General features: G+C 53.6%; 1 protein-coding gene across 10 annotated transcripts; it reads right to left on the bottom strand.

Moving 5' to 3' along the window:
* Nucleotides 1-264: 264 nt before the first annotated feature.
* NDRG4 (NDRG family member 4) lies at nt 265-37,675 on the bottom strand. 10 transcript variants are annotated; one of them, XM_064580646.1, is made up of 18 exons: nt 37,547-37,674; nt 30,553-30,757; nt 21,190-21,284; nt 16,915-16,959; nt 9,572-9,677; nt 9,232-9,352; nt 9,080-9,142; nt 8,864-8,924; nt 7,701-7,787; nt 7,537-7,593; nt 7,025-7,128; nt 6,166-6,222; nt 6,017-6,068; nt 5,065-5,112; nt 4,856-4,891; nt 4,695-4,746; nt 3,219-3,257; nt 265-2,359 (listed from the first exon to the last, which is right to left on the bottom strand). In XM_064580646.1, exons 3-18 carry the CDS (start codon nt 21,259-21,261, stop codon nt 2,205-2,207), a joined length of 1,155 nt encoding a protein of 384 aa, XP_064436716.1. In that variant the 5' UTR covers nt 21,262-21,284; nt 30,553-30,757; nt 37,547-37,674; the 3' UTR covers nt 265-2,204. The 10 variants fall into 10 exon arrangements, with proteins under 10 accessions (XP_064436716.1, XP_064436717.1, XP_064436715.1 ...); XM_064580647.1 differs by lacking the exon at nt 37,547-37,674 and adding an exon at nt 36,971-37,420; XM_064580645.1 differs by lacking the exon at nt 30,553-30,757 and having other exon boundaries at nt 37,547-37,675.
* Nucleotides 37,676-70,077: the final 32,402 nt, after the last annotated feature.

Genomic DNA, 70,077 nt, shown 5'->3' on the forward strand with positions numbered 1-70,077 from the left:
GGCTGGTTCAGTTGTTAGAGCATGTGACTCGATCAACCAACGGGTGGTCCTGAGTTCAAGCCCCAAGGCTGGGGGTAGAGTTAAAAAAATAAAAATTAAAAAAACCAAAAACATGGATGGGAACTCCTGCACACTCAGTCCCACCTAAACCCAGGAAGCACCAACTCAACGCGGCCTTCTCCACAAGCTTCCTGTGATGGGCCTGGCGTCACCATACTCAAATTATTCTTCATTTCCTTATTAGTTTGCCAGCACAGTTAGCTCTTTCTACTTTGACAAGGGTTTTTATTTGTTTTATATTTTGTCATCTCAAAGTTTCATGACATCAGCCACCAGAATACACAAAATTAGGTTCTTCACTTTATACAGAAAGGAAAATAATAAACTCCATTAAAAGTTCACTTTGACCAAAGAGACAACCTCCTATGGAAAACCACACGCAGGAAGACCCAATGTACATATATATATATATAATGTATAGATATTTATAGAGATCTCATCTGAAAGAACACAGGAAAAAAAAAATCCAAGGTCTGCAGCGCTATCTACAGTAAGAGGGATTAATTCTACCAGCTTTTCAAACAGTCACATTTGATATTCAAAGGAAGCACGTGAGTGAATAGAACTGGGGACAGACTAACACTCCACCAGGCTCTAGAGCAGTCTAGTAATGGCTTAAGATTCTAGAAGGGGGTGATATGTGCCAAGGAAAGATGGATGCAGGTGTCCACGCAGCCTCAGAGCACCTCACACACAACTGTCCCCTCCGCAGCCCTGCAGTTTTCATTGCTCTCTCCCCTCATTTCAGGGTTTAGCAATTGATTTAGGCTCCAAGACCAGTGGCTCTGGTTTTGGGGCCAGGAGATTCTCCCTGATAGTGTGGGTGGGTGGGATGTGTATGGCACAGTCCTGGGCTTCAGGTGAAAGGAGGAGACCAGGGTGTGTGGAGAGCCTTTCTCCTCTGCCTGGCCCTTGTTCACTTCAGGAACCTTCACCTCCCACCCCAGGACCCAGCAAGCCCCAGCCCAAGCCACTCCAGCGGTCCTGAGATGGCAGTGGGGGCCTGCAAGAAGTCTCACTACCTTAGACCATTTCTCTCCAAATAAACTCTCTTCTTAGTGATGCCCACAGAAAACACTGGCATAGCTTGACCACGACCAGAAACAACACCATGTTTCTGGTGGCCTTGGACACACAGCTGCTGATTGGGTTGTCCTCCATGGAACTGGGAATCTCAGCCACCAGTGCCTCCAGCCACATCCTGGCTCCTGAAGGCAGACACCAGGAGGTTCTTGGGTGTGCCCAACCCTCACGGGCTATTCCAGCATTTAAGCTCAGCCCCCAAATCAGGTCCCAGTGGAGATAGAAGATCAGGCAACTTTCTACCACAGGGCCTTGGCTCAGACATGGGACAAGGCCAGGAGGTGGTGGAGTGTGTGGGCTGAGACAGTCTGCGGGGTTCCTGCCTCTTAGGTCCTCTGTGTTCTGTCTTCCTTGGGCAGAGAAACCCTGTTCAGTCCCTGCCTGCCTGGCCCTGTATCACCAGGCCAGCCCAGAGAGCACCAGGAAAACGGCTGCCTGGTAGGAGCGCCCCCTTGTGGCTACCGTTCAGATGATTGTCACATGTGCAAAAAGAAAGAGATGTGCTTGGTGGAGGAGATGGGGAGAAAACGGGCCTGGAGAGCTCCAGGGCTCCTGCCTCCTAGTGCTCCCCAATGCTGCCTCCTGGTTTGTCACCTCAGTACCTGAGCTGGACCTTGTGCCCCTGCTGTCCCAGCACACCACCTCAAAACCCCATCCCATCTTCAAATCTGCCCGCGCAAGGGGGGCATCCCATGCTTTCTTCAGTCTAGGAAATTATCCTGGATCCTGCCCAGAGGACTCGAACTCTCTCCTTAGCAAGTCCCCTTCCTCCCTGTACCCCGCCCTGACTGTGGGGAGTTGGAAGGGGGGGTCTAAGTCAGCCAAGTTAGCAAGGTGAGTGAGGTGGGGTGGGGAGGAGTGAGCCTCTCAAAACCATCCGGAGACTGTTCTGCAGCATCTAAGATGAACCCCCTCACCTTTTTAACAAAAGAGAAGTAAACCCATTTCCTCCCCTTGGCCTTCACAAAAATAAACTACAAGGAAAATGAGCCGGCGCGAGGATGGCAGTGGGACGTCGACGCGGGCGGGGGCAGGTGGGCGTCTCTGCCGGGCCACGGGCTTCAGCAGGACACCTCCATGGTGTGGTTGACCTGGCCCAGCCCCTCACTGCTCTCCGAGTGGGTGCAGGCCGGCGGGCGGCTGCCATCCCCCGAGCTGGCACTGGTGAGCGACGCGGTACGGGAGCGGGCGAGGCGGGTCATGCTGGCTGAGGGCACTGTGGACAGAGATGGGAGCGGGCGTGAGGGCGGGCAGGCAGGGCTGGGGGCCGGCAGGCGGGACAAGGACTGACGCAAGCGAAGCGGCCGGCAAGACCCGCTCTTCCAACGGCTCGGGGGCCCATCTCAAGCCGCGGCGCTGGTATCTACTCAGTCAAGCCGGGGGCATGCAGCACCAGCACCAGTGACTGAGCCCGAGAGGCGGGGGGCCGGGGGGCCCCGCAGAGGCCAGCAGGACCCATCTCACGACAGCTGGCCAGAGCTACGGCCGGAGCAGGGCGGTCTGACTGCGGACCCCTGAGCTGGTGCGGGGATGGGACAGGTTTCCAACGGTGCCTCCCTCGAGAGGATGATGGGACGGGGGAGCAGGACTACTTCTGTCAAGGAGGACAAGGCGTGGAGGCCACAGACTGCTTTAAACCCAGTTCCCGTCCGTATTCAGACTTTCACGAGCAAGACTCTCAGGGGGCGAACGCCACCTTCCCGAACGCAAGCGGCCACCCATCCAGCCCGGGCATGGCCGGACACCCTTGCTCCCAAGGCCAGGCCTGGGCTTTCTCTCTCTGAGGCTCTGGTTCCAACTGCCTGAGCTCGGAAAGCCACGCGGCCCATGGCACCCCAGAAGCCAGACTGCTCTCAACCCCGGCCACAACAGAGCCCGAACGTGGGACGCCGGCCCACTAGGCCCAGATCTGTGAAAAAGCAGGACTCTCTTGGGCTTTGGAGGCGAGCAGGACACAAGAAAGTTCCAAACCACAGCAAGACGAGGCCCAGCTGCAGCACCACACAGAGGAACGAGCGGGGGCGGGGGGGGTACTGGGGCAGGGGTCCATGCATCGGGAGGGGCCACGGGGCTACCTGCTCCTCCACTCAGCCTTCGGTCCTTCAAGTATGCAACTAAGAGAGAAGACAGAGCCAGAGGGACAGGGTGGGGTGCGGGAGACACAGGACACGGGTGAAGAGCATGATCCGGCGGGGCCAGGGTGTTGCGATGGGTCAGGGAGAGGAGACAACAGGCCAGGCACAGAGCGGGCTGGGGCCGGGCCAGAACCTCAGGAAGCCCACTCCTGCCCACCCCCCAAAGTAGTAGCCCTGACACCACTCTGGGAACACTCCTCTTGCCCCCGCTTCTCCAGCCTGGGCTGTGGCCCCCAGGGCCTCGTGGTGAGAGGGGTTGTGGCGCCCATGTCCTAGCAGCAGCTAGGGGGAAGGGGGAAGTCCTCCCCCTTCTTCTGGGCCTCAGTCTCCCCAGGTACAGACTGGGGGAGGCCTGCACAACCTCCTAAATCCTGCCCAGCTCTTGGGCTGCCTGGTGGTGGTTCTCCCGGGGCCCTGAGAACATGCCCCAGCCTAACAAGTGTCGCTCGTCTACCCATCTCACCAACGTTCAGTGGGCACCCCCGGGGCTCAGGCCCAGCCGCAGAGCTCCTGCTGTGTCCCACTGTTGGCCTGGGCCTCTCTCTGCCCTACTTCTCCGCAGAGAGGCCGGCAGGCCCCTGCGGGCCAGAGGCAGTTCCGCTCCTGGCTCGGCCTCAGCCTTCCCCGCGGGCCTGTCCTTCCCCAGGGGCACAAGCTCCAAAGGCTGAAGTCTGGGAGGAGACACCAATTCAGGGAGAGGAGTTCTGCTTCCGGCAGGAGAGCCAGGTAGATGGGGGAAAGGGGAGGCACCAAGGAGATAAGGTGCGCGTGTGCTTGCGCGCGGGCGTGAGTGTTGGAGGTGCTCACGAGCAGTCTGGGCATCTCATCCCTGCACCAGGCGGAGACAGGAGGAGGGTGGCCGTTGCCGCCCCACAGCCCCTATCACCTTGGGGTCTTCACCTATGCCGCCCCCAGGTTCAGCCGCCTTCAGCTCTCCCACGTGCCTTCCTCGGGCCCCAGCCTCCAAGGCCCCTCTGATGCCCCTGATACCGTCCAGCACCTGTGACAAAAGCCCTTTTCGGGTGCTGTACGTCTGGCAGAGGAGTGGGCGGTGTGTAGGACTCACCTTTAGGTAGGCTTTCTGGGCAGGACCCAGGCCCGGGCTCTGGTCCCCCAGGCCTGAAGAAGAGCCGACCGCCCCGACGTCGCCATGAACACAGTGTCCCAAAGCCTCCCCAAGGGCACAAGAGAGCCAGACACAGCCTGGGCTCATCTACTCACAACTCAGGTGGGGATGCCCTAGAGGGTGCCCAGTCACGGCGGGGAGCATGTGGTGGGTGGCACGGCATCTGGGCCCCACTCACGCAGACCTCATATGCCCGCAGGCTGCCCAGTGCCACCCGACACCGCACCCCAGCCCCACTTTGCCGCCTGCCCACCAGCCTCTGGGCCGGGGACGGGGGGAGGTTTACTTACTGTAGCCCATGCCTTGCAGGAAGTATTTGAAGGCCTCACTCAGCTTCCCTGGCTGCAGGACAGAGGGACAGTCACATGCTTTGACTGGCTGCCTGGGATTGGGGGGAAGGGAGGCATCCCCCACCTGGGCTAGATAAGGGAGGGAGGGCCAGGAGTCTCACCTGTGTGACCTGGGGGAGCCCCCCGGAATCTGCCATCTGCAGGGAAGAGAGGGGGGTGAGCTGAGCAGGGGCCACCCCACACCTTGCCCAGGCCTCCTATACCTAAACAGGTTGCCCTGAGCAGACACACTGTCTTGCTCCCACCCCGATGGGACCCCGGGCACGCCCCTCCCTGAGGCTGGGCCCTTGGCTGGGGAGGAAGGCCTCACCTTCAGGAAGGTCGTGGTGGTGGGATCCAGTTTGGAGTTGCACTCCACCTAGGGACAAGGTCAGCAGGGTAAGGCAGCCCCAGCCCCTGGGGGATCAGGGGAGTCCCCTACCCCCGTTGTTAAGGCAGGTTCGAGTCCCAGAGCTGAGGGAGGGCATGCAGGCTGCCTTCTGAAAGTCCAAGCCCCTGTGGATCAGGAAGCAGGCCCCCCACCCACCCCGAGGGACCGGAGACGCTGGGACTCCCCTCGCAAGTGCTGGCAGGGCAGGAATGGGGCAGGGGCTGGGCCATGTCCTTACAGGGAGCCAGGGCCACCTCGATGGGAGTGGCTGGGAAAGTGCCAGGACCCGCAGGGGTCAGGGGGCAGAGGTGAGGGAGGGTCAAGGATCGGCAGGAGACGGAGGCCTCTGCCTGGGTCCAGATGGTCGGTGTGGCCCACACCCCGTTCCTCCGAGCCCTCAGGCAAGGGAAAGTGTCCCGGGCACACTCGGGGGTGGCCCTGGGTACTCCTGGACCCTAGGCCTCTGTGCTAACGGGGACATGAAGCCTCGGGCTGCCTGCTTCCAGAGTTCCAGTGGGAAAGGTGACCATCCCCAAAGGCAACGGGTGCAACGGCTAGTCCAAGGATGCACTGCTTGGGGATTACTTCATAGTGAATGAAGCAAGCTGTAGAGAAGAGAGCTCCGTCTCTGGGCCTGAGGTGGGTAGCGACTGAGGTGGGGCTGCCCTGCTGGGAGGGAGGGAGGGAGTGACGGCAGGCCGTCTGGCCCCAACTCCCTCCAGTCTCCACGCCTCCCTCACTTGAAGGCTGGGGCTGTGCCTGGTGGCGATGCAGAGCAAGATCGTGGGGAGGTGGGCTGAGAAGTCCAACATCCAGGTCCTGGCCCTACTGGCCAGAGGGCAATGATGCCCTAACCCCCCCTCCCCCCGTCAGGGCAGAGTCCCTCACTCACCACCCCATCCTCGGCGGGTGCGTTGTCCCCAACCACCAGCATCACCGGGCAGCTGTAGACACAGAGGAAAAGAGCTGTCTGTCTGGCCCGGGGGTGGGTGGGGGGGAGGGGGGCAGGCAGGGGCAGGCCGCGGGGGGCGGCGCACTCACCGGAGCGTCTTGGCATTGGGCACTGTTCCGGGCCGGTTAATGTCCAGGTCTCTGCGGCTGCAGGGAGAGGCAGAGGTAGAGGTGGGCATCTCAGGACTGGATCCCGGGGGGTCATGTGCCTCAGGGCCCTACCCCAGCCTCCCACAATGGCAATTACGGCCCGATGTCCCAGTCTGGGCCCACAGTTGGGGCTTAGGGTTATTGAGTTGTCTCAGCTATGGAAAAGGCCTCCCAGATCCCAGCCGGTGAACAGGGAGACAGGGATACGCCCTGCACACACAGAGGGTCTTCAGGCCTCCCCTCATGTAGAACTTCTCAGACCCCACAATTCATGTCAGGTGGGCCCTCAAATAGCTCTCACCTACACCTGTGTGTGGGGTTCCAGGCTCAGAGAGGGAGGCAGGCCCTGGTCCTCTCATCCTCCATTCTACCCCCAGCACCACGCACACAGCAGGTGCTTAATGTTTGTAGGAGAAAGGGAGGAGGGAGGCCAGTGGGCTCCAGGGAGCACAGCTTGAAAACCATGGGCTTCGTCCAGCCTCCTCTCCATCTACAGATGTCAGCCTGAGGTCCAGGCTGTGGGGGTCAGGGATGTTGCCCACATCCCACACCGCTCCTGGCTGGACCGTGATGCCCCAGGGGAGGAGGCGTGGAAGAGCCCAAGAACCAGAGTCCGCAGCCCTGCTCCCCCTCTGCCCTTCAGTGGGAGTGACCCTGAGCAAGCAGGAACTCTTCTCAGAGATACACCAAGCGGCCCATCTGCAAACCGGGGAGCGCATATGTCCAGCCTGCCTCCTTCTATGAACCCTGACGGAACGAGCTCTCTGTGCTGCAGAGGTGAGCCCCACGCCGCGCGCACCTGTTGTACATGTTCCAGAAGAGCTGCAGGTTGGCCTGGTTCACCACGTTCCCGATCTGCTGCCGGTAGCTCTGCACCAGCTCTGTGTTGTTCACTAGCTCCTCCTGGGCCCGGGGGGGGAGGGGGGGGGGGACACAGACGGGGGAGGTGCGCGGAGGGGAGCGGACAGACAGACGGGGGTGGGGTCTCCGAGGGGGCATGCAGGTAGCACAGCCCAGCAGCCCTCGTCCCATTCCCAGCCTGGGTGGGGGGCGTGGCGGCGGGGCCTCATGAAGTGAGGGGAGGGCTCCACCCAGCTCTGGGAGGAGGCCCCCCACATCTGTCTCAGCCCAACAGAGTGAGACAGGTCAGATGCCACGTAACGCCAACCCAGACCTCCTCCTCCTGCCTGGCTGCGAGGGGGTACAAGTCCTGGGCTCCCCGGAGAGTGGGCGGAGCCCGGCCCTCTAGAGGCTCCCAAGACCCCCAGGTCAGCCACCGGCGCTGCTCCCACGTGGGCCCCGCCCCCTTACCTGGCTGAAGAGGTGGGACAGCACCGTGTCAGGTAAAGTGCTGGTGAGGCCGGAGAGCTGTGGGCCGGGCCGGAGGCCAGCGTGAGTGCCGCCCCTCACCCTCACGCCCCCGCACCAGCACCCCCAGCACCCCCAGCACCCCCATCCAAGTGGACCACGCTCACCTTGGTGGCCGCCCAGTCGATCCAGCCTTTGCCATTGGGGTCAATGTTCATCAGCACCAGCCCCTCCACCAGGTCGGGGAAGATGAGCTGCGGGGCGAGGGAGACAGGGCTCGGGAGGCGGGAGGGCGTGGGGGGAGCCCCCCACCCCGCCTTCCCGCCGAGAACTCGGGCTGTCGGGCCGGCCCTGCCTATCTCACAGGTGGCTGGGAGGGTCCGAGGAGAAGGACACGCTCTGCAAGGGCTTCAGGGAGCCGCGGACGACTCCAGCAGCCACAGCTGGACACCTGCCTGGGCTCCCCGTCCAGCAGCCCCTGCTCGCCCTCCTCCCCGCCTGGGAGAACCTTGGGCGGTTCTCGGACTGATTTCGAATCTAGGCCTCTAGTGCTGTTTTCCGCGGAGATGCTGCTGTAAAACTGAGGAGTAAACATCTTCAGGGAAACATTTTGCTTCTTTGTTTTCATAGAGACCTTTCCAGAGCCTGTGTTGTGTTCGACGGCAAAAGAGATTCAAATGATTTCTTCAGGGGAAAACGGTATAATCTACACAGGACACAGCCATCCTGTCAGGTTTTTCTGGGGGGACAGGGGATGATCAGCAGCTAACGAGTGGTTAAGTGCTGAAATCCACGCTGCAGTTCGGAATGCTTGACCTTTTCTTTCGGAAAAAAATATTTTAAAGAAAAAAAAGGAAATATTTTGAATCCGGAAAATTAAACTTTTGTCTTCAGAGATGGAAAGCTTGTGGGCTCCTACCCAACGTGAGGTTTCTGAAATGCAACTTTTTTTAAACCTTCCAAACTTAACATAAGTGTAACTTTTGGTTAAGAAATGACTCATGTTTAAATATTACCCTGATCAGTGTATAAGTGACTAGGAGAATCCTTACTTAGCGGGTAGAGCAATTCGTTGTAGAGTTTGTTGCTCACAGAAACGTGGGCTTTGGCTAATGGCTAAGCAAGTTATCGTTTATAGTCTTTTGAGGAAATGTATGGAAAAAGTAACTTTTTTTTTTTTTTTAATTTCCTTGGGTGAAAAAAAAGCAAAGGGATTTTCTAAGTGAAGAGCAAGTTGGGAGGAGGGGAAGGAGCAGGAAGAGCGAGCAAATGTTCCTGTGGCTGAAGGGAGCCGTGGGCCCCGGGAGGGGGTGGGAGGAGGGAGACTCACTGCAAACTTGGCCAGCACATAAGCTCCGGCTCCCACTCCGATGCCAATCACGTACTTGAACCTGGTGGAAAGCATGGCCGGTCACTCCAGGGCCAGGGCAGGCACTTCCCACGACCGCCTTCAGCTGGTGCCTGCTGGTTCTGCAGTGGCAGGGGGGGCGGGCTGGGGGGACCCTCCGGCCCCCAGCCCAGGGACAGAGTCTGGGTGGAGACTCACCCGAAGTGCTGCACCACACTGGGGAGCATGGCGGCTAGCTGCTCCATGGAGGGGAACTGGTACCTGCAGGCAGAGGAGGAGGTCAGGGCCAGGTGCAGCCTGGGCCACAGAGCTGGGGAAATCTGGACGGGGGGGGGCTCCCCGGTACCTACCCCTGGGGAAACTGCGACGCCCCCACCTGCTGACCGGGGGCGTCCACGTGGCACACCACGAAGTGCTTGGTGATCTCCTGCATGTCCTCGAAGTTGAAGAAGGTGTTAAAGCACAGCTTGTCTGCAAAGACACACGTGTCAGCTGTGTCTCAGCCAAGGGTGGGGAGGCCTGCGGGCCTGACGGGGAGGGCAGGGTGGGCGTGATCAGCCTCATGGGCCAGCAGGGACCCGGAGGCCCAAACGGCTGCGGTCACAGGCCTGAGCATGAGTGGGGATCTGGGGGCCCTGTGGGGAAGGAGGGGAGGCCGAAGCAGGCAGGATGGGGCCGGGCGGCACTTACGATTGAGGCCCACGTCATGGTAGGTAAGGATGGCAGGGCGGTTCCCTTTGGGGGAGCCCCGGATCACGACGTGCAGCAGGCCGTAAGGTGTCTCAATGTCATGTTCCTGGAGGGGCGATAGCACGGGACGCTCTGGGCAGCCCTCGCTCCCGGCTGTGGGGCAGCCTGAGGGCTGCTGGGCCTGTGGTGGGGCCCCTACCTCCCAGCAGGGGGGCATCTTATTCACACCTCCCCCCAGCAGCACCCCCCGGGAGAGCAGACCAGATGGAGCACCCCTTCCCAAAGGTGTCTGGCGCCGGGCACCGTGCGCTGGCATGCACAGGGAAGTCCGCTAACTGCCCAGGCCCTGCCGCTCTCAGCCCTGCAGGGTCCAGTGAAGCCCATTCTCTCTGAGTCACTGCAGCCCCTCCAGGACAGTGTGGTCACCCCAGCCTGAGTCCTGCCCTCGCCCTGTTCCTCCACTCAGAACCTTCAGGGCTGCTTTGCAGCCCGGCCTGGAATTTGCAGTCCCCACCCCCATGTCAGCCAAGCCCAGCCTCCAGCCCCCACGCCCGCCCCTGGTCCCCACCTCCACACTCTTGCTCCTGTAGTTCTTTCCACCTTGAATGCCCCTCCCCGGGACCCCCAAGGCCTCCCTTCAGGCAGGGCATGGTTGGACCCCCACCCCCACCCCAAAGGCCTTCTGCAGTGACCACTCTGGAATCCTCCTGAGTTCACGCCCCTGGTTTTGTGGCCTGGGGCTGCTAGTCCTTCGAGAACAGGCGCTAGATGCTCTAGGAAGAGGCCAATGTGCTCAGGCATCCCTGAGCCTTGGGAAGGTGCCCTGGGGGCAGGTCCCTCTGCAAACTAGTCACTTTGGGCCACTCGATGGACAGACTCCAAGAGGGTCAGTCAGAGCTGAATTAACAGTCTTGCCCTGCACCACAGGGAATGCTGTGAGTTGGCTGTGTGAGTGGCAGATGGGGCTAAGGTCAAGGGCAGGACATGACTGACCGCCCCCCCCCCCCCGGCCCAAATGTGTGCCAAGTGCCAAGCATGTCATGCATGCATTTCCCCCCCCTTTGCTCATGGAGGACACTTAGGTTCAGACAGAACCCAAGTTCCTGCTCCTGACAGAAGAGGGGGGACTCTGGAAGCAGGAGACAGCTTCCTGGGGTCTGGTCTTCTTGGGTCAGGGCTCAGAGGAGTACTGTTCAGGCCCGTGTCTCCAGCGGGGAATGACAAGGTGGCGTCAACACCACAGCCAAAGGCCACACCCTGGGAGCCACAATTCTGCTGTGAGGCCCTGTTAGGTAAACCTGATGTCCTCCAAGTGGGCCCAAGGCCACGCCAGCCTCCCCACATCTCAGGCCTGTCCTCCCTCAGGGCCATCAAAACAAGGAACACTTCCTCCTCACTGACGGCTGACCAGCCACTTTCCCTGTGTCTCGTTTTCTTCTCACAGGAATCCAAGCTCCAAAGGAGCAAACTGAGGTTGGGAAAGGAGAAATGACTTGCCCAAGGTCAAATCCAGAGAGGGCTAAACAGGCCTTGCCAGCCTCAGAGGCCAGGGATGTGTCCTGAAGGCTCCACCCCACAGATTTCCAAGCAGGCAGCTCTCCACAGCTGGGGGGGCCATGCGGCATCCTCCACCAGCCCCCACACTACTCTCGGCTCTGGAGGGCAGGGGCTGGGGGGCAGGAGGGGCGCCCATTGCACAAGAGCTGCCATGCGCTTCCCGCGGCGTGAAGGGCGGTTCTCGGCAGGGCTCAGCGCTAGCCCCGCCGGTGCGAGTCAGGGCCCAGGGCGGCAGTCTTCGACCCACACACCTCCACCACCGTGGCTGTGCGTGTGTGTGTGGGGGGGGTCTACCCCCTCCTAGCCCATCAGCAGCCCCTGGGCCGCGGGACTCAGGCACAGTGCTCGCCGTCCCCCCGCGCCCCCAAAGGCTCCGCTGCCCGCGGCGGGATGGGCTGTTGAGGGCAATGGCCCAGTTGCTGGTCCCGCGCGGCCCAATGACTTGGCTGCACCGCCTCCCCCACCCACCCAGGAGCTCTGACCCAGCTCAGCCAGATAGGAGCCAGTGTCCCCGGCCCTCGGGGTGCAGCACAAGAGGGGCGACCCAAGGGCCGCAGGCCGAAGCACTCTGAGCCCCCAGCCCCCAGGACCGAGCGCTCCCATTGGCTCCTGGTGACGTCAGAGCCCCAGCCTCCAGGTGGGCGCCGGCACTGCCGCAGCGAGGGAGGGGGCTCGGACGTCCTCCCTCGGCCGGTCGGTCTCCCCTCGCCCATGACCTTGAGAGTTGGGGCGGGGGGGCGCTCCCAGCTGGGTTGCAGCGTGCGGGAGGGGGTGAGGGGTGGAGGGGGCCGGCTAGTACCATTCATTCCATCAACCACATCAGCAATTCGGCTGACCGGGACTGCACCCGGGCTAGGCGCTGACGTCGCTGCCGGGGTACGGGGTGGCCCGGGGGGTCTGTGCCCCGACAGGGCAGGCCAGGCGTGGGGGTGGAGGAGGACACGTGCCCCTGCTGCTCCCTCTTTGAGGAAGAACAGCACCCCTGGGCACCGCTGCCCGGGCCCGACCCCCCGCAGGATCAGGGCTACAGCGTTGCCTTTCCCCACCCACTAAATAAGACGCTGAGACGCCCTCCTCGTCCCCTCCCCTGCAGGGACCTCAGCCTGAAGGGCGGGTGAGCATCCCGCCCAGACCTCCCCGCCTCAGCCGGACTAGCACTGCAGCTCCCTGGGGACCGCGGCGGGGCTGCGAGCATCTCCTAAGGAAGGAAGCGGCTGTCCTTCCGTTCTCGCTCCGGTGCAGCCGCCCGAACGACCAGGACAACCCTCGCAGGGTCAGGAAGGTAGACGGCCCGACACGTGCAGGGAACGGAGCCCCCCCAGGGCTGAGGTGGTCACAGGCGCGCGGCCGACGCCAGCCGGGCACTTGCCAGGCCAAGGGCACACTGTAAGTGGGAGGCCACCCAGGCTTGCAGACGGGTCATGCAGCGCGTTCCACTTTCTGCAGATCTCATCCCTTCCCCACAGGCCCTGACTAGCGGCTAAGCCCCAGCCGCTGCTGCAGGCCAGCGGCACCAGGGACACAAGGACACAGGGACGCACAAGGTGAGGCGACCGAAAGCAGCTCCGCCACCAGAGGCAGAGGGCTGTCCCTTCCTCCCTGCCCACCTGGCCGCCCCCAGAGCCCTCACTCACCCCATCCCAGCACTCCGGCATCTTGCCCAGCGAGAAGACGATCCGCCTCTACCAGGCAGGGCAAACAAAGGCCTGAGTCACCAGGGTCCGGGGGGGTGGGCAGCGCGAGGGGGAGACGGCGGCGCTGTGATGGGGCGCCGCTCCCGGGCCACTTATATGCGGAGCCCGGTGGCCCGGCCGGCCCCGCCTCCCCGCGGGGTTTCTGCGCAGCCACTCGCTCTCCCCGAGCCCCCGCTTCCAGATTGGCGGGTGGGAGGCGAACCTGGCTCTCATTGGCTTCTGAGGTCCCCCCGCCCCCCACTCCCCACCCCCGGCAACACAGCATCCTTGCTGGTCCCCAGGCCCTGCATCCCGGCCGCCCCAGCACACAGGCACCGCCCCCACCCCCCACCCCGACAGCCGCAGCTGCACGCGGGGCCTGGGAAGCCGAGACAAGAAGCTCCCCATGCGGGTGTGACCTGTGTCAGGTACGCAGGGGCCGCTCACGGACACGCACACCGGCTCGCCCCAGACGGGCTCAGCCCTTGACCCCCTCCCTGGGAAGCAGGGAGGGCCTGAGAGGGCCCGAAGCCCAGCCTCCACCTTAGGAAGGTCTGGATCACGTAACCTTGAAGGGATGGGGGAGTGACTGTCTGGGGCAACCTTCTGTCCTGACCCTGTTCCAGGGACTGCTCCTTCTCCACTCTCCAGGGCCTCCACTGGGGCAGCCCCCACTCCACCCACAGGCATGCCCGGAGCCTGCCCACGGCGCTAAAATGGGGGCTCTGGTGGCAGGGGGCCTGGGCCGAAGGCAGGGCCAGCGGTACCGTGGGGCACACACACCAGCTGTGCCCTCCCCACCCCCATCCTACAGCAAGCACCGGAGGTCACCAAGGCAGAGGAGGAACGGGAGTCAGCCTGCCCACCTCCTGCAGACCCCCGCCCCCCCAGCTCTCTGTCCTGGGACCAGCCAGTGTGGGGGGCAGGATGCACGGGCCACCGCAGGCCCCATGCCGTCCTCCTGAACAGCAAGGACTTGTGCGGGGAGATGGCTAGAGACCCACAGGCAGAGTAAACTGGGGAGGAGGAGGCAGAGGAGAGGAGAGGAGAGGAAATAGGTCAGGGAGGGGAGCCCAGGAGGGAGTCCAAGGATTGAGGGAAGCAGGAGCAACTCAGGAGGGTGCTGGGCGCCTGTGTCCCCATTCTGTCTCTTCCAGGAAGGAACGTGCCACTCGGGCCCCCCTGTCCCCCCAGCCCTGCACGCTGGCTGGCAGCCCTGGGGGGAGGGGGTCACCACCCCATCTCCGGGTGCCCAGGGACCTGGTCAACACCTGCCATGTGTGCTATTCCCAGCCACGTCCTCCGCCTGGGGGGCACCGACAACTTGCCCTGCCCCCTCTGTGACCTCTGGCTCTGGGGGCCCAGCACTCTGTGCTCCCCTGCAGCCAGGGTGCAGAACGGGGGGTCCCCCTGCCCCTCACGACTGGCCATGCTCCCTGTTGCCCACAGCCACTTTGGTACAGCCCGGCTCCTGCCCTGTGCACTTACTCCTCCTACCTGCTCCCCAAAGGGGGCAGGGGCTGTCCTCCCACTCTTCCCGCCGCGAACCCCCTGCTCTTCCACGGTCACCATCCAACCTTGTGCTCAGTCCAACCTCTGACCTCTGAGGGGCTCTGAGGGGAGAAGCTAACCCTGGACACTGCCCACTCCCAGCCACGGCCCCCATTTCTGCTCAGCTCACTCCTTCAAATCCACAGACCCGAGTTCAAGTCCCTGCCCCCCCCCCCCCCCCCCACTGGCCCAGCAACCCCGGGTAAGGCTTTGTAATTTCTCTGGCCCTCAGCCTCCTCAACCGTACACAGCAGTGGGGCCTTCCTGAGAGTTGCTATGAAGACAAGACAGACCTCCGTGACGGAGCTCCAGACCCGACCTCAAGGCTGCCCAGGCCCTGACGGGAGAAACGGGGCAGTCTGTGCGTCTCTCCACACTGTTGCTCCCTTCCCTGGATTGTGGCCAGACGAGGCAGGCTCAGGTCCTGCCGGCCAAACCGTGGGCCCAGTCCCATCTCTGCCACTTCTCCGCTGTGTGACCCTGGGCAAGTCAGTCAACCTCTCTGGGCCTCCACATCTGTAAATGGGAGGACAGCTGCGTCATCGGCGTAGGTAGCTGCAAGGGTAACACAGAGGCCTCACACCTCTGGAAAAGGATGAGAAAACTAAAGCACAGAGAAGTGACTGTCCCTCTCAGCTAGTAAACACGGAGCTTACCAGCGCCTTAGCACGCTGGGCCTGAGGGCACATTATCAAGAGGAACAAATGCTTATTAGCTTATCTGCCACTTGCCAGCCTCTTTCAAATGCCTTCCACACGTTACCTTATTTTATCCTCCTAACATCCACTTTACAGGCGAGGAAAATGAAGCACAGAGAGGTTCTGTCACCTGCCCAACATCACACAGGACCAGGAACCACACACAGGCCACCTGCCCCTGACTCCACGCTTGGGTGCCCACAGTCACAGGGAGCTCGGGATCTGAGGGCTGGGCCTTGGGCATCACTCCCAACCCTACAAACACCCGGGGAGGTGCGAGCTCTCTGTCCTCACTGTACAAATAAGGTAGTGACGTGTGCTGGTGGTCACGTGGCCCACAAGTGGCAGGGACGGGCCCTAGACCCAGGTCTGTCGGGCTCTTGTTTGTCTTGCCTCCCCGACTGGCTGGGTCCACTGAGGCAAGGAAGGAAAGGGGAGAAAATCCCTGCCAGGCCTTGGCCCAGGTAAGGGTCATGCATCCTCTCAGCTGCTTTTCTAGAGAAAAAAAAAAAAAAGGGCAGCAGCCTCTGGGAGGCGTAAGAGGAGGAGAGGGGCAGGTGCCTTGTAATACGTGCTGCCCTTCCCCAAAGGGTCTCGCCCCAACCCTGGGCTGGGCCTGACCCACAGGCCCAGGGGCAAAGGACCCCACGACTCCCCTCGCCCCTTTCATCCCCCCAGATGTGTTCTGGGGGCCTGGCAGTCGGCACCATTGGTCTGGTGGGTCCCACCTGGTGTCAGGCAGGGGCTGGCTGCTCTGGGATTTTATTTCTCCAGCCCCCTCCTGGGGCAAAGGGGCCGTCTGTCCATACGTTCCTGTCCTCCTTTGAGCTGCGAGGACGAGAAGGCCCCCTTGAGGGGCCCGCACTGATCCCTAGTTGGGCCTGGGCCATCTCCCGGGCACGTCCCTCCTCTCCCTCCTCCTGGGCTCCTGTTTGTTCCCCAGGCCCCGTGGTGTCCTCAGCTCCAGAGCCCTCTGTGTTTGGAACCGGTGCTCCCAGGGGAGCGGGGTACATGCACACGAGCTACTCCAAAGCCTCCTCCGGTCACCTTGAAGGGACACGTGACCCGGGGCCTGATGCACAGGCCTGGGATCCGGGTCCCTGCCGCAGCCTGCAGGCCACCCCCCCTCTCGCATCTCGCTCCCCTGGCATCCAGACCCAGAGGTTGGGGCGGTCATGGGGCTCTGCCGGGACGGAACCAGATCAAATGGAAGGCAGGCCCAGGCGGGGCATTCCAGCTAGCCAGGAGGAAGGCCCTAGAAGGGTCTGCTTTTGTTCAGCAGCTTTTGATGGCCAGCAAGGCTCTGGAACCCCGCCGAGGTTCCCCACTGTGTCTGCCCTCAGATGTTTTCTGAGGCCCGCATGTAAAGGGCCACAATGGGGCTCAGAGGGAAGAAGTGGCTGGTCAAGTGAGCGAACTCACCAGGGCAGAGGAATAAACACAAAGAACAAGTTCGATTTTCACAGGGAACCTGGCATCAAACTAAAGAGGACACAGTTGTCCCGGTGACAGTTTCCGTGGAAACGGGAGCTATTTCAGAGCGCCAACCTCACTGGAGATTTTCCTCATTGGAGGAAAGTGCTGATTCAGATGACAGCATCCCAGCTCCATCTTCGCTTCCCCCAGGCCTCACCCCTGCTTCAGTCCCATTCAGGGAAGCAGCGCATGTCTCCACTGAGCAGGGGGCAGGGAAAGCTGCGCTGAATGGGGCGGGGGGAGGGGGGGTCCTGGAGGCTGCGAGGTGCCTGCACAGAAGGGTCGTGACCCTCCTCTGGGATGAGGCTGGGCAAGGGCAGGGGCTGGGACAAGGTCAGGGGCAGGGGGCTGGCAGTCCCCTACCTTGGGGGGTTGAGCTGAGACCTACCTTCCAGTCTGTGTCCACGGCCAAGAGGAAGGTGTCAGAGTTCTCCTGCGGGAAGGCAAACAGAGGGGCAGCATGTTAGGCCCTGGCCGGCCCAGGGGGCTCCGGGGGGCTCAGCCTGGAGCAGACTCACTTGCTGTGCTCCCCAATCCATCTTAATATTAACAAAGGCGACCCAGGGCTTCCCAGGCAGTGGGTTAGTTAGGTGCCTGATGGATAAGCCTACAAGTAGTTACTCGTATCAATCTTACCTAAAATTTAAAATGGAAGATGTCCATCTTACAGGTGGGAAGGGTGAGGCTTAGAGAGGCTGAGTCCCATGGCTAGAAAGTGGTGGGATCTCTGAAGCCAAATCCTTCCCGTGGGTTACTTTGCCCTGCCGACAGACACACACGCGCTCTCTCTCTCTCTCTCTCAAGGTCAGGCCGCTGGGGCACCCCTGCGGTGGAGGCTGGGGAAGGAGGGCAGAGGTAGGCAGGACAACCACCCCACAGTAGGATGGGGAAGCGGGGACCCACGCAGCGAGGGAGGAACTTGGGGCTTTTCCAAGCTGCACAAAGGCTCTGTCTGGATCTGTTGCTGCTCCCGCCTTTCCAGACCTGCCTGCTTTGTGCTCTCCAAGCACAGAGGTCCCCTGCTTTCAGGCTCACTGACACTGAACCGTGGGAGTCGCTGGTGCCTATCCTTCCCGCTGGGCTGCAAGTGCCAGGGGTGGGGGGACCACGGCTGGCTCTGCTCTCACCATAAAGCCTGGGCTGGAATGGGCTCCCCAAACCCAGACAGATCTGGATGAACAAGTCTGACTTTGCAAATGAGGGGAACTCAGCTCAGAAGCACCCACTGTTTGCAAGGCAGCAGCGATGCGGAGTAGAAGAGGGGGGCTAGAACCCCATATGTGTGTCCTCTGCAGGTCTGGTCTAGGGAAGGAAACCTCATGGGGGCAAGAGGGGAGCAGAGATCCTGGGCCTCTGCCTTGCTTTCTAGTGTGTCTGTCTAGAAACCTCTCCTCCCCTCTGCTTGGCTGGGACAAACTGGGCAGGCCATCTAGCTTCGGAGCCTCGATGTCCTCGAGGATTAAAGAGAAGCGCGGTGTTAGCTGTCGTTCTGTCCTTTACACTCCTGTACCTGACTTTGTATGCTGCCCAAGCTCCCTACGGCTCTACGGAACAAATACACGGATAAATGAGACAGTCAGATTAGGACCAGGATGTCATCAGAGGACAGCCAAACAAGGGGGGCGCTGCTAATGTACAAGACGGAAGATGACCCCAAATCATGGGAGTTGAAAGGAAAAGAGTGAAAACCAGCAATTCTGATGTTTTACTCTCAAAATAAGGAAAAGTTCAACCACCTGCTTTCTGGCAGTTAGGGCGGTGGGGGCGGGGGAGAGAATGAGACAGCTGAAGAGGGTCTCCCACCCGAAGAGGAAAGCCAGGTTTCCTGCAGCTGGGGCTCTCTCACACACAATGGCTGTCCTCCGGCCTCACCTTCTGGCTCCTCCAGGGCCTGGGAGGGGGGGGTTCTCCTTGTGGGGGGGAGAGCGTGGAGGTGGCCAGGCCCCTCCTGAACCTCTCAGGGAGGGGATGGGGGTCTCCGGGAAGGGGACGAGGCTGGTTCCTGATGAATCCTCTTACAGAAAGATTGTGCCCGAGCGAGAGGGCAGAGAAAGAGATAGGAGAGATTTTTATACTTGAGACGCTAAGGGTGCAGAGGAGGAAGCAGTTTTGTGAAAAACAAAATCAACACACAGGATGAGGCAGATATTGGTGGGGTGCGCTGTGCGCTCTCAGCGGGCCAGGGGTCCCCGGGAGATGGGAAAGCCTTGGAGGGGCAGGATCCCAAACCAAGAAACAGCAGGAATGATAGAAGCCAATCCAGAGCCCCAGGAGGTCCTGGAAGAAGGGCAGGAACAGTCGGACGCAGAGGCAGATGGGTGGGAGAGAGGGCCCCGTTGGCAGGAGGCCCAGGAGCGGCCTCGGAGGATGGGGGACACGGAGGATGGGGATGCAGGCATGGGCATGGGCAGAAGGAGCAACAATTCCCCACAGAGCCCTGGACACGCCTGGTGTCCAAGTCTTCACAAGCAAGCAAGCCTGAAATGGTGAGCGTGATGGTGGGTGAGCAGGTGGAACTATGCGCTCCCCACTGGACTCAAAGAATTTGCATCCAGCAGACCGCAGAAGCTTTAAGAAGTGAGGGGCCAGACACCTTCCTGCACTGCAGCTAGAAAAGGAGACTTGGGGAACGGGCGGGAGAGAGAGAGAGAGAGAGAGAGAGCGTGCGGATGGCTCTGGAAGGCAGAGTGAGGTCATGAGAGTCTGCCATGGCCATGCTGGGAGCTGGGGATGGGGCTGTTAATGCACATGTGACCAGGTCTTGGGCATGGGGTGTGTGGAGCCGAGAGAGGAGAGAAACAGCGGCGGGGGGGCGGGGGGCGGCTCAGGGCTGAACCGCAGGCCCCTCGCAGGGCGGGCACGTCACGGTGGCAAACCCCGGCCTGGGTCCAGGTGGGATGAAGTGGGGCACACCGAATGCCGCAGACAGAAGGCAGAGCCAGGCTGCTGGCCAGAGGGGCCACGCTCACCAAGTCAGGGTGGGAGGGGCAGTAAGGACTGAGCCAGGCTGGCAGGGAGGGGGCGTGGGGGCATCTCTTGGGGTGCCCCATGGAGGTGAGTGGTGGGAGAGCCAGGTAAGGTTGCGGGAGGCCAGGGTGCCCTCAGATCTCTGTGCCGCCCACAGACACCTGTTACCTGCACGCAGCACCTCAGGGCAGCTGCTCCCTACCCCCCACGCCTCAGCCCTTGTGGCGGGGTGTAGGGGTCCCCAAGGGCACTGTCTACCCCCTACCAAGCCTCGCAAGGAGGCCGGTCTCTGCTTGCCTCGAAATGAGGGGTGGTTGTGGGGAGGAGGGACTTTTTCAGAAAGTTCTGGGAAACTTCCTTCTTCCAAGACGCCTCACAATCTGGGATGACCCAACCCTCTTCACTGAGAGCGTTCGGGGTGCAAGGCTCGGCTAGGCCCTGGGGAAGACCGGGAATGAAACGGACAGCATCTCTGTTCGGGTGTCAGGATCTGACTCGGTGTCGGAGTAGGCCTCTCTGAGGAGGGGGCACTGGGTCAGAGCCTGGATAAAGCGAGGAAAAGTTTGGAGCTAGGCATCCCGGGGGGAAGCAGCAGCTGGAACATGACCGGCTGGTTCCAGGAAGAGCAGGGGGCCCTGGGCAGGAGAGGAGGCTGGGGGTGGGGCGCAGCCCTGCTCCTGGGCCTGAGAAGGACTGTGGTTGTAGCTCGACCCAGGTGGCAGCCACAGGCCAGCTTTAAGCAGAAAGGGACATCATGTATTTTAAAAGGCTGTAGAGTAAGGAGGGCACTGGGGAGGCTCCATGACAGGAGATGGGGGGCCTTGGAACAGTTTTCACCAGTCGCCCCCTGACCATTCCTGGGGGCTGCCCCCACATGCTCAGGTCTTGTCCGTTAACCCAAGGTTCTGACTTGAAGATAAGGGGCAGGACCGCCAGCCTGGTGTGGCTGGGCCCCTGGAGCCCAGCCGGCCACTCTGTCCCAACACAAGACACTCAGCTCCTGGCTGGAGGCCGAGAGGGCATGGCAGACACCAGTGCGCCGAAGTTTCGGGACTGGGCTCCTGGCTTCCCCACCTGTAAAATGAGGGCTGGGCGGCACAACCAGCAGAGACCCGGGGTCCCGACACTCAAGGATTCTCCGAGCAGTGGACCCACTGCTTTTCCTTGCAGGGAGAGAAAGGGAGGCTGCTCCAGGCATCACCACCACAAGAAAATGTGGGGTAGAAACAACTCTGGAATCTAACCCTCGGTGCCCAGGAGGGAACCCTCCGGGACAAAACAGTCCCACTGCTCCTGATGGCACTGTGGGTCATGCCTGCCCTCGGCCCTCAGAGACTTGTGAGGAAAGACAGAGAAGGCAGCGGATGAGGAAAGGCCCTGCCACTGCCCAGTGGCTACCATCTTGGGGCTCCAGGGCCTCCCAGAACCATGAGTAGTAGCTCTGCGACCTTGGCCAAGCGACTTAGCTTTCTGCGCCTGTTTTCTCCTCACTGAAATGGGAATAACTCTCCTAAAGAGCCTCCCAGCCTCGAAGACAGCCAAAGCCACGGCGCGGTGGGCTGGGTCTCAGGGTGGCGGGAGGCCTCCCGGCGCCGCTCCCCACGGAGGCTCGGCGAGGCTGGAGGGAAGGCACGCGGTTTCCTTCTTGGCCACGAGGTGGCGCCCTCCGCCCCGGGACCGCGAAGGAGCGACTCACCAGCTCGGCGGCCTCCTGGCCCCGGAGCAGGGGCTTCTCCTCCGGGAATCGCAGCTCCTGCAGCCCGGCCATGGTCACGTCGTGGAGCAGGAGGCCTAGGGAGGGAGGGGGGACGAGAGTTGGGCCCTGCTGCCAAATCTCCCCGGGGGAGGACGACAGCACAAGCCCAGGCCGGGCAGGGGCACATGGGACCCCACCACTCCATCCCCCCAACCGCATCCCTAAGTGCACCCCCAGCGCCGGGCTTCGCAGGGGCAGCGAGGCTTCATCTGCAAGATCCACCTGTTTAGCTCAGAGGAGGTCATTATATTATTTGCTCTCAAAAGTTAAAACGTGTTAAGAAAGAAAAAAGAGAAAAAGCACCACAGGATGATTCTTAAAACAATTTCAAGGAAAGCTCTGCATTCATTGAGATGCAGAAGGATGAGTGTGGGGAAGCCAAATGCAGGTAGGTGCAGAAGCAGACAGAAGCCCCCGGTGGTTGGAAGTGGACAGTGGGGTCCTGGAGGGCACAGGGAGGAACAGAACCAAGGGCTGTCTTGGGGCCTGGGAGGAAAAGCCTGGCTGGGGATGGCCCTGGGAGTGGGGCAAGCAGAGTGTACAGTGATGTTGAAGGAGGGGGTGCTGGTCTAAACCAGCCAGCAGCAGGGACGGATGACCTGAGGTCAACCCACGGCCACCAGACGCCAGGGCCCAGGCCCTAATGGCTGGGTGTCCCTGGGAGACTCTGAGCCTTCAGTCTGAAGCTCAGGAAAGGGTTATACGTGCACGTGTGTATGCATGCACGCCTGGGTGTGTCTATTTGGAGGAGCCCGTGGTGGGGGCGAGGGAGGCAGAGACGATCTGTGGAGCCCGGCGCTGCCATCCGAGCTTGGATTTAATGACAGCATAGATTAGAAGGCACCAAGAGAAAAACTAGCCAAGGAGGTGACCTGGAAATCCGTAAAAGGATTAAAACTGACCAGTAAATACACGAGAAAATATTAAAGCTCACAAGAAGTCAAAAAAATTCAAATTAAAACAAGGTATGTATATATATATTTTGCCCATGGACTTGGCAGTGCTGGTCATGATGCACGGAAGGCTGTACTTCTCTCGTCCTGCTTGCGGGTGCATAAACGGCTGCGCCTTTCTGGAGGGCAGTTTTGTAGAATGAATTACAGTGAGTTAAAAGGTTCATCGTCTTGGACTCAGCAACCCTCTCTCTGGAAGAGGATTTCTTCCTCTCGAAGAGGAAACTGGAGAGGGCACCTCACGATTTATCTGTAAGAATGCTCACTGCAGTGCCTTCTCTAATAATAATAATAAACTAGAAAAAGCTAAATGTCCATGAAGAAGGCACCAAACTGGGTCAATCGCTTGTGAATGATTATGTAATAACATGGGGGAAATGCTTGTGTCCTAACACATGGAAGAAGTTATAAAACATACAGGATCATCGAGATTACAAAATAGGAAGAGCCCCCACAGACAAGCCTGGAAGGATGAACATCATGAAGTTTACAGGCATCCTTCCTGGGTGGAGGACTGAAAACAGGGGTCCACAATCTGAAATGTAGAAAAATCAGCATTTTTTAGAGACCCTGTGAAGATCACGATCAGTTCCTTTTTGCAAGCACTTCACGGATCATGAAGTACTTCCTTGCGCTATTTAACTTCACCCTCGAGGGAAGCGAGATGAGGAAACCAAGAGGTTCTGGGGCATGCCCAGATGGGGCCAGGCCTGGAAATGGGGTCTTTGGATTCCTACTTTGGTCCAGTGCTCATTCCTTAGCACCAAAGCCGCCTGCCCTGGAAGGTTGGATTCCTAGCCTTCCTCCCATTTGCTCATCCTCCCTCAATTCTATTTTTGTCTTCTCAAGGGGGAAGCCCTCGGACTTTCCCTTCTGCCCCGAAAGGCTGACAATCCCCAACAGCTGGTTGGTCAGAAGGCGCAGCCCAGCCCATCCCGCCCCTGCCCGTCCCTTCTCCCTGTGGAAGGCCCAGTGACAGCAGAGTTGGTGCAGTGAGCGCCTGGGACCCAAGAGCACAGGGTCTCCGATGGAGTCTATTTCTGTGGCCGACTGTCAGGACACCAGGGTGCGGCTCCAGACGTTCCCTGGGCTTCCTTCCCTCCTGTTAGAAGCAGGAAGCATCAGTCCTCCAGAATATTAGGAAGATGGTGCCTCCAGATTACATGGGGGTCCCCACCTGAGTCTAGTTTGGGGTTTAGATGGGCTGAGGTTGGGCTGGGAGCTGCCGGTCACCCAGGCCTCATGGACGGCTAACGGCGAGCTGCAGAGCCCCCTTGGGAGAGCCTCATCCCCGGCACGAGGAGGCCAGGCAGGGAGGTCCCTGCCCACTCAGGCCCCCAGGTCCCCGCACCTCCACGCGGTGCTGGAGCGCGCTCTTCCCAGTGGTTTCCGGGGAAACCAGCTAACACAGTGCGGATGGGCTGTATTTTTAGAAAGGCATCCTCTCCCCTCCCCCCTTTCTCTTCCATCCTTTCTGATGCATGCACACTCATCCATCCCCCCGCGTGGGGAGCTGAACTAAGGGCCCCCACCTTGGAAAACTCTTCTCCCATTAGGACTTTTTTTAGCTGCCAGTTTCCCTAAATAACCAACTCGATTAAGCACCTTGGCAGCACTGGGGTGTCCCTCCCCTCATCCAGGCCTGTTATGAAACCATCCTCCCCAAGGATAGTGCTATTAAAAGGGCTGAGAGTGGGCAGTGTAGGGACAGATGGCCCGTGATCGAGGGGGCGGTGGGGAAGGGGGCTGGAGAAAAACCCTGTAATCCCGGGAGCTAGAAATGTCGCAACCCAAGGAAAATACAAGGCCGCCCAGGGCCCACCAGGTGGTGATGTGGGGCTGCAGAACAGAGACATTCCCACAGGGCGCTGGCATAGAAGGTTCTTCCGAAGAAAGTTATGGTTTAAAAAAAAAAAAAGCAGCTAGATGCTAAGTTAAAGGAAAATGAGATTTCTTATGAAATCAACACATCGTACACCTTAAATGTACATAATGTTAAATAGCAATTCTATCTCAGTAAAGCTGGGGGGTGGGGGAGAGATTCCTATCAACCTCCTGCAAGGAAGCCATGGCTCAGGTTGGGGGGGGGCGCGTGACCCCAGGGGTCTGGGAAGCCAACAGTGATGGCTCCTCTCACCACCCTTTTTTCTTCCCTCTGATCCCTGCTTCCTAAAGGCAACCTAGTGAGTTAGATCCAAACAAGCCTGGGATTATTCCAGCCCTCGGCTTTCTCACTTTCTCGGTGCTTAGGCCTGGAGTCCTTGGAACCCTGGCCAGTATTTCTTCTGTGTCATTCACTGCCTAGCCTTATTTTGGGCAAATCACTGAAAGGATGCTTATCTGCAAAATGGGAACCTGAGCATTCCTCTGCCCGCCTCAGAAGTGCATCAGAGATAATGGGTGGAAAAATGCTTTTTCAATGGAAGATTTTGGTACCCATTTGGGTGAGACAAAAAGAATTTAACATAGGTGATTAGGGGCTTCCTTTACCTCCTCTGCAGACTTCAGGCAACTCTGGAGCTCTTTTCCTGCTCAAGAAGGGATCCCTACCTATTGGCAGGGAGACTACACTGATGTTTGCAATAGAGGGAAACACGGCCTCTTTACGTGACAGATACCTGTCACAGTACGGAGGAGATCTGGGAGTGGGGACAAGGGCTCCTGAGCAGCGTGAATATGGGTGATTCTTTAAGAGGAGTTGTGTTTCTTTTAAATTACTTTTGGTTCCTAGTTTGTGCTTCTTCAAATAGGATTCTATGCTGAGGGCTGGGCCCTGTAAACCCTCAGATGAGTTAGGGCTAAAAGTATAAGTGATTGGGGCACCTGGGTAGCTCAGTGGGTTAAGCGTCTGATTCTTGATCTTGGCTCAGGTCATGATCTCAGGGTTGTGAGATCGAGCCCCACCTCGGGCATGGAGCCTGCTTAAGATTCTCTCTCTCCCTCTGTCCCCCCCCCCCATTTATATATATATATATATATGTATATATAAAGCAACTGCTGAGTGGAAACCCTGCTCAGACAGTGGAGGAGGATGTTTGGAAATGTACTGTGGGGAGCTTTGTCGTCTCAGCAACTGGAGAGCCCTACCAGTGGTTAGTGCCTAGGAGCCCATGTGGGGACAGGGTTGCACCATGAAGAATAGCTCTCCAGCCCAGAACACCCATCACTGTCCCTCCAAGCCACACAGGGACCGAAGCCGAAGAAAGGTAAGACAGAAAGAGAGTGAGGTTCGTATACATGGGAGAAAGCATACAGGTGAACCAGACCTTGTGGGGCAGGAAGAAACTGGACTGTAAGAGAAGAGGGACAGAAGAGAAGCCTGGGACAGCACCCTCCTTCAGCATCCCCGTTTCACGGATGAGGAAAAAAGGAAGGCACAAGGTGGGAGTGACTGGTGCAGGTCCCCCTGTGGCTGACCCAGGAAGGGAACCCACAGTCCGTGCTCTTAAATCCCCACTCTGGGTATATTCCGCCTCCCTTGGTAGACGCCGATAGGAGGGTACAGGGGATAGATGGCACTTTTTGCTGGCCTAGGCTTCTAGGTCTTCTCTCTAGTTATGGCCCCTTGATTTATGCCCAGCCTGAACTAGACCAGTTCTCCTGTTTTCTCCTTGATTTGGGCCTATGAATTTCCATTGCCCCCCAGTTACTCCCTCCCTGACAACACACACACTCATCCTTCCAGCACATTCCGCTGGGCTTAAGGCAGCCATATGTGGATGCTGACACTCATAGCTGAGGATCCCAGCTGAGCCGGGGGGCACATTCTACCCACAGGAAGCAGGCGCCTTCACTCCTACCGCTCCCTCCACCGGGAATGCCTTTCCCCATCATATTCCTTACATGACACCAAAACCAATCATTAATCTTTTCTGCTGGTACTTGATACGTTTTTGTTGAATGAGATGAATGATTCTTCACTTTAGACTCAAAGTATTGAAACCATTCAGTGTTTGTGAGGTTGTGGGGAAACAGCACAGAGTTTTATATACCCTGAGGTTGGATTTATATACTCTTGGTTGGATTGCAGAGGGCTCAACTTTATTGGGAGCGGAACTTGGTAGTTTATAAAAATGCAAGTAACTGTCAACTCTGCAAGTCGGCCTTTAGGTATTTATCCCAATCACAGGATACACTATGAGGCAGTGGGTGCAAGGATGCACTGTTTGGAATAGTAAAAAAAAAAAAAAAAAGTGGAAACGACCTAAATGAATGTCAGGAGAATGGGACATCTACACCTGGAGCACCATAAGCCATTTAAAATATGAGATATTTCCGTATTTCCACTGAAATAGGGAAAGCATTCTAAAATATGCAGTTAAGGGGCGCCTGGGTGGCTCAGTTGGTTGAGTGACTGCCTTCGGCTCAGGTCATGATCTCAGGGTCCTGGGATCGAGCCCCGCATCGGGCTCCCTGCTCCGCGGGAAGCCTGCTTCTCCCTCTCCCACTCCCCCTGCTCGTATTCCCTGTCTCTCTGTCAAATAAATAAGTAAAATCTTTTTAAAAATATGCAGTTAAGATAAAAGGGGATATCACAGAATATTAAGTATAAACAAACCCATTTAAGCAAAACACATGTGCACCACAGGTACATATATTTGCAAATTAAAAAAAAAAGTCAGGGGCGCCTGGGTGGCTCAGTCAAGTGTCTGCCTTCAGCTAAGGTCATGATCCCAGGGTCCTGGGATCGAGCCCCAAGGGGGCTCCCTGCTCAGTGGAGAGCCTGCTTCTCCCTCCCCCTCTGCCCCTTCTCCCCACTTGTGCTCTCATTCTCTTTACCTCAAATAAATAAATAAATAAAATCTAAAAAAAAAAGTCCTCATATGATTGAGGGGAGCTGAACAGTGCTTGTCTCTAGGGAAGGATATGGTTTGGAAGGGTAGAGAGGCGATTTTTATTCTACACGGCAGATTTTATCATATCTAAGATACCACTGAATGTAACCCACACTAACATTGTATGTACTGACAGAAGAGAAAAAAGCACTGTCAATTAAGACATAACCCATCCCCCCTTTTAACTTCTTATCTTGAAAGAATTTCAACTCTCTAGAGAAACTGAAGGAAAAACAAAGCACAGAAATTCCCCCCACACCCCTCACCCAGCTTCCCCTAATGTTACCATGCCACAAGACCGTAACACTAGAAGAAACAATAAAACACTGATACGAGGTTGTGAAGTCATCTACAGACCTTATATGAATTTCACCAGTCTTCCCAATTATGTCCCAATCCAGGATCTATGTTGCATATAGTTGTCATGGAGTCAGAGACAGTTCTTCAGTCTTTCATGATGTTGACACTTCTGAGAACTACTGATCGGTTACATCTGCAGAATGCCCCTCAGTTTGGGTCTGTCTGTTGTCTCCCTAGGCTCAGACCGAGGTTATGCACTTTGGGCAAGAACAGAACAGACACCAGGTGCCCTTTTCCCTGCATTCCATTAGTAAGTAGGTGATGTCAGTCTGTTTTACTGCTGCGGATGCTGACCTTGATCGCCTGATTCAGGTATCTACAGGTTTCTCTAAAGTTACTATTTTCTCTTTGTACTTAATCAGCATCTTGTGGGAAGATACTTTGAGACTATGCGGCCTCCTGTTTCTCATCATACTTTCCCGCATTAATTGTAGCAACCATGGGCGATTCCTGCCTACGGTTTTACTGTCGTGTTTTCTTAACGACACTTTTCTATTTCTATCATTCCTTCTACACTTATTAACTGGAGTTCTCCTATTAGAAAAAGCTGTCCTTTTTCCTACATTTACTTATTCAATTACTTGTTTACATCAGTATGGACTCCTGGATAGTTATTCTATTCCATGGGTTATAATACATTGCTATCATTATTTCATTGTTTAAACCGCGTCAGGTTGGGCCATGGCGGGGTTCCTCCGAGTTGGGTTCTTTTACTACACACCCATTACTTTTTGAGTAGTTTCTAATTTCCTAGTCCCTTATGATGTTTGAAACTCATTTCGCATTTTCTCTGCCTGAATCCTGTAATCAACCACTTCTCCAGAGAGCCCAGTCTCCTTGTATTGCAGGATGTTGTTTAGAAACCAAGATCTGGGCACTAGGGATGCTCATTGCAGCTGGGGTGCCATTGTTCTAGGCGGTCTCAACAGGCAGAGTTAGGATATGTATGTAAGTATACTAACACACACTTCTACATCCATCTGAGTACGTGTGCATAAATCTGAAATTTATACTGAGACCTTTAATTCCAATTCAACACCACAGTTTTGTTTTTTTTTTTAAGAAATTTTTAATTTTGGGGGCACCTGGGTGGCTCAGTCATTGGGCATCTGCCTTCAGCTCAGGTCATGATCTCAGGGTCCTGGGATCGACCCCTGCATCGAGCCCTGCATCGGGCTCCCTGCTCCACAGGAAACCTGCTTCTCCCTCTCCCACTCCCCCTTCTTGTGTTCCCTCTCTCACTGTGTCCTCTCTCTGTCAAATAAATAAAATCTTTAAAAAAAAAAAAAATTTTTAAATTTTTTTTTAGTATATGTGCTGCCGAAGCGAGCACAAAAAAAAAAAATTTTTAAATTTTTTTTTAAAGTAGGTTCCACACCCAACATGGGGTTTGAACTCATGACCCTGAGACTTTTTTTTTTTTAAGAGACGGGGAGAGAGGTGGGGAAGGGCAGAGAGAGAGAGGGAATCTTAAGCAGGCTCCATGGCCGGCATGGAGCCTGACGCAGGGCTTGATCTCAGGAACCTGAGTCATGACCTGAGCCAAAATCAAATTGGACGCTTAACAGTCACCCAGGTGCCCCTAGACCCAGATTTTTAAAAGCATCTATCACTCTTGTAAATTAAAAAGGAACATACACATGAAATAAATTCTTTAAGGTCTTCCTAAAACTTCTCTACATTCAGAGTCCGACGCCCCTGAATCGCTCTGTCTCCAAGTTGTTGCTTTTCCCTGCAGTCCCCACTCCTCTGCCTTCAGCATCTGAAATCCGGGCTCCGCTATCACCTCCAGGATCTCCATCCCCGCAGAGAACCCCGAGGTGCGCCAGGCAGCAATGACCGCCGCTAAGCCCACCTCACCAGCACAGACTGCATTTTAGACGTTCAAGTATGAAAAAGATATGCATCTCAGAGGTGACATACAGAGCTCTTTCATAAAATTTCTTTCCACTGAGGCTTAGCACCAGTGTGGAAGCTCTGGTTTTTGTCCACAACATGGCTCCAGGGATTACACACAGACATGATAAACCTCCAACCCCAGACCAGGACCAAGGAGAGATGGAACTAGAATCTCACTAACACAGTCCATGTGGGCAGCTGCTGTAGGAAACCAGTAAGAGTCCCACTGTGGCAGAGACTAATTGTCCACCAATATCTGTTCTCCCCTTCTTCCTTAAGAAGAGATGCCTACACTTTCCTTTTTTATTATTTTATTTTATTTTTTAAATATATATATTTTTTTAATTCATGAGAGACAGAGCGAGAGAGAAAGGCAGAGGGAGAAGCAGGCTCCCCGCAGAGCAGGGAGCCCAATGCGGGACTCGATCCCAGGACCCTGAGATCATGGCCTGAGCCGAAGGCAGACGCTTAACCATCTGAGCCACCCAGGTGCCCTCCTTTTTTATTTTTTAAACTTGGTATTCATTCATTCATTCATCTAAAGTATGCTCTACACCCATCCTGGGGCTTGAACTCATGACCCTGATATCAAGAGTTGCATGCTCTATTGACTGAGCCAGGAGCCCCTACATCCCTACATTTTAGATGGGCAGGCGGATCATGGGAATAAAACTTATTTATGACCCCATGACAACAGTCTGCCAATAAGATGTAAATGGAAGCATGTGATTTAAAGGGAGGAGACATGCCATTCTTCAGTCCATCTTTCTTCCTGCAGGCTGGAATATAGATGTGATGGTGGGAGCTTCAACAGCCATTTTGGACCCTGGGGAAGGATACTAAGGAGTCTGGGTACCTGAAAATCATGAAGCCATGATTCCAGATGGAGATATTGAAGTTATGAAGATATTCTGATGCTATTTACAAAAGAGGAAAATACACTTTTATCTTGTTTAATCTATTGTTATCTTGGGTTTTCTGTCCCATTCTGTTGAAACTAATGTGGGGCATTTTTCTTGGAGGCCCACCCTAACCTGCTGAAGGAGCGGAAAGCAAAGGGAAAGGAAAGGGTTTGCCCAAGGGAAACTAGGGGAATGCTAGGGCTCAACCAGAACTTGCAGCTTCCTCTCTCCTGTGGGCAGCATAATCCGTGAAGCAGTCCTCCCCGTTTGCTCTTCAGCAAGTGAGCCAGCCCCTTCTCTCCCACCCCTCACTGGCTCACAGCAACTGTGCTGATATGGGTAAACATGACCTACCTTAATTAGCTAAAAAGCCCGGGTTTTTTTTTGGCCACAGATTCTCAAGCTTCTTTAACACTGGTGCTTGAATTCAGCTGTGTATCTGCTTCATTTGGCAAGTTTCCCAGAAACAAAGATACACTTGTCTTGGATCTTCATGCAAGATTTCAAGAGGTAAGCTAAGGCAACAATCCTCATCCAGCTCAGGGGTCTGCAATATGGTCTGAATTAAAGACAGAGTAAGAAGCTTTCTTACTGGGCATTTTTCCACCGGAAGCCGTCATGCATTAGTGTTTTCAGGAACAGCATTCACCTAGCAGAGAAGGACTCACTCCACGCGACTCCCGGAGTCTTCCTGCCTCAGACGCAATGTCTCCAGAAGGGGCCGTGTGGGGACCCCGCACCCAGGTCCCTCCTACTCATAGTGGCACCTGGTTTCCGTTTGGGAGACATCCCCCCTGCTCTATTCCCAATCCATATGCTCTGGGCCGGGAGAACCACAGCTGCAGGCACGGCTACGTCTAGGGAGACGACGGGCCGGAAATAGTCCCCCTGGGAGGCTGGGGTGCCCCCATCACAGCTGCTGAAGACAGTGTGCATTGCCAGGTCCGCAGCACCCGCCCTGCCACGTCTCTCCCAAAAGGTGGACTGAAGAGGTAGGTCCTCAAAGGTATTTTGTTCTGGGGCTTAAGATGTACGATCGCTCTGGCTGGCGTGTGCATTTCATCTGTGGTCTGGAGTTTCGAGCCCTCGAGGATGATTGCAACGAGAGCTCTGTCACCACGCAGGGACCAGGTTCGCGGCAAGGCTCCCGTGATGCTCTTCTGCTTACAGAACAGCATCGCGCCGCTCTCGCGGCCCACCCCGCCGGCTGCGCCCGGCTCAGCCCGAGCTCGCACGGCCAGGGCTGATCAGCAGCAGCCTTCCCGACCCCAGCCCCACGGTCTGTCTACCACCTTGTGCTGTCAGAGCCTCCGCACAGGCCCCGAGTCCGCTCTGCACACACCCCGGACCTGGGTTCCCGGGGCTGCTCTAGCCGGTCACCACCACCTCGGTGGCTTCACACAACACCTATTTATTGTCTTATCGTTCCGGAGGTCAGAAATCCAAACTCCGCGGAAATCAAGGCTGTTGGCAGGACCATTCTTCCCCTGGAGGTTCTAGGGGAGAATCTATTTTCCTGCCTTTTCCAGCTTCTAGAGCCCTGTTCCTTGCGTTGCTTGACTGACGGCCCATCCTCCACCTTCAAGGCCAGCAGCGTGCAAGGGAAGAATCTTGCTGCAGGCGTCCGTCCCGTCACCTTCTTCCGTGCCCTGTGGTCCAATCTCCCTCTGCCTCGCCCTCATCAGGCTACCTGTGGTTGCATTTAGGGTCCACCGGGCTAATCCAGGAGAATGACCCCATCTCAGGTGCCTTAACTTATTCACACCTGCAAAGTCTCTTGTCCTATAAGGTAACATTCATAGGATCTAGGGGTTAGGATCTGAGTATCTTCGGGGGCTGTTACTTAGCCTAGCACCGTCATGGTCTTGCAGTCCTTACGTGTTCACTGTGCCCCCGGGTGCTTCCTCCTCCCTACACTTACGGAAAACCGACTTCAATATCCACCTTGAAGGACTGCTCCGCCCTCCAGTTTTCCAAGAACGCACCCCCTCCATAGCACTGGGCTTCAGCTCTTCCTCAGAGTTCCCACGGGGTTGATTTCATCAGAATCCCAGCACTTAGCACTTTCCCCTCTGCATTTGTTCATTTTTAGTTTTTAAAAATAGAATTTGAGTTTCATGTAACACACATTCACTGAGAGAAGTCAGACACAGAAGAGCGAAAAGAAGTAAAAAGCGCATATAATCCCTACTCCCCAGAGGAAACCACCGTTAACATTTTTACTTACGCTCTTTCATCATTTTTCACTGTTGATCAACATGCTGAAAAAGGATTTTTCTAAAAACAAAAAAACACACTGTTTCGAAACATATTTTTGGACTGTGGGGCCAGATATCCTGGTTCAAATTCCAGCTAACCACCTTCTGTGTGACCTTCAGAAAGTTACCTAACTTCTCTGTGCCTCAGTGGCCTTATCTATAAAAAGAACAAAATAAGAGCGTATCCCTCATAGGGTTGTTAGGATGATGAGTTAATATATAGAAAGTGCTCTGGGCTATGCCTGGCACATGGCAAATGCCATACAAGTTGTTGTTGTTATTGTTATTAGATATGTAAGGGAACGTCTGTTCAGGCGGCCAAATCACCTTTGGTAGCATAATTTGCAGCTGCTGGGGTTCCCTGGTATGATAGCGCTTGCATTCATTTAACCTCCTCTGCTGTTGGGCATTTACATTGTTCCAGTTTTTCTTCTTCTTCTATAAACAACTACAGGATAAACATCCTTGAACAAACACCTCTGCACACATCTTTATTTGTTCCTAAAAATTCAACTGAGTCACAGATCACACATATTTTTAAACTTCTGATACATCCTTGCCAACGTGCCCTTCATAAAAGTTGCAGCGTTTACCCTGCGCTTGTCTCCGCACACCCCCCCACCCTCACTGGGGCCCTGGGCCGACTCTGAAGTCTCTCCCTCCTGCAGACTAGCCTCCTTTCCCGTCTGCCTGTCCCTGGCACCCACATTGCAGCCCCCCCGGAGAAGCAGTGAAGTTTGCTGAAACGGATGAGCTGGAGATGAGGTTTGGGGATCCTATTTTCAGCCTCCTGGGATAAATCTATGCTTCTCATTTTCCCCCACATGTAAAATGTGGGTCAACACACCTGCCAAGAATCAAACACTATTTAAAGGTAGTCTATGAAATTGTGTGGGACTACATATTCCATGCATCCAAATGACAGAACAGGCAAAAGTTTAGCTTGTTAATCGCACATCGAGTGATTAAATTTTGGGTATTTTTAAACCATTTCCAGCATCCAATATCAAGGCTCCCAAGGGACCATACCAGAGCCCCAAATCTGCCACGTTAGAGCTCTCTCTGGACTCCAAACCACCTTGGGGGGCATATTGAGTAAAATGCACACAAGCCATCACCTTCCTGTGTGCGAGCAGACTGATGTCCCACTTCCCCACACCACACTACGAAAGAAAAAAGGGCCCAGCTACAAAGGGCACCAAGAGTCTGTCCTCTGAGGACGGTAGCAAGCTTGTGTGCGGGCATGGCAGCGTACCGGGCTCCTTCTCACAGTGCTCAGTGAAGGAGGGCGCTTATACCCATTTTGCTGATCAGGAGAATGAGGCTCAGAGACATTAAGAGTTTTCTGAGGAGCTGAGAAAAAGAGAGGAGACCCTGACACGACATCCTCTGGTCACCAAATTCCTGCCCTTCCTACACTTCAAGACACGGAGGACGTCTGGAGAATGGTGGCCACCATGTGCATCAGTCACCCGCGAGACTTCCAAGAACGGCCCCTACCACCCACCACTTCTCTCTGCAACAAAAAGACCTGCTCAGACTGGGCACGACAACTTATGGACATCCTCCCAGCGCCACAGGTGAGGGGCACCTGGCTTTCCGCACCTGATGTCAGAGCTGTGATGTAACTCCAGATACTGTGCCCCAGTTCGTCCCACGTGGCAGGAACCTGAGGTCTCAGCAGAGCCCCCCCCAGGGCAAATCTCAGGGAGATCTGGGTTGTGTGGAGAAGCCAGAGAAGGAACGGGAACATTCCAGAAGAAGAGATCCTAGGACACTGAGGAGCAGCTCGGGGACATCAGGCCTCCAACTGCCATTTGCTGACCGCCTGCCGGACACTGCACTCAACATTCATGCACGCTCTCACAGCTCGCTGAAGAACACAACCAGCTAGGCGCCATGATGGTCCCATTTTACAGATGGGAAAAGTGTAGAGCAGCTCAAAGACTGGCCCGAAGCCAGGGAGTCTGAACACACAAGGATGACTCAGGACTCAGGGCTCAGGACTCAGGTCTGAAGCTGAGCTCCACCGCTTCCCAGCTGTATGGAGAAGGGACTGACCTAACCGGGAAATGGGCATGATAACAAACAGGGAGAATGTGAAAACTATCAACAGCTGGAGAAATAGGAATTCAGCAAACAGGTTTAATGAAACAATTCCCTAATGCTGACATGGGGGGCAGGGCATTAAGGTCTCTAAGAAATTACCCTGGAGATGCATGGGATGGGCGGGCTATGTGCGCCTGCACCTGGGCTCAGTCGACAATTATGGAGCACTTGCTGTATGCCACCACAATAAACGGGGCACCATGCTGGCCTTGACCTGCTCACCATCCAACGGCAGAGAGGGGTCAACATCTCACAGGTGCCTGTGAACCAGGGTAAGGTGGGGTAGGGACAGATCCAAACTTCCTAGCGGCCAACCAGCCAGGGGAGGGGGGGTTCTCCATTACAGGAACAGCCAGGATCAAGGAACCAAAAGGAAGATGAAGCCCAAGAGGTGCCCCCCCAGGGCCAGGCCCCTCACCTGTGCTACCTCAGTGAGCCTCAGGCCGACTCTCAGAGGGAGGGGTCAACAGTTCCATCTCTAAGATGAGAAAACTGAAGTCAGAGAGGCTAAGCAAGCTGTCTGAAATCACACAGCTGGCCAGCAATGGGGTTGGGATTTGAACCCTTGTCTGTGGGACAAAGAAGAGGACAGGAAGGAGTTGGGGGGGGGGTATGGCCACAAAGACAGAGACTGAAGGGATACACTGGCTCCCAAGGCCTGATGAGAGGTGCAAGGGGGGCCTGCGACCCACGACAGTGCCCGAGGGGATCCTGTTCCAGCTGGCTGGCCAGGGTGGGGTCGGGGGGTGGGACTTAAAGAGTCTGCCAGAACGGGGCGAGCCTGGCTGATGAGGAGGGGCCCTAACCCCAGTACTCAGGAGATAACCGCACACTGCGCTGGGGACCCCAAAGCTGGATGCCCACTGCAGCCCCCACACATGCCTCCCGAGAGCATTCTTCCTCCAGGCCCTTTCTGGGGCCAAAGAGGAGAAGGGGAGGATCCAGAAGTTCTGCCTTCCATGTAGGGCTCTAAACACCCATGGGCTTGTAAAAACTTCCCTCAAGGGTATACACGAGTGTAGCGGACTGTGCGTTCCCTTTGAAGTCCTGTGGGCGGGCCTGCCTCAAGGGAGCTCTACAAGGAAAAGCTGGCCAGGGAGGGGAGGATGGGCCAGCCCCTCCCCCCCGCCCCAGCTAGGGGGGGTTCAGATGTGGCCCCGCTGAGCACCTGGGCAGATTTTCCAGCCCTTCCCTTGTTTGTGAGCCTGTCACGAGCTGCAGGTGAGTTAGCTCTCACAGCCTGAAACCCCAGCAGACCTTGTTCCTCCCTGCTCAGGGCCCTCCAGCCCCCGCATCACTCCCAGGGCCTATGTATCAGCAGGTCCCTCCATCGGCAGCCTGGAATGCCACCTCTCTCTCCAGTAATAGAAATTCTGTCTTGTAGGGTCCAGTTCAAACACAGCCCTGCGCTCAAATCTCTCTACTCCCCTCCAGCACCCTGATTCCGACTCCAACCTGTTTCCTGAGTGCACCCCACACTGCTGCCCCCTTCCCTGTAACAGGGTTCCCGCGTTCCCTTCTCTCGCACCAGACAGTTTCGGTCCTGGAGGTTAAGAACCAAAGCCTTCCAGGTGCCAGAGGACAGGTTCAGGACTCCGCGTTTCCACCCAGTGCACACTGATTGAGCACGTCCCCCGTCCAGGCCCTGCGACTGGGGGGCCGGCGGTCCAGGATGTTTCCCTTTCTAGCCCCCTTCCTCCTGCCTGAGTCTCTCCACGACCTCATGCCTGAGAGAGCTCTCCCACCTCCCAGATGCCAGCACCCCTGTCCCTGCTCTCTTTCCCGCCTCCACTTCTGGGCATACCCAGTGTCCTCTGTTGACCTCCAGCCACAGCAACCTGGAGGTGGTCTCCAGCGGGGCCCCAAGGCTGAGGGTCCCCGTCAGCTGGGTCCTATCTGGTTTCCCACTTCCCAGACCACTTGGCCTCTACTCCCAGAAAGAAACTTCTCTTGCCAGGGAGAGGCGCTCAGATTGTCGCGGGGAGCAGGAACTAAGAGGCCTTTGGCGGGGGTCCTGGTGGGAGCCCGGAGAGCTCCTCTATAGGGGACACTGATTGGAAGGCCGGGGCTCTGAGCTCCCTTTCGGTGACCTCACTAGAGCTCGGCTAGTCGGAGAGCCCAAGGGGCCGCTCCCCTGACGCGCGCTCCCGCCTGCGGGACGCCGGCCCGGTGGACTGGCGCAGCGCCAGGCGGAGCACAGCCCCACGTCCTCTCCCGCGGCCGGGCTCCGCACCGGGACAGACGACGCACAAGCTCGGAATCCGCCGGCACCCGCACCCCGTCCTCCGGCTCGAACGCGAGCCGCCCCCAACCCCGGCTGGCGCGCGGGCTCCCGCTCCAACTCGGAAAGTAGCGGGCGGCGAGGGCCGCGCCCCGGGGCGGCCGCGGGGCAGGGCCGGCGGTACCTGTCAGCAGTTCGATCTTGTGTCCCAGCACCTTCATGTCCGCGCTGCGGCGTCGGGGAGCGCGCTCGGCCCGGCCGGGAGAGGAGCGCGGAGGCGAGGAGCGAAGCGGCGGGAGAGCCAGGAGCCAGGCAGGCGGAGCTGCCGGGAGGCAGGAACGCTCCCCCCGCTTCCAAAACGGGTTAAAAAAATCCACCAATTGCACGACCGCGCACCCCTAAAAGGCGCGCGCCGCCACCTGGTCGGGGGGAGCTCCGAGAGGCGGGGGGGAGCGCGCGGGGCGGGTGCGGGCGACACTCCCGGCGGCGGGAGGGGGGCCCCCCGGCGCCTGTCGCCCTAACAGAGAAGCCGTGCTGTCCGCGCCTCCCCCCACCACGACACCCGGGGGTCCCCGAGTCTGGCTGGGAAGCAGGGAGGGGGCGCCGCCCTCGTAAGCAAAACGGGGCCCGAGCGAGGGGGCTCGCGGCTGGCGAGCCTCAGGGCCCGCGAGGAGGCGGCGCCGGGTGGGGGCTGGCCGCAGCCGCCGCGGAGGGGGAGAGGGGGAGAGGGGGAGAGGGGCCGCGGGCGCCGCCGACTCACCGAGGGTGATGTGAGCGGGACAGACGCGCAGGCGGGAAGCCGGGCCTCGGCGTCGCGGCCGCCAACGCGCGGGTGCAGGTGCGCGCAGCCGGGAGCCCTCGCCGCGCCGCCGCGCCGCCGCTGCCGGGGGCGGGGGGCGGGGGGCGGGGGCCGGGCCGGGCCGGGGGCGGTGCGCCGCGGGGGGCGTGCCCACGTGGGTGTGGCGGGCGTGGGCGCGCGCGCCCGGGCCCCGCGGGTGGCCGCGCCCCGGGCCGTCCCGGGCCCTCGGCTTCCGCCTCCTGCCGCGGCGGGAGCGCCCCGCGGGCGAGCCGAGCGGACACCCCGGGCGGGGCCGCACGCTTCTCTCCTTCCGCGGGCGTGCGGGGGAAGGGGCCCCGCCGCTCGGTCTCGGCGGGGTGCGGTGGAAGGCTCCCCGCCCGCCCCTCCTGTCCCCCTGCGGTCGCGCGGCGTCGGGTTCCCGGGGTGGGGGAGGCCTCTGCGTCCGTCTTTGTTTAGGTTCCCGAGGGGAACCCCGGCCGGCCGGTGGGGACGGCAGCCTCCTCCGTCGGCCCCTGCCGCTCGGCCCCACCCGCCGCCGCCGCCTGGGAGCCCAGCGGGGAGAAGCCCCGGGGGGTCGGAAAGAACCTGGTGCTCAGGGGCCCTGGAGCCTTGTCCAGTATTCAGAAGCCCAGGGTTTCCTTGGGGGAACTCGTGGCGAGTGATGGTCTCCAGGTAAAGGTGTTCTGGGCCCCCAAGGGTCCCGCTCAGAGTGTCAGGGTCCCTGCTCTCCTCAAGGAGGGGAACTGGCCCAGCCTGGTCTTCCTCAGGCTCACTCTGGTCTGGCCCAATGACGTTGCTCTCACCTGTCACCCCAAATGAGGCTGCGCTAAAGTCCCTAGATGGAGTCCAACTGTAGGGAGAATGGAAATCTGATGAGTTGAAAGAATTTACTTGGGCAAAGACAGCTCAGGACAGTGCTTGTGGAGACACAGTGCTTGGGCAAAGACAGCTCAAAACAGCAGTTCTGCTGAGGCCCTGCCAGCGACCTTGGTCAGGGATCTGCCTCTCCCGGAATTCAGCCTATTTAGTGCAGAGCGAAGGAGTTGGACCAGTCATCCGGGAGGTCCAGGATGACATTGGGTGGGAGGTCAAGAAGATCCTGCAGCATCTCCTCCCCTTTGTCTGGGCTGGCTTGTGGTAAGGTCCTGGCTTTCCCTCAGCTCCAGGCTGTGTTGGGATCTGCCATGGCATTGAATTAACTGACTCACCCGTCTTGAAGAGGCTGGTAAGATTTGGCTGCCTGAGATGGGGTGCATGCTCCTGCTTGGGGTACAGTATATAAACCACATAAAAGGCAGCAAGCTTGGGTTCTTACAGCCTTGGGGCTCACCTTAGGGGAAATCCCTGCCTCTCACTTTCCACTTTTGTAAAGGGTATGGGGGAGGTCGGTGGTGACAGAGTGAACCTGCGTGTCCAAAACATCCAGGAGACTGTAGTTCTATATAAGTCTGGAGCCAGTCCTTAAGAGCACAGGCTGGGTCTTTAATTTCTTGGCTGTGTAATGTCCAGCAAGTTACTCATCCTCTCTGAGCCTTCGTGCCATATTCTGAAATTGGGGTGATGAATCTTCGGAGGGTTCTTGTAAGAATTAAATGATGGATCGTAAAGAAAATGCTTAGTGTGGGGTCTGACACGTGGTTTAAATGTTCACTGAACAGTTGCTATTATTGATGATTAAATTGTTATGATTGTCTTAGAGATTCAGGCTTCCCTGAGTTCTGCCCTTTTCAATAAATTCAGACCTAGTCATCAAACAAAACTAATTGTGGATATTCTAGTAACATAATTCATGAAACAACCTGTTCTGAATTCCTTGGGGGGGGGGGGGACACAGGCCCCAGGAGGGTCTTAGGGCTGCCTAACAAAAGCTTTGACACTATGACATCTCTGTCTGTGTGCAGAATGGCATCTACCATGGCCTTGAACTGATACGCACAATCCACGAGGTTCAGGTATTTCACAAACCCCAAATGAGCATTCAGGTGGGTCAGGTTGCAGGTTTGAACCCTTAAAAGTGGCCACTTAATAGATGGTGAAGAAATGTAATTGTAAGAACCCTCACTCCCCACCCCCGGGGAGGGGGGCTGTTACACCAAGCACAGGTGCTTAGCTTGGGGAACCAGCAGGTGGAGGGGGCCCTGGCCCCTTCTGGAGGAGACGGTGGTCAGTCATGCCAGGAAAGGAGTCCCTGCTGAGTCAGCAGAAGGGCCAGCTCTCAGTCCCTTCTGCTCTCGGGCTCTCTTCATCTTTAACACCCCGCACAGGGGGCAATGCTGTTTGAGGACGGGCCGGATGGCAGGGCTTTGAACAGAGGAGAGCAGAGCCCGGCAGAGGGCCAAGCTGGTGGCTGGGACTGGGGGCCTCTTAAGACGCATCCCCCGGCCTTGCTCCTAACTACCTGAAAGGTGCTGCCTAAGTCACTGCCTTTGCTGGACTTGCCCTTTGCCATCTGTAAAATGGGCAGGAGACCGGCCCGCACCTCCGCTGGAGGCAAGACACAGCCTTTCTGAAGATCCCTCTGAGCCTTTGAATCCCCATCTGGAAATTCCAGCGAATGCAGCAGTCTGGGCAGCTGCAGCAAACAGAGCCTGACGCTGGCTAGCTGAAGCAGAAAAAGGCTTTGTTAAAAGGGGGACAGGCAGCTCTGGCCATCTCAGGAGCCAGAGCCACCACGGCCATCCACGGCCATAGCTGCTGCAGCCGGGGCCGGCCGTGGGCAAGGACACTGGACGCTCCGCCCAGGGGGACCCTGGCTGCCTCTGAAGCCTCGGGTTGTGCTGCCGCGGCGGCTGTGTCCTCACCAGAATGGATTCCGCGTGGCCTTGGCTTCCTCGTGCCACTCGTTTCTAAATCACGGTCCAGCACGGGCGTGTCTGACCAGAGGTGCCCAGAGCAGGTCATCCGCCAAAGCAGCAAGGGAGGCTGGGAAAAGACGCTCTCCGACCCTCTAGGAGGAGGTGGGCTCTGCCTTGTAGGAAGGGCGACTCTGATGCTGGTGGCTGAAAGCGTGACAGTGCCCACTTCCGACCACAGTGGACTTGTGAGGCCGCCGTGAGGCTGGCGTGCAGGGCACACACCAGCCCCGGTCGCCGAGATTCGTAGCGCACCGCAAATCCAGCGTCCAGCGGTGGTGCGCCTCCATATTTCAAGTCTTGGATTTTTCAGCAGGTGAAAGACAAAAGGACCTTGAAGGCAGTGTGGTTTGCTGCCCTTCCAGATGCAGAGGCGGCTCCGGTCCTGTTGCCAGGAGGACAGGTGACTGGGTTTTTCCATTGTGGTGATGAATTGGGCTGAGTCACCATTCCTCTCCAGTCCCCTCGTGACCATGACTGGAGCAAGTAAAAAGTAAAAACTAGCCAGTGGAGTCGGAGGTGCAGAGGAGCCTGGGGCAACGGAAGCTCGTTCTCTTAGTGGGGAGGGGGAGGCAGGAACCGCCCCCCACTCCCCACTCACCGCTTGTGAGTCAAAGGCCCTCAGGGGGAAAAGAGTGGATCTTTTCTCTTATTTTATAGGACTGGTTGAGTGCCAAATCCTGTGCTGTGGAGTGCATTGGAGAACCTGAGCTGACCAGGGCATTGACCTTGCTAAGGTTTATGCACTGACAGAGGAAACGAGTTTAGAGTCCCATAATCTAGGCACTAGGCAGACTCTGCTAAAATTTTCGATTGAGGTTAGCATGCAGTACAGTGGGGGCCTGCAGGGGTCAGCAAGGGCTTCTGGGAGGAAGAGTCATCTGAGACTGCAGAGAGGTGGAAAGTTAGCAGATGGAGATGGGAAAAGGGATGATGGGGAGGTACCATCCGCCCTCATCCATTGGGTCAGCCAGGCCTTTTGCAAAGCTCAGGGAGGCTCAGAGCTAAACCCAAGGCAGCCCTGCCCCTGCCAGGAGCTCCTGAATGGAGGTGGAGAATGCGGGGTGTGTGTGAGCAGAAGGTAAAAAAGCTGGAACAAGGAAGTGGGCGAGAGTGAGCATCTGGCCCCAACCTGGCTCTGGAATTTCACCAGGCACCCGATTACCTGCTCCCTGCTCCTGGGCCACCCTGGAACGCTCACTGGCGGTGTTGCTGCCCCCTTTCTCCCATGCATGCAAAGACTCTCTCCTGCAGGGCCAACCCTTGCTCTCTGGGTAACTCCAGACACCCTATCACCTCCTCCCCTGCCCTCCCCTTCCCGCCACCCCAACCCCCCACCGCCGGAAGTTTTACCAGACACACGGAGCCTGAGTTTGTGCAGAGTCAAGACAAGGGGTGGATCTGGCAATATTTTTTAAAACTTCTAATAGTCATATATATTCAATACAGAAAACTTGTAAGGTGGAGGGAAAAATAAAAATCTCTCATAATTCCATTGTCTAAAGATAACCAGTGTTAATATGTTAATACCTTGGGGGTTATATCCTCCAGCAGTTTGTGTGTGTGTGTGTGTGTTTTCTGCCAAAGAATCATATTGCATATTATTTTTGCTGCTCTTTTTTTTCCTTGCCAGTGTATCATGAACATTTACCCTGATAAAAGTTATTCTTCTACAATGTAATCACAATAGCTGCACTGTATTTTACCGGGTGGGTGCTTCATTATCTTCTTGGCCAATCGCAATCGCCGGGCATTCAGGATGTTTCCAAGTTTTCATTATCGGAAACAATGTTGCAAGCAGTCCTCCCAAAGACAGCTTTGCCCACATCTCTTGGGATGACCTCCTAAGGCCACTCTGCCCCTTCGTTTTGCCTGGCTACTTGGTCTCTGACTTCTGCCAATGCCAGCCCATCTACCCTCAGAAGGGGGCCAATGCATGCTTAAAAGCCCTGATTGTCTTCACAGCTCTGCAGGTTCTTGGGGGAATTCAGTGGAAGGAGTGAACTGGTTACCAGCCCTTGCCTTCCTGATTGTGCCTATATCATTTTAAAGCCTGAGGTTTTGCTGTTATTCTTATAAGATGTTCCCACTGGGGAATGCTGAGTGAAAAGTACACAGGACCTTTTCTTTTGCAACTTCCTGTACTTTTTTGCAACTTCCTATAAATCTATAATCATTTCAAATAGCAAGTTAAAAAAAAAACAACAACAACTGAGGCAGGCCTGGGGGTAAGCTATTTGGCCCCAATCTCAGGAACCCTTGGGCTCAGTGATTTGCACGGAGAACTCACAGAATTCAGAAAAGCCATCACCCCTCGCAGTTACCACTTATTTTAATGAAAGGATATGGAGCCACATCAGTGGAGAGAAAAGCATCCAAGAACCCCCAGGAGCCCCCAGGCATGAGCTGCCGGGTGCGCCTCCACCCCCAGGCAGTGGGGTCACATGGGACAGGATTACTTCCAGCGCTGAGTGCAAGAACGCGTGCAGAGCACCAGCCAGGCAAGCTCACCCGAGCCTTGGTGTCCAGAGTTTTTATCGGATGTTGGTCACATAAGAACGCAGCACCAGTGTGACTGACCTTAGCCGCTCAGTCTCCGGGCCCCAAGAGGGCCACTGATACAGCATGGCCTGGGGCCTTCAGCGTCCCCAAACAAGCATTCTCCATAAGTCATATTGTTACTGTCACCCGGCTGGGCAAACCAATACAGTGCGGCCCAGGGCCCCAGACACACAGAAGCTGCTATTAGGCGGGATATTCCAGAGGCTCAGAGGTTATCTGTCTCCCAAGAAGTGGTCAAGGGCCGGCCAGTCCTTTCTTTGGAACGTGCAGCATCCGAGCAACCCAGGCCTGCTGAGTTAAACCCTTACTGCGCAGATGCCGATCATTTATTCCGCCGTAGGTATACACGAACTGCTCTCTAGTATCAACATGATTTCGTAAAAGAAAGGAAGTTTAACTCCAAGAAGGTAGGCTGGATGTCATGATGTGATACGGGTCAGTGCTCCCCAAGAGAAAACAGTTGGCTCAATTTTGCTAGCTTTGAGGATGAGGTAATGGGCCAGGAGCCATTGCCATGTAGCAGGAAGCTTCCACGTGCGTTTTTTCCTTTCAGTCCATCCAGCTTTGTCCCCAGGTAAGGAACAGATGAGCTGAGAGGCTCCCTCTGGCTCCGGCACTAGCTCGAGATCAGATGTCCCTGCTCTTGGGAAAGGCCAGGCTCTGCCGAGTGTGGGAGGGCACAGTCTGGGACTCTCCCTTAAGCGTCCAAGCCAGTGCATCCTTTTTGCTCTTGGGGCTTGCTGCCCTTGCAGCTTCTCCTGGGAAAGAGAGGAGTGTGTTCTTTTTAACAAATGCCCCGGCCTCTGCCCTGGCCTTCACCCCAGGCTCTGGCCCCCCTTAGTCGAATCTAAGGTAGATTAGCTGTTCTTCAAAGGCTCCACCTCATCCCGTCTTCCTCTGTCCAGCTTCCGTGCCTGGGGCTGAGCCATCAAAGCCTAGGCTGCTGGCCTGTGTGGCCCTCCTGATGGGGAGTCAGACAGCCCTGGGTTCCCCCATCTACTACCTGCATGACCGTAGGCAAGTTTCCTCCTCTCTCACATGGGTCTAATGATAAAGCTGTGAGGAGTGAAGTTGATAACTGAAGAGGCCCCAGCCCAGGGCCTGGCATCTTGTCAGGGCCCACTGGTTAGTGGCTCTTAGAATGATGGATTTTGTGGCTGCAGGCCACAAAGTATGGGGCCAGTGAGGATCCTTGTGATGAGGAAAGTAGGTACAGTGACATATCTAGCCACCTTGGAGCTGGATGCTAAGAATCCAGGGGATCCCTATGGCTTCTGGACCTCTGGGGAGGGAGCACAACTCCTATACCTACATAGCAGGAAGAGACCCGGTGTGGTATCAGGGTCTCATGAGGACTGAGGGTCCTGTTCACCACAGGGCCTTTGCACATGCATTCTCTCTGTCTGGGGACTCTTCCTTTCACTTCCTACACTTCCCCTAGCTAATCTTGCTTATTCCTGGGGTGTCAATTTGGGTTTCACCTGACTCCCTGATTCCCTGACTCCTCTCCTCTGTGTGCCCATCATACCGTGCTTAATAATAATATACCAGTATTAATGGTCTACCATTCATATGCTATCTCATTTCATTCTCCTAACATTTGGAGAAACAGTTGCCACTTTATTTTTCTGAGATCAGACAACATCCAGCGTGTTCAGGGTGGTATGGCCATTGACTATTTTTCTGATTTTACAGAGGAAGAAACAGGTATAGAGATGCGAAGTAAAGGGCTTGACCACCCTCCCTTAACCCCGTACAGCATTGTCTGCGTGCGGGTCCCTCTCCGCCCTGCACTATGAACTTCCTGAGGGCAGGGACTGTGTCTCATTGGCTGTTTAGCTTTAGCATCCAGCGCTGGGCCTCGTATTCGCATGGAAGTCCTCCGCCAGTATTGGTTGAAGAAATAAGTGAGTGGATGTTTGTAAAGCACCCACCCGGTGCTGGGCTCACCATGGACAACCCACAAATGGTAGTACCTGTGGTAGGTAGAATGGTGCCTCCCCCTGGATGTGTTCACGTCCTAATCCCTGGAGCCTGGGAATAGGTCACATTACTTGGCAGAGGGGAGCGAAGGTAGCAGATGCGATGAAGGCGGCTAGTCAGCTGATTTTAACATAGAAAGCTTATCCTGCCTTTTCTGAGGGGTCCCAATGTAATAGCAAGTGTCCTTCAACATGGAGGAGAGGCAGGAGAGAGTGGAGATGGCAGTAGGAGAAGGACGTGGCTTGCCGGCACTGCTGTCTTCGAAGATGAACGAAGGCCATGAGCCACGGGAAGCAGAGTTTCTAGAAGCTGGAGAAAGCAAGGAAGTGGATTCTCCCGTAGAGCCTCCAAAAAGAATGCAGCCCTGCGGACACCTTGAATTTGGCGCAGTGAGACCCATTTCAGACTGGGGACCTGTAAGAAAATACATCCGTGTGTCTCTAAGCCACGAATGTGCTCATCGTTCACAGCAAAAATCAAAACCCAGTCTAGTCCCTCCCGATGCCGAGGATCCTGGTGGTCGCTTACTCCATGACCGTCGAATTGAATTGGATTATGACTGTAAGCATCCCACTTCCTATCAGAAAAGACACATAAAGTGCTTTTTTTTTTTTTTTTTTTTTTTTAAATATTTTGGGTTTATTACATCAGAAGCCTGATTGGGAGGTCTCAAGTCTCAAGATGGGTTAGAGTTCGATCCTGAGACAAAGCCATTGGCTCAGCAGGCTGGGTTGGGTCGGGCCGCAGAGAAGACATGAGCGGCCTTCTAGAGGAACAGAGCCCCTGGCTGGCGAGTGAGAGCCGATGCTGGACAGGGACAGTCAGCATCCTGGACCATCCATAGCCTCAGGCCTAAGGATCTCTGGGCACTGCACCTGCTGCCTCCATAATCTTTAGGGACACCACGCAGTGCAGGACCCTGAGCGCGCCCCGCCACCGCCCCCACACTTACGTCAGCTCAACAGCCCCGTCTTAGGCATCTCTGGTCGCTCCAACAAAATACTACAAACTGGGTGGCTAATCTACAGTTCTGGAGGCTGGAGGTCTGAGACCAGGGTGCCAGCATGGTCAGGGTATGGGGAGGGTCCCTTCAGGATTGCAGACAGCTGTTTCCTCCCGTGGTGGAGAGCAGAGAGAGCTCTCTGGGGTCGCTTTTATAAGGGCACTAACCCCACTTGGGAGGATCCCACCCTCATGACCTCATCGCCTCCCAAAGGCCCCACCTCCTAAGACCTTCACCTTAGAGGTTAGGATTTCAATATATGAATGTGTGTGGGGGGACACAATCAGTCCATCACAAGCCCCAGCGTGTCATTACCATCGTGGTGCCAATCCGCCAAAGGAGGGAACAGGCAGCTCTCGTATACAAGAGCTATCACTGCACTGGGCACTGTTGCGAGTGCTGAGCATCCTTAACACCGTCAGTCGTCTTCACAGCTCCGTGTGATGGGTGCTATCATTATGTCCATTTTACAGATTAGGAACTGAGGCCTAGAAAGGTAAAGTCACCTGCCCGCTCACACAGCCAGTGACTGGGACTGAACAAAGGCAGTGGGCCTTCCGAGTCTCTGTTCTTACCCGCTGCGATCTTATGCCTCTCTAGACACTGTAATGACTGTAACAGCAGGAACACCACCTCACATTTGGATCAGATCTTTCCGTTCGCACACCTTCTGCCTCGCCATCCTCCCAGTGGCTGGTCATTAGGATTAATGCCCCAGGCTTACACTGTGGGAAACAGAGCTCAGGAGAGGGGGGCACCCTGCCATTCAAGGCAAGGGTGGGCTTCCTGCCCCTGGCTCCTGGCTCCAAATCCGGAGTCTCTCTCCTCCATCAGCTGCCCCCTGCCTCACCCTGATGCATTATTTATGACCCATTACTCACCTCCTGCAGGCGCCCAGATGCTGCCTGCCAGAGCTGTGACCTCGCTGTGTCCCCGGGAGGGGACCAAGGGCAGCTCCCGCGCTCTTCTCTCCCTTCCCCCCATGCAGTTTCTTTGGGTCTCAGCAGGATCCTGGCGTCTGGCACAGCCTGTCCCCTCTTCCCACCCACGAGAACCACTTTGTGAGCGGTTTCCTCTTTGCCAAGCCAGCCGACACTTTGCGCAAGCTCGCAGCTTTCCGAGCAGAGCAGCGGCTGTGGCAAAACCCAGTCCCGCCGTCCCCCACCCGACACGGCCGGAGCATGCGCACGGGTGGCCGGTGTGTGTGCGCGTGTCGTGAGACGAGAGGGTGTGAGGGTGTGTGTGTGTGCGCGCGTGTCGTGAGACGAGAGGGTGTGTGTGTGTGTGTGTGTGTGTGTGCGCGTGGCCGGAGCATGCGCACGGGTGGCCGGTGTGTGTGCTCGTGTCGTGAGACGAGGGTGTGTGTGTGTGTGTGTGTGTGCGTGCGCGCGTGGCCGGAGCATGCGCACAGGTGGCCGGTGTGTGTGCGCGTGTCGTGAGACAAGAGGGTGTGCGTGTGTGTGTGCGCGCGCGTGCGGCCGGAGCATGCACACGTGTGGCCGGTGTGTGTGCGCGTGTCGTGAGACAAGAGGGTGTGTGTGTGTGTGTGTGTGTGTGTGTGTGCGCGCGGCCGGAGCATGCGCACGGGTGGCCGGTGTGTGTGCGCGTGTCGTGAGACGAAAGAGGGGGGTGTGTGTGTGTGTGTGTGTGTGTGTGTGTGTGTGTGATCTGGTGGGGAAAGAGATAAAGGCCTAACAGACACGTCTGATCTTCCTCTTCTGGGTCTTGTCGCAGGAAGCCACATGAGAAAGGATCATTTTCCTCTCCCTTCTCACTGTGGGGACCCAGAGAGGTGCTCAGGTGTAGGGTTAAGGTTGGGGACAAGACACCCCAAGGCTGCCGGAGCCCACGGTTGGGAGCTATGTGGCGCTGAGCAAGTTGCTTCATCTCTCAGCACGTTTATTTTCCTCATTAACTACCTCACTGGATGCTTCTAGGACTGGAAGAGAAAATGCGCGTAAAGCAATCAGCGAAGAGCCTAAGGGACAGTAAACGCGGATAAATGTCTTTTGACAATGCACCACATCCTGCCACCTGTGGGCAAGGAAGGATGGATTTGGATCCCAAGCGCTTGGGAGGAAGGGCCCCCAGAAGAAAGGAGAAGCCAAGGGTTCTACAGGCCAAACTGGTCGGCATCTAGGTAGCAGCAGGGTCACCTTCCCCTTGGTTTCCATGTCTGTAAAATGGGCAGTAGCTTGTTTTAGCAGTGGCTTGACGTCATGGCTAGCACCATGGAATTCTGGAAAAGGAATTAGCACACAAAACCAGAGAGCAGGCGTCTCTGTTTCTCCTCCCCACTTTTTTTCTTTTATAAAGAGTTTGGTTTGGGTTTTTTTTTTTTTTTTTTAAGTAATCTCTATGACCAACGTGGGGCTCAAACTCACAACCCCAAGATCAAGAGTCATAGGCTCCACTGACTGAGCCAGCCACACACCCCTCTCCTCCCCACTTTTAAGCTCAAAACCCCCAGGTCCTGAGCGACTGGTTTGAAGGTTCTCAGAATCATCTGGAGATGCTGTGACCCACGCAGCCCCAGCTCTGACCCTGGGGTCCCGGTTAGGACGGGCTAGGCCCACCAAAGAACCCATGTCTTTAATCAGCTTCCCCAGTGATTCCAAAGCAGGTGGCCCACAGAGAGAAATGAGAGACCAAGCACTCTGCCGGAGATCATGCCAGATGGCTCTGGAGTGAGCCCTAGACTTCCAGAGTCCTGTCTTCCAGGCTCCTTTTCCTCCCTCCTAAGACCTTAAAGATGGAAGGGATGGGCTTCCCCAAACCTCCCCACATCCCACCTCCTCTGACTTAGCATCATTGGATTCTGTATCTTGATCAATTGTCCCCAGGACAGTTGACATTTGCTTTGCAGAGGCCCCTCCTGGGAGGCAGAGGAGAGCGAGTGAGCGGAGCTAGATCTATAGCAAGGTGTTCCTCAGCAGGAAGGCAGCATGAACTGAAGAGCCTGACTGCCGGCAAGGAGACAGCTGAGGCGTCTGTGTGGTCAGGACCCAGTGAGCCCCACATGCCGGCATCCTCATCCTTGCATTGACACTTTATGCAGCCTGCTCCAGGGACCCAGACCCCTAGCCACCTCCTGGTCCGCAGGGCTGCTTCTTCCAGATGGGAGAGACTGACTGCAGTGTCGTTTGCTCAGTATTCCTTCCCCTCTCCTGCCCCCACTGACCTCAGGCTTGGCTGCGTGATCTGCTTTGGCCAACGCAATGTCAGCAGAGGCCACCTGTGCGCTTTTGAGGTTGGGGTGGCTCTTGCTCTCCTGCCTGTTGACTTGAAAAGGACGCGCACTGGGTAGCTACTGCCTATAGGGCCAGGGCCAATAGAGTAAGATGCAGGGAGCAGGCCTGGCAAGGCCCTGGGGACCGGAGCAGAGCTGAACCAGCCCATCTGCAGACCACTAAGCAAAGCAAAGCAAACCAAAACACAAACCCTCGCGGTTGTAAGCCCCTGAATTTGGGGGATGGTTGTTATTCAGCAATCCTGCTGCAATAGCTGACCAGTTCACCAGGACCATCTATTTTCCCAGAGGTCCTTCAGGCCAGCTTTGTGGCTTTAAACCTCAATGCATGATTTCTTGCCTACAGTGATTTAGCAAGAGTCTAGTTCTAAGGTTCCAAGTCATTTCAGTGCGCTTCGCAGTGCTCAGTCTTTTCCTTCTCCAGCATCGGCTGCGAACCTCCCGGACGCACGCCTGCCCTTCTTCCATCTCATTTACAACGGGATCAACCACAGTCCTCACCTGCAAGCCTTGAGTTGACAACAGACTGCTAATTCATCTGAAACCTTCTATATATTTGTCACCACTATCCTATGAAGTAGGAATCTAGATCATCCCTGTTTTCTAGATGGGGGAAACCAAGGCGTGGGCAAGTTAAGAAACTTGCTGGCAATCTTACCGCTGGTAAGTGGGAGAACAGAGACTGGCCCGGATCTCCCAGCCGGCGCTCTACCGCACTCTTCCGAAGCACCTCCTGGTCCGCTCCTGGGCCCGCCCCACCCCCACGGCCTCTGCCGCACAGCCCTCTGCCAGGGCCACCTTCCAGGTTCTAGCCCCAGGGCCACCTCCCACTTGCAGTGAATGTACTCAGTGCCTGCCGCCAGGAGTTAATTATTTCCAGAAAAACATTTGGAAACTCAGCTCTGCCATGTCTAATGTGTTCCCTTTTGCTAACTTAATAACTCTGTTTTTCAAATATGAGTGTGCTTTTAAAATGTGTTCATTGGGCTGTTTGTCATTTTATTGCCCTCCAGTTATTGTCCCACTGTTGCTGTTTTTCCTTTGAACTCACGCTCACAGACGCCCTGAGGATTTCAGAGCTGGGACTTGCATCTTGTGATTGGAGTGTCTGTTCACCCAGGGCTCAGGAAGGATGTGTGCCCAGGCTCAGCAACCAGGCAGTACAGTCTGAAATCATAAAAAATAAAAAGTACTGGATCATTTTTAAAAGAGGCACCAGCTTGGGTTCTTACTGGTGCATTTGGTGCACCAAATGCTAACAGTGGTTATTTTGGGGTGGTAGATTTTTAAAAAAAGATTTTATTTATTTATTTTAGAGAGAACTGTGAGCAGGGGGAGCTGGAGAGGGGGATGGAAAGGGAGGGAATCTCCAGCAGACCCTGTGCTGAGCATGGAGCCCTGTGCAGGGCTCGACCTCACAACCCTGAGATCATGACCTGAACCGAATCCAAGAGTTGGATGCTCAACGACTGAGCCACCCAGGTGCCCCTGAGTGGTGGGTTTTAAAGCAGGTTTTGGTTTCTTCTTTATGTGTCTCTGATTTTCTTCTTTATGTGTCTCTTGTCTGTTGTACTTCCCATGGTTTTTATATAAAAGGATTATGATTTCAATAATAAAACAAGAATAAAGTTACTATCATTAAAAATAATGTGCACCAGATCCTGAAGGAATCTAATCCTTCAGGCAGACCATCAAGGCAAGTCTGACTCTATGAATTTGTGAAATGAACTTTTATAAACTTGTCAAATGAACTTTTATGAACTTGTTAAAGCCAGTCAGAGAAGCAGAAAGTGAGAACTCTGCTTAAAAAGAGAAAACAAGATCCAGGCTAACTATTATGTTCACTAAATAATTTTTATATTTTTCAAAAAATGGAATGGAACTTGAGTTTTTATTTTTATTTTTTTTAAGATTTTTATTTATTCATTTGACAGAGAGAGCACAAGCAGGGGGAATGGAAGAGGGAGAAGCAGGCTCTCTGCTGAACAAGGAGCTCGATACAGGACTCGATCCCAGGACCCTGGGATCATGACCTGAGCCAAAGGCAGACACTTAACTGACTGAGCCACCCAGGCGCCCTGGAACTTGAGTTTTTAAAATGTGAACTGTGTTTGTTAAACCTCAGATATGACTTTTCTTTACTACTGTAGAGTGGATCTGTTCCTATATGTTTTTCATGCAACAAATAGGGATTGAGTTTTGCCCAGTGTCAGGCAATGCTCTAGGCTCATAGGATTCAGGAATGAATGGGGATGGATCCCTAGCCTTGAGCAGGTCCTAGTCTCGGAAGGAAACAGTTGTGCCAAAAGCAGCTGGTAGGATAAGTGTTCTGGGAAGGCATCAGGAAAGCTCAAACGAGGTAGTCCTTTTCTCTGACTGAGAAAATCAAGGGAGGTTTCAAAGAGGAGGTGACTGACACTCAGAACAGTTTAGCAGGAGGAGAAGGTGGGAAGATAATCCAGGCAAAGGGAAGAGGGTGTGCAGGGTCACCTGGGTATATGAGGGGATGGTAGGAAAGCTAGAATTGTGTTCACAAAATAGCCAGTTGCTGACTGTGATCACAATGTAGGGTAGTAGTATGTATTTGGATGCACTAGTTGGATGGCAAAGAGCCTTGGGTGACAGGCTAAGAAGTTTATCTGGTTGGAGATGGGGAGCTGTTAAAAAGTTTTAAGCAGCAAAGTGGCTTAAATATTTGCTTTTTAGAATGGCTGCTCAGTGGATGTGAAGGTCCACACGGGAGACAGAAACCACATCAGTTATTTGAATAGAAAGAATTTAAGGAAAGAATTAACTAGGTGTATCTAGCTATCCATCCATCCATCCATCTAGCCTGCCTTCTTCCTTCCTTCCATCCATCCTTCCTTCCATCCATCCATCATCCTTCCATCCTTCCATCTAGCTATCCATCCATCCATCCTTCCTTCCATCCTTCCATCTATCCATCCTTCCATCTAGCTATCCATCCATCCATCCTTCCTTCCATCCATCCATCCTTCCATCCATCCATCCTTCCTTCCATCCATCTAGCTATCCATCCATCCATCCTTCCTTCCTTCCATCCATCCATCCATCTAGCTATCCATCCATCTAGCTATCCATCCATCTAGCTATCCTTCCTTTCTTCCTTCCTTCCTTTCGTCCATCCATCCATCCATCCACCCATGTTCTTTCTTTACTGTCCTTCAAGGGAAACTGTGGGCATCAGTGTGATCCCCTTCACACTGCCGCATGCATGCCATTAATTACACTTCAATTTTTTTCCTGGTTTTTTAATGTAAACTTTACAATGAAATGCAAAAATGTTCAGCATATGTTTGCTGAATTTTGACAGATGATACACTTGTGTAACCCAAATTGCAGTCAAAATACGAGACATTATCATCAGCCTAGAAAATTCCTTCATGCCCAGCCTCAGGCAATCCCCGTCTCCATCTCCCAAGAGACAACCACTGTTCTGATTTTGAATTCAGTTGAGGCTTCTCAACCTCAGGGCCATTGAGATTTTGGTCCAAGTAACTCTGTTATTGGAGGTTGTCCTGTGCTTTATCTAGCCTCTCTGAGACCTTCATGTCATTGGAATATATTCTTTTTCTTTTGGCTTCTTCCATTTAACATGTTTATGAGATTCATCCACGTTGTTCTGTGCATCACTGTTTGTGCCTCTTTTATTGCCGAGCAGTATCCCATTGTCTGGCTACCCACACTCAATCCACTCTCCTTTTGATGGATACTTGGGCCATTTCCAGTTTTGGGGTTATTATGAAGAAAGCTGCTTCATAATAACAATTGTACAATTTTGTGAGCATGTCTTCATTTCTCTTGGCTAAGTAGCCAAGTCATAGAGTAGGTACATAATTAGGTTTTTAAGACACCATCATTCTGTTTTCCTAAGTGGTTGAACCACTTTACATTCCCGCAAACTAGTTATCAGAGCCATGCTAGCTCCACATCCTTGCCAACATTTGGTCTTGTCAGTCTTTTGAATTTTAGCCTTTTTGGCAAGGATTAGCTTTTCGTTGTGGTTTGAATGTGCATGACCCCGATGAATGATGATGCTGAGCATTTGTACTGTTGGCCATTTGTGCATCTTCTTTTGCAAAGGCTCTGTTCAAGTCTTTTGCCTATTTCACATGGGACCATCTGTCTATGACTTCCTGCCTGCCTGAGAGAGGAGCCACCGTGAGCTGGCCTGGGATTGAGCTGAGGTGGTGAGAGTTTCCCGAGGGCTTCGCAGTATGCTGTTGAAGCCCCGGGCACCCTGGGCCAGGGGAGGCTTTGCTCTGTCTCACCTCTGACCCCCACCCCCAATACCGTGTGCCTCCCTGGAGAGCAGTGATCTGTCCCCTGGGCCACCTTTGTGTCCTTTGTTATGGGCTGGATTGTGTCCTCCCCAAAATTCATATGTTAAAGTCCTAACCCCCAGGACCTCAGAATGTGAGTGTCTTTAAAGAAGTGATTAAGGGGCGCCTGGGCGGCTCAGTTGGTTAAATATCTGCCCTCAGCTCAGGTCATGATCGCAGGGTCCTGGGATCGAATCCCACTTCGGGCTCCTGGCTTGGCAGGGAGCCTGCTTCTCCCTCTGCCTTCTGCTCCCCCTGGTTGTGCTCACTCTCTCTCTCTGTCAAATAAAATCTTAAAAAAAATTAAAGAAGTGATTAAGTTAAAATGAGGTCATTAGAGTGGGCTCTAATCCAGTAAGGGTGGGGTCCTTATAAAAAGAGGACATGTGGACAAAGACAGAAGGAAGATGGTGTGAGGACACAGGGAGGAGGCGGCTGTTTACAAGCCAAGGAGAGAGGCCTCAGGAGAAACCAAACTTGCAGATGCCTTGACTTTGGACTTCCAGCCTCCAGCACTGTAAGAAGTAAATCTCTGTTGTTTAAGCCCTTGGGTCTGTGGTATTGGCTCTGGCAGCTTTGACACACAGATACGGCCTCACCGGAGAGAGGCGAGCCTCTGCCGCCACCACCGTCCACCTTGGCGGGTGCTGTTCTCGGGGCGCTCGCCTCGGCGACAGAATCACGATGCCCCTCTTGAAGGAGTGTAGGGCTGAATGATGATCCTTCTTATTTTATGATTAAGCCTTGGATGCATCTGTTTCACTTTCTGCATTCGTCTTGGTGTGAGCCAGATCCAAGGGCAGAGGGGCCTCCTAGGTGGGGCATGTAGGTGCCTTCCAGCCCCCATCGCCCATCCCCTGTCCCCAGAGCTGCACAGGAGGCTTTGCCTCAGGATGCTCTCAGGCAGGGCCATGGTCTTCCTGCTTCCGCTTCCCCATCAGTGAAGTAGGATTAACCATAGAGCCAACCTGGAAGGTGGCGGGGAGGCCTCAGGAGGTAAGGCTGTGCGGCCATCTGGGTCACTATTCCCATGCCTTCATTTCCCCAGGCCAGGCAGACAACTAGAGATGGCTCCTACAGCTCAGAGCCGCTGAAATGATTCAAACCAGCTGATCGTAAGTCTGTCTACACTGCCTCACTGCTTCCTTCCACCGAAACCACAACACAGGCTCTTGACTACAGTTTCGTCCTGCTCCCTCTGCCTCCCGACTAACCCCAGTGCCTCCCTGTGTGACCCCTCCTCTTGAAATCTGGAACAAACTACCCCTCCAGGGGCCATCATCTCGTAATCTTTTGGCTTTATTATACTGAATAATAAAGTCTACATTTTAAGCCAATGAGCAAAAAAGATTACACCTTTCTTTTCACGAACCTCTAAGTGCAACTGATTGTAGGCACGCACCCCGTGTCAAGAGCACCAACACCTCTGTTCCAGGGACACCAGACATTTTCATACCACATTACGGTTGTTATAGATGATTTGAAATATTGTTTTTGTTCATCATTACTTTGAAATAATGGTAGCTAATAAGCCTGTAGCAAGATGGGGAGCTGGACAGGAGGGCTCTGAGCGACCCAGCCTGGACTCCAAGCCCCGGCCGGCCGCCTGTGAATCAAGCAGAGAAATCTAGGACCAGGACCTCAACCTAAAGAGGGAGGTGACAGTCCTGAAGGGCAGCCCAGAGGGGCGGCAGGATGGGTCACTAGAGCATCGGGGAGGTCCCAGCCTGGAGACCGCAAGCCACGAATTTACCATGTCCTCCATTCCCGTGCTTCTCTGTCCCCACAGCCCACAGCACACACCTCTTAGGACACACAAGATGTACAAGATGGTCTTAAGCGGCGCTAAATCTCATGGGAAGTTACTCTTTTCAGTGCTGATCATACAAAGAGAAAGTCTGTTTGGTGCTGGTGGTCTTTAAAACCTCTCTAGCTCATCAATGGTTCTTAATAAAGAGACTGGCCCTTGGCTTAGAATTATTGCCTCCGTGTTGTATAGGCACTTGCCATAGCACATTTAAGTTTTAAAAAGTGGGTTACTTGAGGGGCACCTGGGTGGCTCAGTCGGTTAAGCGACTGCCTTCGGCTCAGGTCATGATCCCGGAGTCCCGGGATCGAGTCCCGCATCGGGTTCCCTGCTCAGCAAGGAACCTGCTTCTCCCTCTGACCCCCCCCCCATGTGCTCTCTCTCTCTCGTTCTCTCGGTCTCAAATAAATAAATAAAAATCTTTTAAAAAGTGCGTTACTTGAAACAAAACTGGTGGCATGCAAATGTGGCAAAAAATCTGAATGACAAATTTGAGACAGACTAGGCCAAATGATGTCCCAAGGTCTTTTGAGGTCTTGGGAAATTCCCTGCATAATAACCACCTCCACACTCCGCTCTGCTGGGAGGTCTGCTCGCTCATTCATTCATTTCTTTGGAAATACCAGTTTAAGGAGCACCTGTGGGTGCCAGGCCCCGTGAGTTGACAGAGATCGAGCAGCTTCCTGCCACTCCCCATCTGGACACAGAATCCCTTTTGCTGCTTTGCTAGCTTCCCTCTAAAAATGTACCTTTCCTGGTCCCTCTCTTGATCTGAGAATCCCATTCCTGGACAAGTAGAATATGTTAATCCTGGGGTCAGTGAGCCTGCCTGGAGCTGGGACCATCCCAGGCTATTGGGGTGGGGGTTGCAGGTAGTCATGGAGGAACCAGTCCGCCTGGGAGGGCCCCTTACCAGAGGGGAAAAGGCCAGGCTTTCGCTGGTATCCACAGACCACTTAGGTGAGCAGCTTTTCTGCCGACCTCAGATATTCTCCAAGCTGATCCCAAACCAATAGTCCCCACCAACCCCGAGTCATCAGGCACAACCTGGAATACTGTGGTCTTGTCTGTACTACAATTTTAGAAATCTGCGATTGGTTTGGGTACATATATGTGTTACAACAGTTCTATGTGACAGAAACCTAACAAATGGGCTTCTAAAAAATAATTTAAGGGGTGCTTGGGCAGCTCAGTTGGTTAAGTGTCTGGCTCTGGATTTCGGCTCAGGTCATGATCTTGGGGTTGTGAGATCGAGCCCTGCGTTGGGCTCTGCGCTCAGCGGGGTGTCTGCTAGAGATTCTCGCTCTCTAAAATAAATAAATCTTTAAAAAATAACTTAAAGAAGCCATTACTCTGCTCAATGAGCTGGGAGGTGGGGGTGCTGCTAGCCCAGGCCCAGCTAACCTGGGGCCATCAAGCCTTGGTTTCTCCTCCTCTCTAGCTCTCACTTCTCCTGTGTTCACTTTCCTTCTGGGTTTTGTTTAGTGGCCAGATGGACACAGGAGTTCTGGCCCCTACCTCCTCTCTCGTCTCAGGTCCGGCAGGAACTCGGCACACCCAGGGCTGCATCCAGGGCTCAGACTCGGCTGTGCACCCGCTCCTGTCATGGTCAGGGGACTGGGAGGCGTCGACTGGTTTGGGCCAAGGAGGATCCTGCGCTCCTCCCTAGAACTGGGCTCAAAATAGGCTTCTCTGGGACCATGGGAGTCAAAGGGGTGGTTTCCCGGAGGGCAACAGAGGTAGAGAATGGTGACGGAAAACAACGGATGTTCTTGGCTTCTCGTGGATGCTAAGTCAGGGAGTGAGGCTTAGCATCCCAGAGCCCCTCTGTTCCCCCACCGCCCCCTGCCTGGCAAAGAGCCACCACTTAACCCCCTGCACAGTGAGTACCCCTGCCTGGTGGGAGACCCTCTTTCTATGGACAGCCACCCAGTGCCTGGCTTCTCACCTTCTAGAAATGGGTTCTGTCCTAAAGGTGAGTCCCTCTCAACTTCCCTGCTGCTTTTGTAGCAAAGCTTGGTCTGGAGTCAAATGTAAGGAAAAGAACCCAGCCTCTTGTGTTATGGGGAGACACACACACACACACACACACACACACACACACACCCCTGCAGGTTCTAAACGTCCTTTAGACTTCAGCGGGGGGAGCAGTGGGAAGGGCCTGGGGGTGGTGCCAGATCCCTGGGAGCCCTGCAGCAGGCTTCCCCTGGAGCAGGGCTTGTGGGAACAGTAACCTGGCACCAAGCCCACCTGCTCAGGGCCGTGCACAGGGAATCGGATGCCAAGTGGCAGGTGAGCTGGGTGCTCAGGTTGGAGTGCAGAGGGGCCCGCGGTGCCAGTCACGGGCCCCGGGGAAACACGGACAGTGGTTGCAGCTCCCTGGCTGACCGGTACCCAGTCCTGAACCTACTGGAAGAAATGAGCCAGAGGCTGTGGAAGTGCGTGCTGTCCCCATGCCTGGACCAGGGCCAGCGTAGCGCAGGCTGCCGTAGCAAAATACCGGAGACCGGGTGACTTCAACAGAAGGGTACATTCTGCCACGTCTGGAGGCCGGAAGTCCAAGATCAAGGTCCTGGCCGGGTGGGTTTCATTCTGAGACCTCTCCTCTGGGCTTGGAGGTGGCCACCGTTTTGCTGCGGGCTCATAGATCCTCTTCTTTGAGAGCGTGTGAAGAGGGAGGAGGAGGGAAGCGAAGAGAGACACAAGCTCTATCTTCCATTAGGGCACAAATCTCATCACGAGGGTCGCCCTCATGACCTCCTCAAAACCTAACTACCTCCCACGGACCCCACCTCCAAATGCCATCGCGCTGGGGGGCAGCACTTTGACATATGAACTTAGGGGACGCTTTCAGTCCGTGTGCATGCGGAGTTCCTCCTGTCCCTCGTCCAGCCTCGCCTGCACGGCCCCCTGCGCTATTTTGCAGACGGGGTTGCTAAAACCCAGAGGGGCACGGGATAGGCCTGGAGCTCAGAGCCTGTGCCGACAGCCAGGATTCGAACCTGGGCTCACCTGGCTGCAAGCCCACACATTGAGTTCTTGGGCTCTGCAGTCCTTCCTCTGAGGGCCAGAAATCCGCACAGACGGTGGCTTGTGGAAGCCAGACCTGCCGCAGGGAAGCAAGACTGGGGCCAAGGGCCACCATCACCTTACTGTCTGTCTGAGACGGGAAAACACGCAGCAGGGACTCCAAACTTAAAGAAAAAAAAAAAAAAAGAGAAATGCTTTGATCTCCTTTGTTGGTGACAGGCCTAGGGGTTCCTGCCCTGGATCGTTGCATTTCTAGTGACTCTCAGCATGAGGCACAGGCTCGGAGCTTGGTGGATGTGGGGGAGAAGGGAAGGGCGGGGAGCACCTCTGATTTGGACAAACCCTTTAATGTTCCCTGGCCCCAGCCGAGAGCCCTTTAACTCATGCTTAAGGTCCAGAGAGTTGTTTTTCTTTCTCTCTTTTTTTTTTTCTTTTAACCTTTTCTTCCCACATTCAATTCAAACACTTGCGGACCATGGCTGTTAGCCTTTGCAACTGTTTTTCCTTCCAGTCTTGCTTTCTTCAGATTATAAAAGCAGCAGGTAAGCATTAACATAGGTATTCTACATATGCTCCATGTTTGAAGATAAGTTGTCATTTGCAGCGATGGTCTTTTAATTCGGTACATCTCGTCCAGGGTCAAGTGCAGGGCTTTGTCCTCACATCCTGAGTCTGCTTCTCTGCGACATGCAGCGGGGCAGAGAGCGCGGAAGCCCAGGTCCTAGGAGCAGCCAGAGTCCCAGGGGTAAACACAAGGGGGCAACTCATGCTCTTTGGGTTCCGATCCTCATTTTACAGATTAGGAAACTGAGGCTCAGACGAGTGAAGGGCTATGTTCCAGGCGCTCCATCTGGTTTTACACTGCAATTCTATGTGCCCAATGCTGGCCCGGGACTTGGTGGGTCTTCATTTGCCTCTCCAGATCTGCCGTCCTCCGCTCCCCAGCTTGCTCTGCGCCCTGGCTGGCAGACCCCTGCATCCTCCACCACCCAGCTTCCCTTGCTCTGTGGTTACAGCCAACAGGAAGGCTGGCAGGAGAGTGGAGGGAGAACGCAGAGGTAGGTGGGACTCTCCTCCTGATGCCTTGCCTTCCAGGTCTTGGTTTGGCGGGGCCGAGTCCTCTCCTGCAGGGCTTCCTGGTTCCGGGTCTGGGGTCCTCTCCTTGACCTTTCAGCCAGGAGAGGTACTGGCATCCCGGTGGGGCTAGTCCTGGCTGCATCACTGTGCCCACACCTCTGTATAGCCCCTCACCAATTCCCTTCCCTCGCCCCTTTGAGTGGGCCAGGTCTGGGTGCAGCCGACTGCGGTACCGGGCTAAGTACGGCCCCTCTTGCTCCTTGCCTGGGCTACCATTGTAGTCTCTTCCCGCCCTGATCACTCTCTGAAATTAACTTAGGTGCTTACTCTTTGAGTTCTTGCTCCTCCCCATGGACCGTGAGCTCCATGAGGCCAGGGACCTTGTCTGCTGTGTTCACCACTGTAGCTCCTGCAGAGGGGGAACCCAATCCAGAATCATTGGATGATTATGTAATATAATGGCAAAGTCATTGAACTTGAGTCTTGCCACTACTAATTCAGCGTTCTTCCACCTCCTTATGTTCTAGAAGGGAAATGAACCAGAGAGTCTGAAATCAGACCTGTCCTGAGGAGGTTTATTATTCTAGTAGAATATAATGATTACACAATCATAATGTCAAGATACTTACCATTTACTAGATGCTGGTCTAGTTCCAGCTACTAACCCCCCTTCTCCATCTCCTGTGGACCTTCATGACCACACTAGGAGATGGGGACTGTTGTGATCCCTATTGACAGAGGAGGAACTGAGCCTGAGGATCAGAGACTTGCTTGCTCTTCCTGGCCAGGTCGGCTGCAGGCTCAAGGGCCTCAACAGCAGTGAGAGGAAAAGCTCTAGGAAGGAGGAGCTCTCCCGTCCACCGCTGTGGCCCACAGCAGAGCCTAGTGCATGCCTGGCTGGCTCCCACTTAGCATGGGATAGATGAATGAATGGTGGGGAGAAGCCCTTCGAGTTTGTATAGGTCCTTCTACAGCCATTTTGGTAAAGCAGCAGAGGATTTCTCCTTCTCTGTAGGCTGCTTGAGCCCCCAAACTCCGGTCATGTCTTGGCACATCTGTGTGCTGGGTGGGGGTATGGGTGCTGCAAACAGTGGTGAGGGTGAGCTGCGTCCAAGGCCAGTCTGGCCAGCCTGGCTCACTTGTCTGAGGTCACAAGGCCAATACCGAAGAAGAACCAGGACTCGAACCTAGGGTGGATTGTAGAGCCCTGATCCTTACCTACCCTTGCTTCAGAATAGACACAACCAGGGGCCTCCGGGTAGCACAGTAATTATGAAAACTGTCACTTATTTGTAATCTCATGCTTATGGCCCCTGAGAAGGACCCACTCAGACTTCCTTCCTTCCTCCTGGCCATTGTGGCCCTTGTGGTCCATGGAGTACTGGGCGGGGGTGGGTGAGGGTGTCTGCCATTCTGAGGTCAAATGGAGAAAGGCACAAGCATGTTAGGCTGGCTTTCCTGTGAAGCTTTGCCATATAAATCACACCTTAGGCCCTGAAGTTGAGCCATTTTTTTTTTTTTTATATATAGAGGCTTTTACCTACTCTATTATTTATGATGTTGCCTCTATTAGCTTCCTTTCTCTGAGATTTAAGGGGCCAAATCTACCTGCTCTTTCCTTACTCCAAAAGCACACAGAATTGAAATGGCAACAAAGCACTGAGCACTGGTCAGTAGTGTGATGCGGGAGATTCTAATATTTCACTGTATATTTAGACAACATGGAGTTTAGGAGGAATCAAAGTCGAGTCCTGCCCCAAAGTCAAAAAACAGACCAAGGATTCAAGAACGGGACAGAAGAGATGTGACAGAAGAAGTTTTACGTGTTCAGTTCATTTCCAGCTCGATGAGCATAATTTAATGTGAGATTTCCAGATGAGCCGATCAAATCTAGCAAAATGCTTACTTTGCTCCAGTCAGCAGGGTCTGGAGTGATGGGTCATTCTGGGATTGACTTGTGTTTTTTTTTGGATTGACATTTTGAGAAGGACACAGACACCTTAGGAATTATCTGGAAGGCAGGGCCTGGAATGGAAACCATGGGTACATGAAGGACAATAAATGAATGGAAAAATGACCTTATCTTTTTTTTTTTTTTTAAGATTTTATTTATTTGACAGAGAGAGAGAGAGAGCGAGAGCAGGAATACAAGCAGGGGGAGTGGGAGAGGGAGAAGCAGGCTTCCCGACGAGCAGGGAGCCCGATGTGGGACTCGATCCCAGGACCCTGGCATCATGACCCGAGCCAAAGGCAGATGCTTAACGACTGAGCCACCCAGGCGCCCAAAAATGACCTTATCTTTTGAACCAGCAAGGTCGTTTCAGGTCTCCTGTTGAATTATTTTCTCATTGCTGCTATAACAAATTACTACAAACTAGGTCGATTAAAACAATACCTATTTTTTTTTTTTTTTTTTAAATCCTAGCCAGGACTTTTTTCTTTTTTTTTTTTTTTTTTTAAGATTTTATTTATTTATTTGACAGAGAGAGAGAGACAGCGAGAGAGGAAACACAAGCAGGGGGAGTGGGAGAGGGAGAAGCAGGCTCCCCACAGAGCAGGGAGCCCGATGCGGGACTCGATCCCAGGACCCTGGGATCATGACCTGAGCTGAAGGCAGTCACTTAACCAACTGAGCCACCCAGGCGCCCTAAAACAATACCTATTAAGAGGACTCTGGAAAGATGGTGGAGAAGGAAGCACCCGAAGTAGGTCTTCCCACCTAGACAACAGTGGCCTTGGCAGAATCTGTCTGATGTGTTTTGGAACTCTGGAGACTATTGAAGGCTTGTAACTTCCAGGGGACATGTTTGGACAGGTAAATTGCAGTTAATTTGGTCAGTTTCAGCTCCGAGCTCAGAAGCACCCATCCCCTATCTGCACGGTAGACCATTGTGCCCATATTGCAGGAATAGTTTATATAAGCTTTTGGGGGCTGGAGTGGGTGAAAAAGGACTTTGTCCTCCGAGTATCAGAGACCCGTGCTCTGATTGCTGATTACTGCTTTTGATCACAGAGGTGTAGACAAAGGGGCAGAGAGCCATGGTTGTGGCACCCCATTCTGTTGCTGCAACCCCTCCACCTCCAGCTGAAGTGACTTCCAAGGGATTTAAAGGCCCAGCACACTTCCTCCCACCCCCCTTCATTTTTACCTTGTTCTACTCTTGGGAGACAGATATTAAGACTGGGACATTGTATTTGTCAGCGTTCTCCAAAGAAAAAGAACCAGTATGTTACATGTAGCTATAATAAATCTATGTATGTGTATCTAAGAATTACCTCATGCTATGGGGGTTTAGAAGTCCAATGCTCTCTGTCTATAAACTGGAGAATCTGGAAAGCCACTGGTCTAATTCAGTCTGAGGCTGAACGCCTAAGAACCAGGGAGGTGGGGGGCTGCTGGTGTGAGTCCTTGAGTCTGAAGTCCCAAGAACCAGAAGGGCTAATATCTGAGGGCAGGAGAGGGCAGGCATCCCAGCTCAAGAAAAGAGAGAATTTGCTTTCTGTTACCTATTTGTTCTATTTGGATCCCCAATGGATTGGATGATGCCTGCTCACATTGGTGAGGCCGGATCTTCTTTACTCAGTCTACTAATCCTCTTCTAATCTCTTTTGAAAACACCCTCACAAACACACCCAGAAATAATGTATACCATTACTATTTGGGCATCCCTTATTACAGTCAAGTTGACACATAGAATTAACCAATCACAGACGTTCAAAAACAACTGCATATTTGGGGAAAAATGGAAAATGACCATGCATACCCAAGGAAAGGCTAAAAAAGACCCAAGACCTTAAATTTACACTTTAGGCTGATCCTTAGCACAGAGACAGTCTATAATGATTAAAGAGAAAAGAGTTATAAACAAAAGTTAACAAAACACCAGCAAACCCTGGGGAAGGGGGAGCATCTGATCTCCATAATTACCACATTATTAAATTCAAATGTCCAGATTTTTTCCAAAAAATTACAAAACCTACAAAGAAACAGAAAAGTACAGTCCATCTAAAGGAAAAAAGTATATCAACTCAGTCTCTGACAAAGACCTGGTGGCAGATAGACTAGATAAAACAACAGTCTTAAAACACTTTAAAAATAACTTTCTTAAAGATGCTCAAAGAACTAAAAGGAAGATGTGGAGAAATTTAAGAAAATGATGTATGAACAAAATCCAAACATCAATAAGATAGAAAGCCTAAGAAGAAAAAAAAAATTTTGAGCTGTAAAGTATAATAATTGAAGTGAAAAATTCACTAGAGGGATTCAAAGGCAGATTTGATCAGGCAGAAGAACCTTTTTTTAAAAAAGATTTTATTTATTTGACAGAGAGAGATACAGCGAGAGAGGGAACACACGCAGGCGGAGAGGGAGAAGCAGGGAGCTGAGCAGGGAGCCCGATGCAGGGCTCCATCCCAGGACCCTGGGATCATGACCTGAGCCGAAGGCAGATGCTTAACGACTGAGCCACCCAGGTGCCCCCAGGCAGAAGAATCTTGAATGATCTTGAAGATAGGACAAAGGAAATAATCAAGTCTGAGGAACAGAAAGAGATTGAAGAAAAGTGAATGGAGGCTGAGGAACCTGCGGGATACCATCAAGTGGACACACATTGTGGGAGTCCCAGAAGGAAGAGCCAGCATGAAAAGGAGAAAAAGAATGGGGGGAGGTGTGAGGAGGGCAGAGAGAACATTCAAAGAAATAATGGATGGAAACTTCCCAAATTTTATGAAAGGCATGAATATAAACATCCAAGAAGCTGAACAAACTAAGTAAAATGAATTCAAAGAGACCCACACAAAGACACATCAACTATCAAAAGACAAAGACAATCTCAAAAACAGCAGGAGAGAAAATCTACTTGTCACGTACAAGGGATCCTCGATAAGAATGTCAGCAGATTTCTCACCAGAAACTTCTGGAGGCCAGACAGCAGTGAGCATATATATTCAAAGTGTTAAAAGAAAAAACTGCCAACCAAGACTCCTAGCAAAACTGTCCTTCAAAAGTGAAAGAGAAATGAAGACTTTCCCAGATAAACACAAGTGGAAGGAGTCTGTGACCGGTCCTGTCAGAAATGCTGAAGGAAGTCCTACCCGGTGAAATGAAGGGATGCTAAACAGTAACTTGAAGCCAGATGAAGAAACAAAGATCTCAAAGGTAAATACCTGGCCAATTCTAAAAGCTAATATTATTGGGGCGCCTGGGTGGCTCAGTCGGTTAAGCGACTGCCTTCGGCTCAGGTCATGATCCTGGAGTCCCGGGATCGAGTCCCACATCGGGCTTCTTGCTGTCAGCAGGGAGTCTGCTTCTCCCTCTGACCCTCCCCCCCTCATGCTCTCTCTATCTCATTCTCTCTCTCAAATAAATAAATAAAATCTTTAAAAAAAAAAAAAAAAAGAGTCGGAGGCTTGGGGCGCCTGGGTGGCTCAGTTGGTTAAGCGACTGCGTTCGGCTCAGGTCATGATCCTGGAGTCCCGGGATCGAGTCCCGCATCGGGCTCCCTGCTTGGCAGGGTGTCTGCTTCTCCCTCTGACCCTCCTCCCTCTCATGCTCTCTGTCTTTCATTCTCTGTCTCAAATAAATAAATAAAATTTAAAAAAAAAAATAAAAACTAATATTATTGTAACAATGGCTTGTAACTCCACTGTTTCCTGGGTGATTTAAGATACCAACACATTAAAAATAATTATTAGTTTACATTCTGGGGTATATAATGTATAAAGGTATCATTTTGTGATAACATCAAGGGTGGAGCTGTAAAGGAGTTTTTGTTTATTATAGAAGCTGGTATAAATTCAAAGTAGAGTGTTATAACTTTAGGATGTCAAGTATAATCTTCACTGTAACCACAAAGAAAATAGTTGTACACAAAAGGGGTGCCTGGTGGCCCAGGTGGATAAGCCTCTGACTCTTGATTTCTGTTCAGGTCATAATCTCAGGGTCCTGAGATTGAGCCCTGTGTCAGGCTCTGCACTCAGCACAGAGTCTGCTCGGGACTCTCTCTCTCCCTCCCTCTCCCTCTCTCCTTGCTTGTGCTCTCTCTCTCTCTCTCTAAAATAAATAAAATCTTTTAAAAAATGGTTGTAAGAAACAAAGAAGGACAATAGAAAATAGAAAGAGGCAGCCTGGCTGGCTCAGTCAGTAGAGCATGAGGCTCTTGATCTCAGGGTTGTGAGTTTGAGCCCCACACTGGCTGTAGAGATTACCAAAATAATAAATAATAATAATAATAATAATAAAATCGTAAAAAAGGAAATAGAAAAATAGTGGGGAGGAGGGAAAAAAAATCAACAAAACCAAGTTGGTTCTTTGAGCAACAAAATTGACAAACCTTTAGCTAGATGGACTAAGAGAAAAGACAAATGACTAAAATCAAAACTGAAAGAAGGGGGGCATTACTACTGATTTTACAGGGATAAGGAGGACTCAGGGAGTACTATGAACAATTGCAGGCCAACAAATTGGAAAACGTAGATGAAATGGACAAATTCCTAGAAACACAAAACCTACCAAGACTCAATAAGGAAGCAATAGAAAATCTGAACAGACTTGTAACTAGTAAGGAGACTAAATCAGTAATCAAAAATCTCCCAAAAGAAAAGCTTAGACCTGGACCTGATGGTTTCACTTGTGAGTTCTACCAAACATTTAAAGAACTATCAGTCTTCCTCAAGCTTCTCCAAAAAAATTGAAGAGGGGTGCATGGGTGATTCAGTCATTAAGCATCTGCCTTTGGCTCAGGTCATGATCCCAGGGTCCTGGGATCGAGCCCCACATCGGACTCCCTGCTCCGCGGGAAGCCTGCTTCTCCTTCTCCCACTCCCCCTGCTTGTGTTCCTGCTTTCGCTCTCTCTCAGTCTGTCAAATAAATAAATAAAATCTTAAAAAAAAAAAAAACTGAAGAGAAGGGAGTATCTCCTAAGCCATTGTAGGAGGTTGGCATTGCCCGGATACTGAAGCCAGAGACACTACAAGCAAAAAAATAAAAATCAGAAAACCAAAACCAAAACTATAGAACAATTGCCCTTATGAACATTGGTGGAAAAATCCTCAACAAAATACTAGCAAGCTGAATTCAGCAGCACAGTAAAAGGATTATACACCATGACCAAGCAGGATTTATTCTTCCAAGGCAAGAATGGTTCAACATACAAATATTGATCAATGTAATATACCACATTAACAGAATGGAGGTGGGGGGGGAACCACATGATCATCTCAATCGTTGCTAAAGAAGCATTTCACAAAATCCAACACCCTTTCATGATAAAAACACTTAAACAGAGGGAAACTACCTCAACATAGTAAAAGCCATGTATGCAAAACCCACAGCCAAGCATCATACTCAATGGTGGAAGACTGAAAGCTTTTCTTCTAAAAGTAGGAACAAGACAGAGATGTCCACCCTCACTACTTCTATTCAATGTGGTACCGAGAGTTCCAGCCAGAGGTATTAGGCAAGAAAAAGAAATAAAGGGCATCCAAATTGGAAAGGAAGTAAAACAATCTCTGTTCACAGATAATAGGACTTTATATGTGAGAAACACTAAAGACTGCACAAGGGGAAAAAAAAACTGTTAGAATAAGTGAACTCAGCAAAGTAGCAGGATATAAAGTCAACACATAAAAGTACAGTTGCATTTCTGTATGTTAACAATGAACAATCTGAAATTATAAAAATTCCATTTATGATAGCATCTGAAAGAATACCATACTTGGGAACTAACCGAGGAGGTGAAAGATTTGTACAATGAAAATTACAAAACACTGCTGAAAGAAATTTAAAGGAGACGTGAATATAAACACATCCTATGTTCATGGATTAAAATACTTAATACTGCTAAGAGGTCATTACCACCCAGTGTGATCTGCAGTCCTTTGAAATCCCAGTGATGTTTCCACAGAGATAGAAAACCCTATTCTAAGATTCATATGAAATCTCAAGGGACCTGGAATAGCTAACACATTATTGAAAAAGGAGATCAAACCTGGAGGACTCACACTTTGTGATTTCAAAACTTACTACAAAGCTATAGTAATCAAAACAGTGTGGCATTGGCATAAAGACAGACATACAGAACAATAGAATAGTATAGAAAGCCCAGAAATAAATCCTCAAAAGTCAAAAGACTTTTGACGAGGGTGACAAGACTGTTCAATAGGAAAAGGACAATTTTTTCTAACACTGTTCGAAAAACTGGATGTTCACATGCAAAAGGATGAAGTTGGGCCCTTACCTAACATCACATACAAAAATTAACTCAAAATGGATCAAAGACCTAAATGTAAGATCTAAAACTCTAAGACTCTTAGAAGACAAACAGGACAAAAGCTTCAGGATACTGGATTTAGCAATGATGTCCTGGATAAGACACCAAAAGTATAGTCAACAAAAGGAAAAACAGATAAACTGAACTTCATGAAAGTTAAATTTTGTGCATCAAAAGACACCATCAATAGAGTAGAAAGCTGACCCACAAGAATGGGAGAAACTATTTGCAAATTATACATAGGATTAAGGTTTAATATTCAGAATATATAGAGAAAATAACAAGAACAACAAAACCTGATTTAAAAATGGGCAAAGGACTTGCATAGACATTTCTCCAAAGATGATACAGGTCCCCCCCACCCCCACCTGGAAGTAGAGCCTTCCTATGAAACCTTTCAGAAGCCAATGTGGTGTAAAGCGAAGAAGCAGTTACCATTCATTTATATGGAAAATTTTTTGAGCATTCCCAAACTCAAAATATAATGCCCCTTAGCTTTTAGGACACATCTTGCCAATGGATGCACAAAATAAATGGAGGTAAAGCACAGATGCTCAGAGACACAGTTCAAAGCTATGGCAACTTGACAGTGAGTATGGTTCCCCTCGAAGGAGTTTGGCAGGGCCCCTCGGAGCTGTCCAGGCTGCATGGTGCCTTTATAAAGGCTCACCGCACAACAAATGCCGAACGCTATTTCCACTTTTTGCCTTTTTTCATAAAAGTGAAAATCCTCTTCACATTTCTTTCGGTTAGTGAGAACAGGTACTAATGTAGGTCTTTCATAAAAGAAAAGTGGCGTAACACAAACTTTTGAAAAGCAGGGGATACTTGTAAACACACGGCCAAAAAGCACATGAAAAGATGCTCAACACTACCAGTCGTTAGGGAGGTGCTAATCAAAACTACGATGAGACCTCACCCCACACCCATTAAGATGGCTACTACCAAAAACCAGGAAACAACAAGTGTTGGTGAAGATGTGGAGAAATTGGAGCCCTTGTGCATTTGCCGGTGGGAACGGAAAATGGCATAGCCATTTCCTCAACACATTTAAACTAAATTTACCGCATGACCCAGCAATTCCACTTCTGGATACATACCCCCAAAGAACTGAAAGCAGGGTCTCAAAGAGATATTTGTAGACCCATGTTCATAGCAGCATTATTCACAGTCACTAAAACAGAAGAAACCCAAATGTCCATTGACAGATACGTGGATAATTTTAAAACTGAAAAAAAAATTTTTTAAAGCACAGCAATGAAAAGAATTCACAACTACCAAAATCTGTAGAACATCTGTGGGAAGGGGCTACTTTTTCTGAACTGTTTAAAGCTTCTCTAGGATTTTACACACTAGTTTTTGACCCACCGAGAGCACAGAATTTCTCATGTATGTTTGTGTCTCCAGTGGCTGGTAGAACCCCTAGTAGTTACCCACTTGTTTTTTTAGAATTCTACATCAAGTCAGCTTTGATCTAGCCCACTTATAAAAAAAACAGAACTAAAAACAGACTTGATTTCCTTCTGAAATCTGTTATAAACCTTTTTGTTAAAATTAAATATCACAAGTTAGATAAAATTTTTTTCCATGGATATCCCTTACATTGTTAGCTGATTCAAATTTGTTGATACATTGTCAGCTGGTTTTTCTGCTTGGAATCAGCTGCCACCTCTTGGTGTCTCAGCTAAGAACAGCTGGCTCAGTTCCCCCTGGAAATCCACCACCACACCATGGAGTATCATTCAGCCTTAAAAAGGAAGGAAACTCTGACCCCTGCTACAACATGCATGAACCTTGAGGACTTATATTAAGTGAACTAAGTGAGCCCCCAAAGACAAATACTGTAGGATTCCACTATCTGAGATTCTTAAAGTAGTAAAATCAGAGAGATGGAAAAATGTTGGTTGACAGTGGGGAAGGGGGAAGAGGGAGGGAAGAGGGAAGGTATAGAGTTTGTTTTTGTTTTGTTTTTTAAGATTTTATTTATTTGACAGAGACACAGCGAGAGAGTGAACACAAGCAGGGGGAGTGGGAGAGGGAGAAGCAGGCTTCTGCTGAGCAGGGAGCCCAATGCGGGGCTCGATCCTAGGACCCTGGGATCATGACCTGAGCCGAAGGCAGACGCTTAACTACTGAGCCACCCAGGCGCCCCTAGAGTTTCTGTTTTACAAGCCAAAGAGTTCTGGTGATGGATGGTGTTAATGGTTGCACAACATTATGAAAGTATTTAATGGCACTGAACGGTATCCCTAAAACACGGTTAAGATAGTAAATTTTATGTTACACATATTTTACCGCAGGAAAAAAATCTGAA

This window comes from Mirounga angustirostris, unplaced genomic scaffold (genome assembly GCF_029215605.1).
Source record: "Mirounga angustirostris isolate CCGP_5_RB_7025 unplaced genomic scaffold, mMirAng1.0.hap1 SCAF_16, whole genome shotgun sequence".
Lineage (NCBI taxonomy): Eukaryota > Metazoa > Chordata > Mammalia > Carnivora > Phocidae > Mirounga > Mirounga angustirostris.

Coding starts and splice junctions, on each gene's coding strand:
- NDRG4 (XM_064580642.1), bottom strand. CDS start 37,007: ATGAAGGTGCTGGGACACAAGATCGAACTGCTGACAG. Junction 9,353..9,571: donor CCATGACGTGGGCCTCAATC/GTAAGTGCCGCC, acceptor GTGTCTTTGCAG/ACAAGCTGTGCTTTAACACC. Junction 3,258..4,694: donor CCTGCAAGGCATGGGCTACA/GTAAGTAAACCT, acceptor CTTCTCTCTTAG/TTGCATACTTGAAGGACCGA.